This window comes from Anarhichas minor, unplaced genomic scaffold, assembly GCF_050575085.1.
Source record: "Anarhichas minor isolate MPS153535 unplaced genomic scaffold, ASM5057508v1 ptg000043l, whole genome shotgun sequence".
Taxonomy (NCBI): Eukaryota; Metazoa; Chordata; class Actinopteri; order Perciformes; family Anarhichadidae; genus Anarhichas; species Anarhichas minor.
The window spans coordinates 7065183-7137271 of record NW_027466489.1 but is presented as its reverse complement, the minus strand read 5'-3'; the positions used below and the strand labels follow the sequence as shown (position 1 = coordinate 7137271).

Genomic DNA, 72089 nt, shown 5'->3' with positions numbered 1-72089 from the left:
GGCCGAGCTCAACATGAAGACCCCCATTTACGTTTATACCCTTCTCTTCACGAATGCCTACACATTTTCTGTATCAAAATCTATGGAGTGCTGGATAAATTTGTCTCCACTTTGTGTTTCTCTGACAAGACAGAGCTCCGGCTTCATGGCCGACTGAATTTGTGTGATTAAAGACGACAAGCAAAACCATCTGCTTGTCACATCCATCTGTCATCGCCCAGCATTCGCCATCAGCCGCACATCACTCAAAAACAACAGCAAGTCGTGGAAAGAGGAGAGAGAGAAAAAGACAGAGGGTGGGGGGGGGGAGGGCATACGCTACAATGCCTCAGAGAGAGAGAGAAAGAGAGAGAGAGAGGGAAGGTGGTGAGGAGAGGAGAGAAGAGGGGAAGCTGAAGAGACCAAGAGGTGCAAAAGTGAGAGTCGGAGGGTGTGTGTGTGTGTGTGTGTGTGTGTGTGTGTGTGTGAAAGTAAATGAGGGAGTGAAGGTGAAGAGATATAGCGCGGGGGTGATGGAGAGAAGGGTGAACACGGCGAGAGAAAGGAAGAGACAGATGAAGATTTGATGCTGCTCATCTCTGAGCCAACCTGTTGGTGTTTCCCTGTTGTGCCCACAGATTGTCTCATTACAGTGTGCTGCCAGCTCCCACCAGCCAACGATCGAACCTCACCAGGGTTTGATCCTCTCTGCTTCCCCTACTTGCCAGCCTCTCTTCTTAACTGTTGTGTTTTTACAAAAATACCAAAAGCATGGGGACTGCTCACACTCTTTATACAACAGTGACAAATAAAGACCATTTTCCAACAATTTTAAAAGGGAATTGTACGCATAATCATAGCTTTAGAGACCTGCTTTTTCTAAAGTATCTTTATAGTTTCTCGCACATTACAATCATTTAGCAAATACTTTCATCCAAAGCAATTCTTTTCCCCCACGCATACATACTTGTGATGACAAGTTTTGGGTCTCAGTGTCTTGCTGAAGAACCCTACATTTAATGACTACCCTTCTATTTCAGCTGAGCTACAGTCGTATATTTTATCCAATGCTGCTGTTAATAAAACAATTTTCGATTTGAAATATTTCCATCTATTCATCTATTTCTTGTGAGGAAAGCACACATTGCTATCGCCAGTAATTTACCCTGAATCACCACATTTTGTAAAGTGCTCATGGTTTAAAATCCAATACATAGAGAGGAGATAACAGACTCGCGCTGTGCTGTGATTGTAATGCTACACAGTGGTTACCCTAAGTAACATTTGCTGAAGACTATAGTGCCAGGTAACTACATATCCCTTTTAAAATAAATGTAACTACAGTATATATTTGTGACCCCTTTTTAAATTTGAATTTTCAAAAGGTATGAATGGACTTGGTTTTGATCTTTTCATAGGTTAGGTTGTCAAAAAGATAAACATATAGCACTTAACTGGAAAATCAGTTATACGGGGGGAAAAAAGACAATAACGTCCTCCTCTGAAAAAAAACTAAAGCCGCAGGACCAGCTATAACATGACTCTGCATTTCTTAGCAAGCTGAGTCAAGACTTAATGAAATAAGGTAAAGCGCAATATCCAAAGCAGGTGGGGTGTTTTTGTGATGCTTGTTGTTTCAGCGTATTTTTACTTGCTCTCCATATCATGATTTCTTTATTTCATTCATTATCCTCTTCCTCGTCTTTCTTTTTCTCCCCTCTCACCTCAACAATGTCTTCTCATCCTCAGATAAAAACACAGTCAGCAAAGGGGCATCTGGGAGCTTGTGGGAAAACCAGCCCTCATCTTTCATCTTCCCATCCTGTTCTTAAAGCCCTGTTCTTCCCCTCTCCTGTCTCTCTCTCCCCCTCCTCCTCGGGACTTTCTGTCTCCTTTTCTCCTCCTCCTCCTCCTCCTCCAACCCTTCTCTCTTTCCCCTAGCCACTTTCTCTCCATCTTTCTCTCTCTCTCTTTCTCTCTCCCACCAACTATCTCCAGGATTATCGATTTAGCGTAGGCTGTGATTGAGTCTCACTGGGTGTAATGCAGGCCCTAAGGTGTCTTCTGAATGGAGAGCATCATGAGTTATGGACTAACTATAGTCACTCTTCCACAACACCTGAATCACAGGCAGACACGGTATCCACACACACACACACACACACACAAACTGCTTTCCCCAATACAAACCAGCCGTTGTGTGCAAAAACAAGGACGCACACATTGCTCAAACCTACAATTGCTGACACACACACACACACACACACACACACTCATTGTCTACAAAACTTAATTTCAACTGACTTAAAAGTGTCATTTTATAACCTATTGCGCTTTTGCTCATTTGCATTCAGATCAAATTGCATACAGCCGTGACCTCTGACATTTTTCTCTCATTTCTATTGCAATGAAAAATTAAAAAAAAATCACACATTCTTTTATATAATAACACATCCATGATTCAACACCATGAATCGACCAAAGATGTGTGTGGTGTACAAATTAATCTGCAACAGGCTCACAACTATGCCAGTGGTAGAAGATAAAGCTTTACTCACCATTAGAATAGGGGAAGACGACAAGTTGGTGCTGAACGCTCTTAGGATAATACCCTTTCCGTCATTAGTGCACTCTGTTGCAGGTGCGTTTTCTCTTGCAGCTCAGCAGCAGTAACAGGCGGTTCATGTGCGAGACACTGGTTTATCCATGTTCTGTAATCTACAATAATCTACAGTGTGAAGTAAATTACAGTACTGTAAGTACATTTACTCAAGAACTGCACTGAAGTATCATTTTAAGGTATTTCACTTCCCATTTTACGCTACTTTATTCTGTATTACAACTGAAGTGTCACATGGTTACTGCTTACATCAGATTCAAATGTTCATCCAAAACATACAATGAGTTTATAAAGAGGATAAAGAACAGCATTCAAGATCAGATAAACTAAGAGAGACCGCAGACACCGGAGATCTGTGGGGCATAGAGACCATTTCACAGTTCCAAATGGCTCCGACTTTATATTCTATTTTTATAGGTTCCTTGTTGCAGTGCGTGTGAATGACATCAGCACTGCACTATAAAGTTGGTTAATAGTACAGTAGCTCCAACTAAACCAGTAACATCTGTCAGATATAATAATCCAACACAAATGATACCATACTATAACACAAACTGTAAAACCGTCAGCCTGCACCTGTGTGAGGGAGTTTCCTTTCTTCTCTCTATTATTGATTGCTTTCCTTTATGAGCTCACTTTGGGTGGGCTTTGGGACACTGTAGTGTAATGATGTTCGTACTGTTGCCTGACGTCTTATGGACCAAACAAATAGTCAATTATCCAGAAAATAATCGGAAAAATGAATTGATAATGAAAATGATTAGTCGCAGCTCTGATATTTTGTTGATAATACTGCTACTTTTACGAAGAACAATTTTGAATTCACAACATTGACTGATAAAAAGGTATCATGTCAGCTGTATTGGTCGTTTTAAGCTATAAGCTATAAGATATAATAACTAATATCATAGGTCCCTTAGCCCTCACTGGCAGACACGTTTCCACATGTTGCCCTGAAGACACCGAAATTCATTGAATGTGGCCGACAGGAAAAACTATTTCCCTCGACACTAGGCATGTTCCTAACAGTTTCAGTTTGTGTAGGCATACTGCACAAATGTACTTAGCAGTGGCTGATTTCTATCAACGAACTCGGCTGATTTCACTCACTTGTTGCACTCAACTCGACCCACACTGTCCCCTCGGCTGCTGTCTCAGCGGACACTTCCTGTTAATAACACCTGTGAGTGTGTGCGTGTTCCGTTCCCTGCCTAGCACATGGGTTCGTTTGTTTGTTTGTTTCTAAATACCGTTACATGTGATTATTTAGTATTTTTAGTTTACATGATGTTTAGTTCACTTTACATTTCTTTTGATGTTTTCCTGTTTGTCGGTGTGTTTAGACGATGTTTGTTTTGCTGGGCTCATTTTCTTGCAACTAAGCATAAATGCAGTCTATCTATTGACCATACACATGAAACCACAACACTTGTTGGAACACTAAACCTGTGAAATTATGAGGAGTGGGACGGTTCATTCCAGTAGAATAATCATTTAAAAACAAGTTTACTCAGTCTCTACCTAAAGCACATATGTTGCCTGCAAATTGGTGGACAGATTTTCTTTCTAACAATTCTTTCTCACAAATTGGAATATATCTGAAGAAGTTTAAAAGGACCATTGACATTGTATTTCCTCTTGAATGCGTGCAGCGCTTTGTCAAAGACTTGCTGTTATTATGCGTCACAACTAAGTAGTCAATGTCTCGATGCATGGGCCCCAAATTCTCTAAGAAGACAGGGCCTGCAGGAGCCGACCTCTGAGAGGGAAATTGTAATATCAACATGACAATACAACAGTGACAGTAATAGACGTATGTTACTGTGAACTAATCAGTTTGCACAGAAAATAATTTCACTGCAAATAGAGTACACAAAAAGAATACGCCGAAAATGTTACAGATATCAATGATAGCATGAATTGAATAGGATGTACCTGAATACGCAGAATTGATTTCAGGGCGACAGTTTGACTTGACTTCTTCACACAAGATACCGAACTACCAGAGACACATATATTATTGATGATAGTCGGCAGCCTATAATAGGTGTGTATAATTGATTAAAAGGCATTTATTTCAGCATATCATATGTGTGGCTGATGTCTCCAAATGTATGCTTGCTTTTATCCAGCATTTACCCTCCCTCCCTCCTCATTTACCCTCCCTCCCTCCTCAAGCGTCCTCTGTGCCCCAAAAACAAGGCTCTCATTGTAATTCGCAAATCCTATTATGGTTGGCCCCAGTGCTTAGCAAATAAATAATGGTAATGATGATGATCCCTCATCTTGTCACTGGGGCTCTCCCCTGGGGCTTCGCAGTGCAGGTGGAGGGATCCTCTCCTGTCCTAATTGGTTCCAACCCTGCAGTCTTCTCTCCAGCCTTTTCTCCCTCCCTCCCTCCCTCCCTCTCTTCTCTCTCTCTTTCTCTGGGCCTCAGAACTCACTCTGTAAACGTGTCTCTCTCTTTATGTGTGTGTGTGTGTGTGTGTGTGTGTGTGTGGTGACGACACATCGCCTTTGTTCATATATTCTTGCACAAGCATGAAATCACACACATACACCAGTGCTTTCTGCCTCTGTCCTGGTCTCCCTCTGCACACACAGATGGACGGACAGACTGAAAACACACACGCACACACACACACACACACACACACACAGATACAAACATCTATGTACTGTAGGCCTCATGTGGCAAAAGACTGACAATATTGTGCCACTGTCTTCCCCTGTGGTGGCATTTTGGCAGCTGGTGCATATGAACTTGTTTGATGGTGCCAGACAGTTTCCATCCCTACCTGTCTGTCTAGTCCACAACTCTGACCCCTGCCCTTCACTGAGCCTATATCTCCAACCATCACCACACCTCATTACAGTAACGGAGATTAACAATCGTACAAATCAGACTCGATAATTGAATTTTGGCGTCTCAATGAAAAAAAAAGGATTGAAATAAAAGGGGTATTCTGCAACAGTTATGAAAAGAATCATGTCAAGGTTTTAATTTAACGCTTCAGAGGTTCTGTCAGGAAATATGGGATTTGATAAACATTCACGCTATTCCACGCACACTTACACCTGCGTGTCACATAAACAGAGACAGACAGAGAGTTAAAAAAAAAAAAACGCAAACTGTGTGAAAGGCCTAAAATGTTGTTTTGTGGCTTTGAGGACTGGGAGAAGAAGCAGCGTTAGCAATGGCCCGTGGAAGAGACTTTCTAAAACATTCTTCTAAAATCAATACCTTCTCTGCTTGGCAAAGAGGATCTCTAATATAGTTTTATGTTATTATTTTTCCTCACACATTGCTACATTTCTCAGCGGCCGGCGGAGGGGGAGATGGATTTTCTCTTCGACTGGATGCTAAATGCGATTCTGAATGCGGTGGGTCAATGAGATGATGCAGAGCCTGTACTCTTAAAAGGGGATGCGTCACATTCTGCACATCCATAACTGCAGTTTGGCACCTCACAAAGTTGTATTACTTTTCAACGGCGTATGTATCATGCTGGGCGACCATGTGTTGCAAATAACATGTCATACATTCAGGAAGATTTCTGATACGCTTGGAGAGTAACAAGCTGTTTGCCTCAAACTGCACCCATGGGTGTGATCCTTAACTCAGTACGCATCCAGTTGTTATGGAGAGGATTGTGGAGCTTTTAACTGTAATTTGATCACTTAATACAGACCATTGATACTGATGACAGCATATTAAATGTATGCATTTAATTTCATGGACAGAAACTCACAAAAAACACACTGGGAATATGGGTTCTAGGCACACAGTTATTTAAAACCTCATAACCATAAAAAAAACGATGTCTTCCCTTTTGCAAGCCTGCGATCCTTTGGCCTGGACAAACACAACTGTTATTCTCAATAAACACACACTGGGTCCCTGTGGCGTGTGAAGATGGGTCAGTGAGAATTTAAGCTCTATATCCGGTGCAACAGGGACCTCTGTTGGGTAAGATCACCATTGCATGTTAACTGGGTCTCAGTACAACACATTGTCATTCAGTATGTAATGTGTTTGTTGCAATATGTTTTGGTTTTACACATGAAAATTCGGCTTTTACCTCCAATTGAGATTTAGAGTATCCTTTTTATACTCTTTATTGCACCTTCCTGGTTTTAAAAGTACCAGAAATACACAATGTATACCGATCACACTTGGCAATGTATAGTGGAACATTGTTGAAAATATGAATGCATTGTTTGATATCCTGAAATATTACTGATTGTTGTGGAAATCTGTCTCTGAAAAAACATTTATAAACACTTGGTATTCAAAACTAAAATGTTAAATCTTAATCTGAATGTCTTTCTACAACATGATCCTGACTTACAGGGCTTATGGACATCTTCCTTGTTTTTCTTAGAGTGAAAACTGATCTTGAGAGAGAATGTTTTGACGTTCATCTTTTCTACAGAAGATTAAATAATGTCAACTTCAAGCTCCAGTTTCCATGGCAATAGAGCAAACTCAATTTAATCTTGAGGACCATGTGATTTGTCAACAGTAAATGTTGTTTTATGTTATTTAGGCGGAGGTTATAGATCAGTTTTCTTTCCAATGTCCTATGTTTTGTGTCCTTTGTCTGATTTTAACCTGACCGAATGTATAAAACTTGACCTGCAGTTGGACTAAGTTCGGCTCTTGATATGGTTTCCACAATAAAAATGAAATTCTCTTCAATTGAACAGATTCATTGCCACAGCATCGTGCTGTTGACCCTCTCCATGTCCTCGCCCTCTCACCAGTGCACTCGCATATACAGACACACACACACTTATAAAATCGTCCACCCACTCAAATCCACAAACATTTTGGCAACCCTCCTCCATCCTGCCCGTCTGGAGTGGCGGGGTCAGGGGGTCGGGGATGACAACATGGCAGCTGTGATGTCTTCCAACGCGGTCCCTCGGTCCAGAGCGGCATGACGCTGAGGCTGTTTCCCAGAAGGAAGTGACCCGTGTCTGAAGGGGTGCTCTGTTGTCCAATCGGAGGACCGCTGAAGCCTGGCAGCGCTATACCTGCTCGGGCCACGCTGCTCTCCTTTTCCTCTGACAGACAACAGAGGAGGAAGGAGGCGTGACCAGGCAGCTCATCATCTGCATCCAAACGTGGCCGCTGAGAGAGTGAGGGAGAGCAAGACACAAACGGAAACACAGAGGTAATCTAACCTAGAATAAAGAATAGAGCAAAAGTATATATATGAAATGGTTTATTAACAACAATCAGAAGGCCAGATGTATAAAGATGTCTGTCTGTCTGTGTCCTGTTATTCAGGCCTGTAGTCACTAGTGGAATGTCTCTTCGGACCTACAGATGCCATTCCCTGCATACCTGATCTCTTAGCTGTCCCTTTACACAGCAAAACATCCCCAGTGTCTCCTTTGGATAATTACACTGCACTCAGGGCAGCTACAGAAAATAGCTCTGCATCTTTTTGAAGTCCTGGAAATGCCTCTGCCTCATTTGAATCTATCATTTTGTATTCCCGGACAGGAAATGAAAAGCATTCTTCTTTTTTCCCAGTCATGAATGACTCCAATGACTTACTGCTAACATATTTAGCACCGATCCAACTCTCTTTCAGGTTTTTTTTACACTTCTTTTACACACACACACACACACACACACACACACACACACACACACACACACACACACGTCATGAGGATAAGTTTGATCATATCAAACCTGGGAAAAGTGTATGGGAGCTACTGTACAAAATATGCCAAACAATAAAATCAGTGAATGTGACCTGTGTGCTTGTACAGTCTTGTTGACAAAGGCTTAACACTGTTTATCTGCCTGTTTCAACACATGCCTGCACACTGAGTAAATCCACCCCAATCTATTCTGCACACAGGTGACGTTTACAGACAAACACCAAAAACAAAATGTTGAAAACATGTTGAAATCAAAATTCAAGTATAAAGTGTTGTTGTTGCTTTGGACCAAGAACACACGTGTCAGCAAACAGCAGGGGATGAAACTGGGAAGGAGGCTGGCCGAGAGTTTGGTGCCTCCTCTGATCTCCTGCAGCAGGTTGGCGGAGAAGAAGCCGAGCTGTCCCGTGCTCACCTTCAGGTAGCCGTCGACCTCCTCACCCTTCTTCACTACAATCTGAGGACACGCACGACAAACACACTTAGACTGGGAAAATGAAAAATGTCTTCCTCAAGTGTAGGCTGGTTGTTTTCCTCGATGCTTGACTGCACACAAGTGTTTGCAATTCAACATTCGAGAATGCACAGGGACCAATTTCTAAAAGCAGAACAAGTCTCAATGGCAAGTGATGAACAGAAATTTGCATGTAAAACATGTTTGGAGACTGTAAGAAGAATTTTGTCTCTGCAGATGTGCAAAAAATAGAGCAATTTGTAAAATCTCACCGACTAATCATGAAAAGGATTTGACCCTAACAGCTATATGTAGATTACGTGTCGCTCAAAATTTGTCCCTGAACTTTTCAAATCTTGATTTGCAGATTTGTTAAAGCTACTATGTGTAGAAGTGGAAAACTACCCACTTTGGCACCACATGACACGATGAAGACACTGTAGCAGATAGCAATGCATGCAGCTGAAGAGTTTCCATGTCTTCATAAGAGCAACAGGAATTTTAAAGTTAGTCCTCGAGTTAATTTATGGCAACTGTGAGGTTAGTGACTGAACAGAAGTCAGTGACACTGCAACATCTGTCTCTTCATGTCAACATGACGCACATGATGGCTGTATTTAGGTGAGTAACTACACCATGTTTAATTCATTGAACAGGAAAGCACCCTGTGTTTTTAAACCCCCCGGTGTAAAGAACTGCATAATTACTGCGTTTGTTATTTTCCTCCTCTGGATCAGTGTTTAATAATTATTATTAAGTAGTATTCAACTTCAACAGTCCCCAGTGTTTGTAAGAGAGTGGATTAAGCTTGGCTTTAATTAAGACAACAATCTATCGAGAATTGATTTGAGAACTGGCCAGAGCTTATGGCTGCATGCTGGTGCGGACATCACTCCTGTGTATTTGTGTGTAAAGTATAGAGTGTGTTTGTGTTTCTGCACCTATGAGGATCAACTGTCCTCACAGTCACAAAAAGAAACACAACAACTTATTACAACTTCTTGATTCTTTATTATTTTAGTGTGTTCAGCTTACAGATAAGACTGGGATTAGGTTTATTAGTGGAGGCATTAATGGTTTGGTTATATAATCATGCATCTGAGTGTGTGCACATGTGTGCACATGTGTGCACATGTGTGCGCGGGTGAGCTTGGGTGTTAACCTGGTCTTTCTTCAGAGTGATTTGGCCCATCTCTTTGTTGCCAACGAAGGAGCGCGTCACCTTCTAGACCCTTTCTCCTGCTCGCACTCGGATGATGTAGTTGGCAGATATGAAGCCTGTTCTCGCTCCGATCTTCCCCTGTTGGAGCCAAACATTTAAAAGAATATCACTGTAAACCAGAAGCTCAACACTGAAGAACAGCTCTCCAACGTGTGAGCTGCAGCTCTAACTATCAGCGTTTACGTTGTTTTCCCTTTTGGTCCCTTGATTGTCGATTGACTTTACAACTACATAAATAATGAACACAAAGCTCAAATGTAGCTGACTTGGAAGTTGATAAACGCAAACATGAACGCAAGTACAATTTCATAACTTTTGGAGAGCAGGCAGGATTGAAAACATCACCTTGACATCCCTGTGAGTAATACGAGGAAACAGATCTAAGACTCACTCTCCACCATTCCTCATTGGAGTCATCCATCACTGTGATGCGGTCAACAGCACTTGGGAACAAACAGGATATTAAATATCTAAAAATTTAACAATGACACAAAAAAATATGTTTGATGCAAGTGAGACGGCCAGGCTTACTGAACATCCAGATCGACCTTCTCTACGGTACAGAGACAGATAGTAGTGACACTGACTGAACGCGCCGATCTTCCCCGGCTGAAGCTTTTTACTCTGATGAGAACAAACATACAAAGCACAGTGCTGACTTAACATCACCCGCCATGTCCACATCTCAAATATATTCAGTTTACTGTCACAGAGGAGTAAAGAAACCAGAAAATATTCACCTTTAAGAAGCTGGAATCAGAGAATTTTGACTTGTAACCAATTAATTGTTGGCAATTAATTGAATAGATGACAAGAAATGGATACATTTGTTAATCATTCATTAACTGATCAGCTTTCATCATAGTTTTCATCGATCATTGTGGTCATCACCAGCACATTGTCATCAGCAGGAAACTTGTCTTCTCTTTTGTCCCCGTCTGAGTTTTCTGGCAGACAACACCAACAAAAACGAGACAAACAAATGCTTGACCTTTACATATTGTATCTCCTTTACTGTAACACATATTTGATGTAATTCTACAGGTGCTGGATCAAAAACAAACGGATTCAAAGGTTTGGAAAAAGATCAGCATATTGTAATGACGGCTGCCAGCTAATTTAATATAACAAGCAATGTTTTGATCTACCAGGGAAAGATTTAACCCTTTACAATGCTGCCAGCTGTTCAGCACACACTTTACCTCCTTCACCTCCTTCATCCGCCTGTTTGGGCTGGGACTCATCATCATCCTCATCATCATCATCATCTGAACAATTTAAGATAAACAATACGTAGTAAATATATTTAGCTAACTTATTGTCACACATCTTATAACTAAATTGTGCTTTAACAATCTGATTAAAATAGACATACAAAATACATTTGAAGAAGACAAAAGGGTAAACAAATCAGTAAAAACAACGTACTTTAACAGTAAAGGAAATAAAACAACTCAAAAGAAGATTCTACGAACCAACCCGGTGACCTGCAGTCAGGGCTAGAGTGACCCGTCCAACAGGCCATTATAGAAAATGATGATATTTTAACACAATAAATAATTGCACCATGTGAACAGATAGATGTGTGCTGTAAAAATGTTATTAGTGCATTCACGCTCACATCGTTCTTGTCCTCTGAACCTTTTTTACGCTCCTTGTTGGGCATGACCACACAGCGTCTGCAACACAGGGTCAGTGCGGTTCGACTGTGCTGCCAGTCGAACGTCATCCATCAATAATGAAACAGAGAAAACACGAGTGCAGGTGATTGTGCAGTTCTAGACGTATTTAAGATTGATTAACTTCAGGCCTGATTGTTTAAAAGGGAAAAATCCACCAAAACAACGACGGGGAAAAGATCCGGACACTGAAATAAGTGAGGACATGTGGCCGAACGCCTGAGAAACACAGTCGCACGCCAACAACTATCGGTACTATTGATTTGCTTTTTTTATCGCTCCAAAACAGAAGTCCCAACGGCCTGGCAGTCAGCTCTGCTGCTGGAGGGAATGTGGAGAAATGATGGTTGATCATGTTCACGTTTTCTGGCCCCTCTATTTAAACTTTCTAGAAGGATGGAGCAACAGCCATCTCAAAAACCCTGGGCTTCAGTATCAGTTTGACAGTCACATCCCTCTGTCTTGGACACATCGCTGACAGGCTAAGTAAAGATGACACCTATACCTCCTGAGGATCTATAGCTGGCAGCAAGTCAAAAGGCCATCACAAAATACTGGCTTTGTGAAAACTGTCCCACAGCATCGAGCGGAGAAGATGAACTCCCCATCACACACATGCACCGCTGATCTACATGACAAAAACGTCTCTTTCATGTCAAGATTTAAAAAAAAATTAAACTCAACATTAGGCTGGGAAAGAATTGCACATGTTGAAGAATATTTACCAATATTTTGGTATTTTTGTGAGATCTGTCGTTGACCGGTTTGACTGGTTCTGGAGGAGGTGGTTCGTCTTTGTCTTGGTCCTCTACCTCTTCGTCATAGATGAAATATATCTAGATGCAGGTGAGGAATGAGGTTCAAATTCAATAAAGATGGGTCATATATGAGCAGTATTGTGCTGGAAGACAAATCATGAAACACAATGAACTTAGATGTTGTGTGCCAGCAGATAACGGACAATAATGGTGAATAGAAAACAAATATGTGATCATTTTATCTGCCAATATGTTTTCATTCAAGCAAAGTAGAAAACAAACAGAATAAGATTCAGTTTTGGGATTTCATTGAATTATTCTCTTCTGTTTGCTTTTTTTTATTTAACATTCCCAGTATCCTGCAACACACACAGCCTGTCAGGTTTAAATGAGAACCCTGCTATTAATACTGAGCCTCCCACAGTCTCAGCCACAGTCATATGGAGCTGTGTCATATCAGCCAGAGATAGACCCATGAATAATGAATTCAAACACGTGTCAAAACTACTGTATGTCTTTTTTTATTTGACAAAAATTCATAAATTGAGTTTAGAAAGTAATTTTGCACGAAGCGGGGAGTTTTTTTTGTGCACTTTTTTGTATGCACACACACACACACACACACACACACACACACACACACACTCAGAGGGACGCCTGACCTGAACTGGATCCGACTCTCCCTCACTGGAAGGATCAGTGGAGTCCTGTGGCCGCCAGGCTGTGGATTTACGCAACAATAACTGATAATTCCGGGGACAGTTCACACGTTACAGCACAATCCCTCTATTTAGCTGTCAGGATTCCTAAACAAACCCATCACAATGTCTCAGTACATACGGCAGTTTAGAGTTGACTGATGCCAACCCACTTTAGCAATTTTTCACAAATCAAGAGAGCAGAAAAACAGAGGACGTGATATTTGTCCAAACAGCAAGTATTAAAAAGTATATATGCTAACAAGAAATTAGGCAGAATGAATACAAATCGATATGTTAAAGGACCAGTTCATACTCTGAAAATACATACAATACTTTTCTCCAGTGGTATCTGACTACTCTGATAGTTTTCGGTTTTGTTGACCTTCATCAAACTGCTAAAAAGTGTGATTTTGGACTGAAAGATGAAATATAAATCCTTCACTGTTAAGAGATATAACAGCTTTTTATCAAAGTGTTGTTGATGTAAAAATACTGAACTGATGCCAAATTCCAGAGTGCTGCAGAGGTGTCTTAACTGTTATGACTGATGTATGTTAGCTGTATGAATCAGACGATGATAGTTTAAACTACCTGAATTTGATTTAAACATTTGTTACGATGTTTTGTAAAACAGCAGCAGAATTTATTTCCTGCTCAGGTTCAGTTTTCTTTTTATGTCCATTTCAGCCAATTTCTTATTTAAAATATTTAAAATAGTTATTAATATCACATTTATCAACATAGAAGATGTAACACAAATGAGATGAATTTTTAAAAAAAATTTGTTTTAGCAGAAAACATCACTGAATTTTTTTTTTAAGAATAAACAATGAGGCAGACATGAGTAAAATACAGTATATGTCGATTGGACAGAAATAATTCACAATGCCATGTAAAACTGTTTGTTCAGAGCCACTTGGCATTGATGAACAGTAAACTGCCCCTTGATGTGTGTGTGTGTGTGTGTGTGTGTGTGTGTGTGTGTGTGTGTGTGTGTGTGTGTGTGTGTGTGTCTGTGTCTGTGTGTCTGTGTGTGTGTGCCACATGTTGCCTGATATTGGATGTCTCACCGTGTTGTCCTTCTCTTTCACCACATCATCAGGCAGAGGGGGGTTGTCATAAAAATCCAGCGAGTCCTTGTCATCCAACCTGTCATCACCGGGTGGCAAATGTCACATTGAGAAGCACATGTTGGAATGCAAAAGACCAATATGTGGCTAAGATTTCTCATGGTGGTCTTACAGTATCAGTGCCTTAAGTGTCACATTTCAGTTTTCTAAAGTATTATTTATGTGATTCTCTGGTATATGATATTACATTTAATTTGATATTCCTTCCGTACAATTTGATTATTTCCAACTGCCTATGTTCTTCCCTTTGTTTTTTAGATTATTAAGATCACAAAAAAGGAAAACTTGGCTTTAATAGTACTCAAACACCTTGTAATTTATCCATCAGTTATCTGCATTAGGCAGCTAGTTCAAATATGTTTACTCCTTTCCTGGTCTGTCTGCAGATTGAATTTACAAGTCGTAATAAGCCATGGTGCCGTTTGGTCAGTCGAGGTCTATATCCTCCAGGTATTCAGAGTCAGGACCAGCATCACTTCTGTTGCTGTGAAGGGATACCCAAAAAGTGTCCTCTGAAATCCAACTTCTTTGTGCTCGGGTTATATTCAATGATCAAGCAGAAACGTTTGATCGAGATAAAGATTTCTCTTGTTTGATTAATATCTCACAGGTTTTCTCATCATGTTTGGCCTTGCGTTTGTTATCAGTGAACAAAGTGTAGCTATCCTCAAGACGCAGCGAGCGCTGAGGTCTGCTCTGGAGAGGCCACTTCATTTTAGCAAAGTTTAAACGGTGTAGCCTGGTAAAAGATGGCAAAAACTTACACACGGGCTTTTGCCCTTCTCAGGTTGCTCTACATGTTAGAATAACAAGAAAACATTCAGTGATCCAACACTTAACAAGTGTCCAGCAGGTATTAGTAAGGGGTTAAATAAAATGACAAAGGGAGGATGGATCATTCATGCAACTGACCGTGAAACTTAAAATCCACTTCCTCTCAAAGAAAGGTGGCTCCTGCAGCTGTCAGGAGGCCCCTGCAGCTTGCAACTTCTTGGGACCCTTTCTAACTTTTTCTACCAGCCCTGTTATTCAGTCCTTTACACGCTCAACTTTCCAAATGACGCTGCAACAGGTGGGAGATTGGGATGAGTAATGCCAGCAGGCCAACCCAGCCCAGGCCTGAGTCTGTATGTGTGCGCGTCCATGGGACTGTTTGGGACAGCTGAGCCCTTTAAAAGCTGGAGACACTCTCCCTGCTGAGTGTTCAGCCTGTCATTAAATTTACTCAGAAACATCAAGGGTTAAAGATGGAACAAATAATAAACATGAAATCAGAAGATATTTATTTATTTATTCATCAAACATTTGATTTTGTCATTGAAGCTGTTTTGACAAAAACCAGTAAATAGATTATATGAAGTTACCTCTCATCTAGTGAGGAAAGAGCCTGAAGACGTTCATATCAGGGAGTACAAAGTATAAAATAAATACACACAATTATACATCATATTTTTGTTGTCATGGTAACACGATATGGTGCAGCAAAGTGCTGTCCCATTCATATTTACACCATTTCAAGCCCTCACAGTCTCTCACACTCAACCACTTACCAGGTGACGTCAGTAAATCCTTGAGGGTTCCGGGTTTGAGGGTTTAGGGGGGACATTGGGATTGGGCCTAGCTAGGTAAATTACAAACCACTTTTTATACATTTCCAGAAACATGTTCATGGCGCCATCTAGTGGTTGAAATAAAAAGAAATACAACAAGTTGTATCCAAACTAAACAGTAACAGTTGAATTTAACATCTGAGGATTCATCTCAAGTCTCACATCTTTGTGGACTCACATGAAGAAGCTGGTGAACGCTTTGCCCTCCTACATACAAGACACCACTGACACGCTGCTAAAGAGCAGTGCTCTCATTGTTAACAATAATAATAACTTTATTTATATAGCACCTTTAACACCTTGTGTTTACAAAGTGCTTTGATGGATAAAGCAGCAAAAGCAAGGCTTTACTGGCTCTTTCCTTACAAGATGAGAGGTAATTTCATATAATCTATTTACTCGTTTTTTTTTGTCAAAACAGCTTCAAAATGCTCAAATATTGCTGCAACTAACTTGCTCCCTCTGGTCTGATTCCAATTCAATAGTGTACACATTAAAGCAATGAGCTGTTCTCTTGTAAATATGCATATAATACATATATGGTTTCAACTAGATGCTGAGTTTCTTTCCTGTAAACAAAAGAGAAAGACCTCCTCAGGTTTGCGCCTTTAATTGAGGGTCCCGACTGATGATTGGCCAGCTGGAAGTCTGTGGGAACCAATGAGCAGCATGACTGGACCTCATCTCGTTAGCAGCTGGAGAGAAAACAGGAGAGGCAGCGAGAAAGAGACGCAGGAGGAAAGAAACACACACACACACACCCCCGACATTGATAAACCATTTTAGTTGGTGGTCTGGTGCTTCCGATCGTACCACATGATCGTTATCAGCAGACTGAGTTTAGCTCATTTTAATGGAAAACCGCATCTGCTGATGAAAATCACTTACGATTAAAAGCCACAGAACAGACCACACACGAGAGAGCGAGAGAGAGACACGCACACACACACACACACACACACACACACACACACACACACACACACACACACACACACACACACACACACACACACACACACACACACACACACACACACACACACACACACACACACACACACACACACACACACACACACACACACACACACACACACACACACACGGCTCTCTGCAGCTCAAACTTTAGAGTCAGCTACAATAAAGTCAAACAATGAACCACATGACACAGCAGATGTTTTGATAGATTTTTTCTTGACTTTTATATTTTTAAAAACAAACAAAAAATAACAGATTAAATAAAATTTACAGTAGACATATGCAAACATTGTGCACTTTAACTACTTCTTCTGATACGTTCTGCACAGCTGTCAACGAAAAAACGCAAACAATGGAGCATCGGGGGGGGGGGGGGGGGGGGGCAGTTTAGGGAGAGAGGAGAAGACCGAAGAAGTGAGGTAGAGGGCAGTAAGGAGGAAACAAATCTAGGAAAGAGGAGAGGGGGATGAAGAGGGAAGGAGTAGAGGATAAAGGAGGACCTAAACTTTTTCACTCAGGGGAAAGAAAGAAAGAAAAAATCACTGAATATATAGTTTTCTTTTAATCCTTACATCACTTGTATAAATATATTGAATCCCAAAAAAAAATAACAAAAAACTTCTGAGAAAAAAAAAAAGCGCAATACAGAAACCCACAACAGCAGTAAGGCAAAGAGAAAGCAGGAGTGGAAAGAGCAGTGAGAGAGTAAATGAGAGGGACAGAGGAGCAGAGAAAGATAGCAGGCCGTATGAGACATGGCAAGAAAGGAGCTGAGCGAGTGCGCAACTGTGTGTCTGAAAATGTATAAATATGTGAGGTCAAGAGACGATTGGGTGACGGAGAGTTGGGGAAGGAGAGAAAGCGTTGGCAGGAAGAGGAGGAAGAGGAGGGAGGGTTGGAGAGCAGAGGGAGGAGGAAAAGGTCTGACTGAGGTCGACTGTCCAGTGTGTTTCTGTTATGTGCTACGTGACCCTGTTGCCTGCGCTTGTGTGTGTCTCTGTGTGCGTGTGTGTGTGCGCGCGCGTGTGTGTGTGTGTGTGTGTGTGTGTGCGTGTGTGTGTGTGGCATTTCATGTGTTTTTGTATAATGGCAGCACACATTCCACAGCAACAGTGAAACACATGCTCGTGTGTGTCTTGTGTGCTCTTCTGCTATATAAATACAAAACAAAAACAATGAATAAAAACAAAAAACAAAATCATTTCTGCAACCAAACACCAGCCACCTCAGAATTCACACCTTCTTTCATTTTATACATTTGACACATTTAACTCAAGTATTTTTTTTGTTTCATTTGTTTTTGTTTTTAAATTGTACACTAAGAGCAGTCCCCCTCAGTCCTCCCTCCTTTTCCACCAAGAGTCTCTCTTTTGCTTCCTTCCTTTCCTCCCCCTCTCTTTCTCCTTTCACTGAGAACTGGCTCTCTCCAGCACGCGCAGGTCATAGTTCTTTTTGGCGGCCCTCAGTTTGAAGAGGCTGGCCCCGCTGTTGTTAAGTTTGAAGGAAGCACTCTGGGCGGCCATGGTGCTGGGGAACACTGCCACTACCGTGTAGAGGTGAGCCGGGTCGCCGCAGTCGCCCTTCGCTCCCATGCCGGCCACGAGCCCACCGGCGGCTCCCGGCCCGGCGGGGCCCGCACCAGGACAGGGGCCACAGCCTCCTCCTCGGCCTCCCTGGGGCTCCTTCAGCCACTGGATCTTGGCACCGCACATCGACAGCTGGTTGAAGAGCTTTTCGGCCTCTGGACGTGAAATGCCCTCTGGCAGGTCCGTTACCTCGAGTACTCGACTCACCACTGGACAAAGAGAAGAGGAGGAGAGCCAGAGAGAGAAGATGTTAGCGGCCTTGATTGCTCAGGAAGTGTCTTTGTAGACTTCAAGCACCTGCTCCAGAGACACGCTGTGTGTGTTTGCTCGCCTGTGTCGGCAGAAGACTTTTCGCTTCGTGCAATCATGGTTTGCACAGCTCCAAGGATACTTCAATTAAATTTGCCACGGCTGTTGAACTACACTTGAATGCAGTGCTGAGAGCGCGTGTCAGTGTAGTTTCAACAACTCGAGGTATACTTAATGGAGTTTGTGAGGAAAGAAATACAGGAAAATCAGCAACAAGGCCGATATAGGGCTCAGATGAGTTCATCTACTCATCACATTCTCTAAAAATGAAAGATCACATGGTGAGTGTAACTATACCTGCAGGCAGAATGTAATAACGGGGGCGGATGATATTCTGGTTCTGTGATGACGCATCTCCGACTTACCTACATCAGTTGTGCCGAGATCTGTCGATGCAGATTTGAGTGTTTGTTTTTTCCCCCGTGCCCCGTGCTTCATCACTCCTTGGCCCTGAACACATTATAACACAGATATTACGCGTTTATTACAGTTCCACAACAAGACACTAGATGGGGATAAAAAGCAATCAATCAACCTGGTCTTTGGTAACTGGATGCTCAAACAGTTGCACAAAAGATGACGGCCACCTCAAAGTGTTTTATGGCTTCCATTTAAAATGTATGGAGCTGTTTTACCTTTTGGCTACACAACATGCTGCAGAGACAGAATTCACACTCGGAAAACAAAGTTATGTACCTGGTGGTGTATTTAATTAAGTTTTTAGTGTGGAATTCATGACGGCTCTATTCAAGCCAGAAATAAACTGAATTACAGAAACAATACATGCTCGAGATGTCTTGTCAATCAGAGCAGGTTCAATTTTCAGAGACTGTTAGCTTCTTAATGCATATTGGCCAACTAGAAGGCTTGTTTAAAAGAATATCATGACCTGTCAATGTCACAGCCTTTGAATCATATTGGTAGAAAGTCTTGCCAGCACTGACCTGATGGGAGCTGTAGGAGGACTGGCCATGCATTAGTGGAGGACACAGGCTGTACTGCAGAGGTTGCCCCAACAGAGAGTAGCGCCCGTCACCTTAACAATAACAGCTCACAGTTAAAATCATCAATCCTGAACATACTTCAAAGTAGAGTTGCATTGCCTCAGTGACAAAAGGTCAGGTGAACCATATTAACACACATTGTGAAGAATGTAAATACACTAACATAGATCAGTCAACAAGCAGATGGATGAAGGCTTTAATGGAACTTACATTTCACATTCAAGATTCTCTTTCAACACAACTTGTCGAGTAAAAAGAAAATAACTGCTAATAAGCATCCAAAGCCTTAGAAAAGGTTCAGTGGGCCTAATGTAGCTCTTACCTACAGTATTTTCTCATTATGTGTGTCATGGTGACCTCGCGTGGATTGCAGACTGATGCAAGACTGTCTGTATGTGTAATCATGCGTTCCAAACAGTGGGTCTGTTTATCAGTAAAGGCATTGTGGCTCTGTGTGTCAATATCGGACAGAGGACAGGGATGAGGTGAAGCCACGTGTGGGTACAGTAGGTCTGACCTGGTGGCCCAGTTTGAACCTGCTGAGGCTATTGGTTCAGGGCCAAAAGCCACCTGACCATGTTCAGAAGTCTGATCAGGGGTTCGCGCACACAGGCAAATAAACATGAACTACTCTTCCTGCTGTGAACTAAAAACGAGAAACAACCTGGTTGATATTTGTGTAGCTGTGGCCACATGTATACAAGCTTTCATGCCTCGTGTTCATGCGTACCTTGAGCGGGTCCTCCTGGCCGGGGGAACTGGGAGATGAGGGGCAACGGTCCCAGGCCTGGACAGACGCTGCTGACGCTGCCGGAGGGAGACGGGGTGGGAGACTGAGTGGGGGAGGTCAGGGGACTCGTCAGCTGAGTACTGGCCTGGACACAAAGAGAAGAGGAAAAATAAGAAATCGTGTGACACACACCGGTCACGTCAGTGTCAGTCCTCCTGTTGGCCACTAGGGGGCTGCTAATGAACGAATCCTTGAAGACGAATGACTGGATTTGTAAGTTACAGTCTGGATTCATGAGATCCTTCACATTTATTTAAAATAACACTACCCTTCATGTGCATTCGTGTGTACCTGTGGAGTGTTGTCCGGTTTGTACAGCTCCCCTGGCTTGCTGGGCCTCTGCTCTATGCTGTAGTACTTGCATGGGTTCCACTGGACCAGAGGAGGGTTCTGGGAAGGCTGTGGGCCATTGGGGACGCTGAGCTGCATGACCATCACCCCGGGCCCAGGAGGCGGTACTCCTGAGAGAGAGCACACAGATAAACAGGTAATTTAATTATAGATAATTGAGATATTGCTGTTTATAGTTTAATGCAGTGGACTTTTTATCGGCAAGTACTAGCCGATCGGCATCTACTGTAGGTAATACACACCGACTAGTGCCTCATACAACCCCACTACAAACAATCTCAACTATCCCTTTAAGAAATCAAATGCCAGAATATCAAACACATTCATTATTCTAAACATCAATAAGATGATGACTTTTTGTTAAATTCAAAAAGCCCGAAAGCTTTTGTTGAATTTAGTTTCAGGTTTGAAAACAGAGCCTGAAATATAACTTTTAAAGCAAATTACCAACATAAAGCGGTCTGAGAAACTGACTAAACATACAGAGTAAAGGACACAAAGTAGAGCAGAGGTTGAAAGGATGAAGTGACCATGATCACCATCAACATTTACTTAAGGCCAAACGGGAGCACAAGGTCTTTCTGACGTGTAGGTTTTCTCCGATTTCTTCAAACATTCCCTTGTTACGGACATCGACACGTGCTCACCGCGTGAACCCTGTGTACCTTCGTCTGAACCTTACCCTGAATACCTTTCACCTGATTCTGTTGCACATGTGGATACCACTGAATTTCAAAATACTCCAGGCATTCACTTTGGTAGAATAATGCTCACAAATAAGATAAAATTAATTAAAGCAAAATAAAATCTTTTTCAAAAAGGCTGAAATCATTTTTCATCCGTTAGTCATAAAATGTTTTCCTAATGGCCACTTTGCTGCTTCTTGACACCGAGTCTCACCTGAATATTGCTGCTGCAACTGTTGAGGGTTGCAAGGGGACGGCGACTGTGTGATCTGATACTGCTCAGAGCTGGGGGGCTGCAGGTAACCTACTGCCGGGCTGCAGGGTTAGACACAGAGGAGGAGAAATAAATGCATGGGGAGAGGCAACACACACTCATACAGGAGGATAGAGGCCCACATAATGAAGAAAATCCCGAATACCAAGGTGTTACGTTTGTTTTGCGGTCATTTGTAAGTACATCACATCTGTACACGGCTCTGCTAAAACACAACATATTTGCTAACAGTTACGGTGGCGATCTGAAATGGTTGGACACTACTGCCAACTCATTAGTGTGTATATCATGTATTCAGACATACCTTGTGCTGTTCTGCTGTGTGGGTGTAATAACACTGTAGTAGACGGGCATGGGCCCCTGGACAGACTGGCTGACTGGAACCATCACCTGCTGCTGGTACTGCTGCTGCACCACCTGCTGATTTTCATTTCCCACTGGAACCTGGAAAACACAGAAAGACTACTTGTCAAATACTGTAGACCAATATCAGTAGTCAAAATAAAAGATTCTTCAGAACGTCATCATCCGTATCCAAGTATACACAAAACAAATCCAGCTGCTGACGGGAATGTGGGGAGAATAATGCCGACCACACACATATTGTCAAAACAACACAAATCCGATATTTTACACATTAAAGAACAGAACGGCGTACCTAGAGAAACACGCTCGTGGAAACATGTCCCAAAAGCCCACAAAAAGAGCAATTCTATCTTTTAGTGGATCAAGATTAATGGTCATTCAGCTTCGTCTGACTCTCCAACATGAACTGTTGCTTTACATGAGCACCAGATGGAGCCGTTTAACTTAAGATCAGCCACATGCATGTGGACACTGGTGGGGCTGAAATGTTCAGCACACCAGGCAAGGCTCATTTTCTTACGGATAACAATAAAACGGTTCGTCTGTACCCTTTTATTAATGTTGTCATAAAGCCGATTTAAAACCGTTGCTACCTGATATGATGGCATCTGTGGGTACTGAACCATTATGCTTTGCATTTGTCCTCCCATGCCGGCCCTCTGGGAGTTAAGCAGACCAGGGTTTTGGGGCTGCTGCACACCCATCATACCCTGGTAGCTCGGCTGCTGGCTGGGCATCATCGTCTGGAGACCTGATGACAACAGACAAACAGTTAAGAGGAGAGAAACTAGAGCAGTGTGACAAAGGAAGGGTCCAGTACAAGAGAAGACAATAAGAGACGACAGGTAGTTGGGCCGTTGCCTTTGAGGGAAAAACCATTAGAGTGGACTTCAACAAACAGATTTTCAGCTTTTTGTAATTGTTTTTAACGAGAGTGAAGCGTTTTTGCATTGCTGAGCGCCTCTACCATCAAGTTGCCACAATTTTGGCCTTTGAGCAAAAAGAAAAAGAAGACATCCCTCTGGACAACCTCTTTACTTTTTGAGTTTATATTTATTTATTGTAGTGACTTTAACAAATATCCAATTTTATCTTAAAGCCACTGGGGGTCGAACGGGAGAACTTGTTCGGACGCGTGTTCTATGCCACAAACACACAAATGCCTGTCCAGTGCGCCGTATCTTTCGATCCGTTGATCCATTTGTTCCGTTTGCACATTGACACCATAACAGAACAGCACATGACACTACATGACAACACCTTGACACGCCACGCTGACACGCTGGCTGACACGTTGAATGACACGGTTACAAACTGTTAGCTTCTCGTCCACACACCTGATTCTCATCACCAGGCACTTACCTATATGCACTTTTATGTCAATGTGACACCCAGTGTACAATGTCAGAACTGCATGTGCAAACCCACCCCGTGTTCCCTCAAAGACAAAAGAAAACTACAACACCACATTATGGCTCCAACATATACCTATAGCACTTTATTTTGATAAAAACAATGGTTTCAATACCCAGAAGTAATTGAAGAGGAACTCAGAAGCCAAACACACTTCATACCAATTAAGTTTCAATTAAGTATGTTAAATGGAAATCTTCACATCGATTGATGGAAAGTCACACTGACTGAAACTGACATGATGGATCTGAGTAATCAGTTGCTGTACAAACACACAGACAACCTGTCCTTGACAGACCCCAAATGAAAGACTGAGCTGTCACGGTTTTCCCTGAAAAAAGGAAAAAGCTCTATTTCGGTCCGAGCATGTTTGACTTGGCAGAACGATACGGGGACGAGGTCGTTTACGATCAACCTTTCACCTGGAAGACTTCAAACTGAGAATGATTTAGCAGTTTTTAGCTGAGGTAACAACGTACTACAGTTACAAAACCAAGTGGACTGTATCTGTGTATTAACTCGTTCTGGACACATTTTGGATGGTGCTCCTACTAAGTTAAAAAAGTTATGGTCATAGCTCTAGTCTGATTTCTTGTGACAACATTCTCAATATAAATATGCAACACTAAATACAGAGTGTGTTTAATAATTAATGATTTTAAACAAACAACGCACAGGAAACACTGTTATTATAAGTCTTTATGTAGTTATCAGTTAATTACAGTACTGACCTGACTGCTGTGTGGGCTGAGGCATGGGTTGTGTGCGCTGGGCAGGATAAGACACCTGGTGGGACATGGGCTGGGGCACACGGTACTGCTGGCCAGAGCTGGGATACTGACCAGGAGGATAGTAGGACACCTGTATCTGAAGAGAAGCAACACAAATACTTAGAGATGAATAAATACACAAAGTTGACACAAGAATAATTGCTCTGTGTGTCTTCAACTCTGTTCACACACTGAGACAATACCAGGGGCCACCCTCCTATATTCTCATGGTATTGAAAACACATCATTACTTCTTTATGCATTATCGGCAATTGTCAAATACTTTGTTTAGACACATTACACCTGCAATGACTCAGTTATTGGCCACATGGGGGCAGCAGAATCAAGCTCTGAGAACACCACTGACATGTGATGCCCTTCTGAGTTGATATGTATGATATACAGTATATAACTTTCTAGCAAACACTTTACTATTTCTACAAAAAGCAGATAGGAAGCAACACGAGCATTCGTTTGGAGTCAGGTGCCTATTCTATTCTCTCTTCTTTTACTTTTGTTTTTTTGTCTCCACAAACTATGAATTGCTTCAGCTGCTAATTGCTCCACTATGTTCACCAGCTGTTCACCAGCTGTGTCTGTCTGGCGTTTGGTGCAGGACAGGTAGATAGCCCAGTAAACAGCCTCCTGCTGTAGCCAAAAATGAGTCAACATACAAGATTGTCGACAGTGATTCAAAACATTTAAGTATTGGACCGGAAAACCCCAAAAAATTACTTGAAAGTTACTATACAGCTTCGTTGCGCCACTTAATAACGATAAGCAACGGCTTGCACATAAGAAGTCATGTGATCCATTGTTGATCAAATATTGATTATAACAGATTCAAGACAATTCCTAGAGAACTCAATTATATGCTCCTTGTCAGTGTTCAACACATCAACAGTGATTTTGCACAAAATAATGTTTAACAGCAAGCAGCGAACGATGTGCAACAGTTACAGAGGTCCAAGTATCCAACGGTGAAGCTTGAACAGCTCTCAGCTTACACAACTGGGCTAAATGTAGCATAGAGAGTTTCCAAACAAGACATCAAATGGACAAACAGAGAGGAAGTTGAATGTTGGGAAGATAGATAGCTCCTGCCTCCGCCTTCATCTGCATACATGACAACAAGAGGCTGCAGCAGTGTCAATATTTGCACTCCCATTACACCGTCGGCCACCCACACGTTGAGCTACACCGAGCCTCTTCCTTTACCCAGCCAACACTGTTTGGAAACCTAAGAGTGACGACTAAGTATATGAAGGTGTGTAGGAGGATAAAAGGCATGAAAAGACGCCGTCTACATAAGTCAGAGCTTGGAACTACTAAATAAAAAGCGCAGAAAATAAGAGCCATTAAAAAGAAAATGAATAGATAGAATTACTTCCTTGTGGTTGTATGCCTTCGTAACATACAACTACTGGTTTGCAGAGCTGTTGGAGTACTTTAAAATGTGCTCCTGATTCCAGCAGATGGTCTACTCTCCATCACATCTACTGTGGAAGAAGTCTGGCCCTGTGATGGTGTACTTCATTATTGTTGGGAGGCTCTAATTGGCAAGCTTCTTTAAGGAGATAATAGTGACCCCCAGATTGCCTTCATATGAACACAACGCTATAACCAATTAAAAAAAAGTAATTTAGTCACTTCCGCTATTAAAAACTCTACTAAACAGACTATGTTCCTTTCCTACTTAGCCCCAGAGCAACATTACAGGGCCTAATGTCTCCCACAGGGTGTTTAATGGCCAGGTCAATTTAGTCCTCTCTGCTGAAATGAACTCTAATAACTTCTTTATGGATTCAAGCAGAAGCCTGAAGGAGGGAAGGAAAAGTGTGAGTGACAGAGAGTGAGAGAACTCATTATTGCCACCGCCTCGGCAATCGGAAGAATGTGACAGGCGAGCTGAGGTGACACACGGCTCTTTGGGGGCGAGGATCAAACTCCCCGACGGGGGGAACCCTGCTGCTTCACAGGAACCACATCCCGGTTGTGTCTCTCTTTGAATTGATGAAAAAAAGCTCTTCTCAACTTGTAATATTTATGGTACTTATGCATCACTGGGTCGTGTTTACAGTTACGTGTTGTTTTTATGGGTTCGTCATTACAAAAGAGATAAATGTTAAGAGTTACATTAGTACTCTTCCAATTGATGGCTAAGCAAGTGTAACCTGGTCTGTAGGTGCCACTCATCAAACCACTCGTCAAAATTTCTAGTAAAGTATTTTATTTTATTGGTCAGGCTTCCTGGGGGGCTCCCTGTTGACGTGAAGGTCTATCATCTGGCAAATTGGCAGATGAACTTGCAAGCTTTTCAACCTCACTTCAGGCTTCCGGTGTGTCCGATGTAGGCTGCTGGGGTAAGATACTGGCACCAAACTCCTGTCGTGTAAACCAGCAGCATATCTGACCTGTAACTTTGGATTCAGAATAGACTTTGACTGCTACCACTTTTCATAATTTGGCTCAGGATGTTTGGTGCCACTATAATAATTTAAGGATTACCAAATCCCTCCTTGAATATCAAATTGTTAGCATTGATTATTTACTGAGTACAGTATAACTTGGAGAGCTTTGCGTAGAGGAGTGATATTTTGAAATATAGTATTTATAATCATACAGTTGTAAAATAATTAACCAACTATGTAAGATGTTTGGCTTTACTCTAACCTCCTACATTAGGACAGTGTTTTTATGCTCTCATTCTCTCACAGGTTTCTATGGATCATCGTTATATCTGGACACTGGTCTTACCTCTAACGTAGTTGTGACATATGCAAGAGTAATATCCCTGGTTGCCCTGATCGTGACAGTGAGCGTGAACTGTCGGGGAGAGACAGTCACGTATCTCCTGAGTGAGAGTCCTGCACGGTGACATGTCGCTGTGTTGGGCTGCTGTTTCAGTAGTATCAAAAAAGGGGATGGCCAGTCTTCAAATCATGTGCCAACATGCGTTAGGGTACTTCCAGTGTCCGATGTACGATGATGGGGTAATATACTCTCACCAAACTCCTGTCGTGTAAACCAGTAGCATATCTGACCTGTAACTTTGGATTCAGAATGGATTTTGTCCGTTAGCACTTTTCGTAATTTAGCTTAGTATGTTTGGTGCCACTATAATAATTTAAGGATTACCAAATCCCTCCTTGAATGTCAAATTGTTAGCATTGATTATTTACAGAGTAAAGTACAGTAAAACGTAGAGAGCTTTGCGTAGAGTGATATTTTGAAATATAGTATTTATAATCATACAGTTGTAAATGAATTAACTATGTAAAGTTTGGGGATTTACTCTAACTTCCTACATTAGGACAGTCTTGTTATGCTCTCATTCACTCACTCATCTCTCTGGCTCCTACTCTATCAGCTGACAGTGGGCGATTTCGCCACGGCCTCCCTCAGCCAATCATATATTTCCCGTCAAACTTTAAAGACCTGTTCTCTTCTGTGCAGTCAGCTGTCATTTCAGTACAAACCGATGTGACCCTCCTCCCCATTCATCATCACATCCGGTGCTCAAGGTTTCTTCCACTGAGGGCAGTCCCACTCAAACATGCCATCATCTAGATCTTCAGCCTGCCCCTACTGTCTTCAACAACTCCACCAGTTACTTTACTTTGCACAATTTAATAAATGTATTTGTTCACTGTAAATTAAGTTTCTCCTGATTTAACAACCTGTGTCTCCCTGTATAAGTGTGTCAATTATCTCCCGGTGGCTTCAGTTCTCCTATTTATTGTTTTTTGTGATGTATGTTATGTTATTTCAAACTAATTTGCAATCATAAGAAGCGTGGTCTTTGTTGGTGAAATGTTTCTTATATACAAAGAACAATTACTTATCGTAAAACTCCAAAAATATAGTAGAGTAAAATCTTTTAGGTGTGTTTTCTAGAAACTACAGGTCTGATGAGGAAAGTGGGAACAGGTGTGTAGGTGGGAGGGGATGTCATGTGACCAGGACTGGCAGGTCTGGGGAGTGAGCAGGGGCTGGAGAGAAGGACAGAGAGCCAGGACAGGCAAAACCACCAACCCACTACAAAGTCTCTGCCCTCCCTCGAACTTCTCAGACAGTTTACACCTTCACTGTAAAGAGTGATGAATGAATTGAGTTGATGTGTAACCCTTATTAAACTAACCTAACAAACCTTGTTTCCTGTAAAGGAAAACCACCAGAAGACTGTCAGCGATGTCAGCGATGATCCCAATGTGTACTCTTCTCTTTCATCAATAAATCTTTACATTAACACTCTAATTAATCATAATCATTAATATGAGGTGTAAAGAACATGATCTTCAACAGTGTCAAAAATCTCAAGGAAGCAGGAACAGTCTGATATGAACGGAGCTGGTGTCAAGTGTGTTTGAAATGAATTAAAACCTAAAAGGAGAAATCAACACTTTCCCACATGCATAACATTGGTGCACTTGAATTCTTCCAGCACAGATAGCAGTTCCCTCCATAAAATCAGCAGCACTCAAGTCCTCGATTACCAGAAACAATTAGCATTCATATCATCGGTTCGTCCTGGAATCGGGTTTGTCCACAGCAGTAATTATCCACAAAACAAAATGAAGTGAACGCTCTAAAGGTTCTCAACCTTGTTGGATGTGGGGATCGTTCTGTGCAGTGAAGTAAACAACATCCAAGATGATAACTTAACTTAATATCGAATTACCACGTGAAAACACATTTTACTTGTCCAGTACGGTGGCCATAGAACAACGAGACATCGCATTTAACTTTGTTTTATTTGTGTGTTGATTCTTGTGTGTGTATTTTTCTGTGGATATGAATGTCTGTGAAGTCTGCAAGCCTTAATTACAATACAAAATACATTACTATTATGAAGATGGTACAAAATATACTTATCATATGTTAAAGCCAATAAAATACTAAATTGTGGGAGTTTGCCACACAAGACAATACCAGAGTGCCAGGCAGGTGAGGTCCCAAAATCGTAATAAAATATTTCTATACTGTGTTATAGTACTATCACTTTCTGCCAAATACTGCTTCTGGTACTTGAATGACATTCAAACAAAACTTAAAAAGACGTGAGAACTGGATTTGAACCCGTGCCTGATGCCTTAATACATCACAAGCTGTGGAGGACGACATACCTGTTGAGGTGGAGGGGGCTGCATGTAGCCCTGTGGGGGGGGTGGGGCCTGCATGACGGGTTGGGATGGAGGAGGCGGTGGAGGTGGAGGATGGGGGTGTCCAGTGGCCGGCTGGTAACCAGACGGAGGCGGCATAGGCTGACCCGTGGTAGCCATGATGTATCCGGTCTGGGGAGGGGGGTGCTGGGTCAGCACTGTGGGAGGAGCCTGATACATGGGTGGAGGCTCAGGGTTCTCACTGGAGCTCTGCCGACTCAGCGTCATCTGGGTGAATTGGGGCGCCAGCTCTTCTCCCTGTGAGGAATTGGTATGATGTCATTGGTGGGTTTTGATTATAAACTATAACCACAAGTACCAAATGATTAGTATGAATCTAGATTACACAGTATTTAGTACAACATGTATGATACAATTATCTGCAAATTACACTGTAGTACTTGTAGAGTACTCTGAAACACTAGCAGGCATTGGTAGCCATAAAGTGCATTGCAGCAAGTCACTGCATGCATCGTCTATAAATATAAAGCTGCTGTATATATGTAGCTTTATATAGAAGTCTTGTTAGCTGCTGGTATCTCCAGATCAGTGCCTCTTGTGATTTTGAAGTAGTGGTGGAACTGAGGTCTGAGTGATTCAAAGTGATCCCTAAAGCCACAATGCTACATTAACAACAGTGTGAGAGGACATTAGATGAAAGTATTAAGGAAACTGACATTTTGGGGGGGGGGTGGGAGAGAAACCCATCCATCATCTTCAAAGAGATGAGAGACCAATACCAATTTATTTATTTCTGAACGCAGCACAATAACAAAAACTGGACTGCAGACACAGTTCTGCAGTTGTTGGATCTTCACATCTGTCTGTGATCTGTTAAGGTTTAGATCTATACGAACACTCATCCGGTCGCTGCTGACAGAACAGGATGAGAGAGCTGCAATTTTAATAATTTTGTGAATTTATGTGGGAAGTGAATACTACCCAATTTAAACAAATTGGGCAAATGTAACATTTAATTAAGTAGGGTGACACAAAAATCCATTCCAATTGTTCTCAAATTCTATAAAAATCTTTAAACCCAGATACATTTTGTTCTGGGAGGTTAGGGTTCAAGTTTAAATACTTTTGTTACGTCTTAACACAAACAAGTTTCATTCAAAGAATGTAAATCACTGACTACAGTATCATCCATAAATTAGCTTCCCAAAAAAGGGACTCCAATATAAAATTCTGATGGGATCTAAAACATTTTTCACATCAAAAAGGAAACAAAATGTATTCAAACCATTATAATTACCCAAATAAAGAATTGCAAAGCACAACTGCCACATTTTCATGTCATATAAAGTCACACGAGCAAACGGCTTTTCTTGCTAAAGCACTACCTGAATGAGCCAGAGCGGCAAAGACATAATTCTTCTCCGACTGTTGCTTAAAACCAAACTAATGTGAATGAAAACAAGGTATGACAGAGAAAGAGTTTCTAGCAGAAATGAAAAGGCAATATCTAAATGCAAAGTGCGAGGGTGTCAGTAATGCAGTCTGTAACTAAATGAATATTTGGAGATGAAGCTAAGAGAGGCGTCAGTACCATTGTGTACTGCTGGGGAGGAGAAACTGGCAGGAGAACCTGGGGGCAGGAAGGGCTGGAGTAGGAGACAGGCTGAGAGGGCTGCAGAGCTGCCACTGGCTATACACACCACCATAAAGAGGGAGGAAATACAGAGGCAGAGAGAGAGAGGAGCAAGCCAGTGAGAGGGAGGGAGTCAAAATAAATGAAGAAATAACAAAGATGTGGGTTAGAACACAGAGGAGAAATTGTTAATGAACAGATGGATAGAAATGGAAATCCAATTTAGTTTCTAAATATTATACAAAAACAATCCAACCGTGTTGACAAAGTCAGATGTAATTACTACAACTCAGAGAGGAGCAAGAGAGGAACTGTCTGTCATTATATAAGTTAACTTTTATAATGTTGCTCAAAGTACTTCCTCCTTACATGTGACAAGATTCAGCGTCAGGCACAACATTCATTTCAACCCGTTTAGAGTAGGAGGGTTGACATACGGTCACTAAAGATGTTCTGTTAATCACCAGATTGAATTAGATCCTCTAACTTTAAAGTGCCTCTTCATTTGTACTGATATAGTGGATATAAATGCAGGTAGTGGAGGTTCATACCTGAGCGATCATGTGGTTCATGGGGTGTTGCTGTGGAGTGGGCAGCAGGGCCGTCTGAGGCGGAACCTGGGACTGTGGCTGTTGCGATGGGCAGGGGAGGAGGCTACGGCTGGACTGGGAGGCTGCAGGTGGGGGACACACATCAGGACTGACTAGGGGCAGGCCTAGTGATGCAGAAGAAGACATGAAACCCACTAAATCTTCCTTATCAAAATCATTTAGAACACAATGTAGGCTGTTATTCATGTACCTGGGTCTATTTCTTCTGTTATCCTCGTCTTTACAACATAATGGGAAATCTTTCTGTACCACGAGAAGGCAAACTCAATTCAACATTCCCACAAGAGGTGAAGCCTGTCTCTAGTTGAATGCGTTGGGCCTGGGGTCAATCATAGCGTCAAAGGATTTCATTTTGTTTTAGCATTCAGGTAATGTAAAATATGATCAAATACCATATACAATACAGAATATAAGATGACATTTCTTTCCGGACATTACATCTGAAAAAGTGTGGGTTGCATTATATTCAAGGAGTTTACCACCAGCTCCTACAGAGTGTGTTAAATTATGGGCTGATGGCATCTTTAATGTTGCAATGCCTACAAGTCTGTGTACGTGTTTAGTTGGTCCAGTTTAACCCACAGAAGTTTCCTACGGATTGTGCAACAGAGGAAATAAATTCATGAGTCAATGAGTCGAAAGCGTCTGCTGACGTCTTTGCTGCCGAAACAGCAAGGACTGAATCATCCGTCAGGCAGCCAAGAGCAACAGTGTCATGGAATTTCATAAGAAAGCTCAAAAAGAAAATGCTAACAGCTAGATAAAACCATTGACTGCCTCCAAGAACCTGACAGGAGAGAGTTTATGCTGTACTTAAACTTAAACAGCAATAACTATAATGAATAGTAAAGACAGTTTTTCAGTAACGGTGTAGCTAATGCAAGCACATACACTAGGAAGACCTAATTCCCTCCACAGTCCTTACCAGAGCGAGAGCCTTTGCAGCTTCCCTGTGAGCCTTTGTTGCTGCCAAGGCTATCCCCTCTGGTGAGGATGGAGATGCCAGAGAAGCTGCTAGCCTTGGTGACGGGGGGCCGGAGGGTGCGGTTGGAGCTGTCTGAGTCGGTGCTGCTCCAGGGTCGTGGCTCCAGGCACTTCATGTCACTGTCTGTGCTGCTTTGACGACTGCTAGACGCCCGGCTGGAGCTCTCACGGTTCCCTCTGAGAGAAGACAGACCCGGGGAGACCGAGGAGAGAGACAAAGAGATGAAACCAAGTGGGTGAAGTGGGGATGGATGCAGAAAATAAAAGGGAGGGTGGGGGGACAAGAGAGGTGAAGTAACAGCAGGGTTAAGAGGTAGCAAGAGAGAGGTGTGTTGAAAGCAGAGTTGAGTCAGCAGAGAGAGAGAGAGACACAAAAATGTACATGGGCAGGGTGAGGAATGTATAGAAAAAAGAAGGTGTGCACATTGGTGAATAAAATGTAGATGGAAACAAACACAAGGGCAATAAAAGACAAAGTAGGATAGAGGGGAGAGCAGAAGCAGAAGAGCACAGTAAGGTCATCAACAGGTAGAGAGGACATAGTGTGACAGGCTGTATTTAGGATGGGGCATTCAACACAGATGCATATTGGCTGCTTTAGTGAAACCACAATCAGGCAACAAACCACCAAACAATATTATTCCAAAATTTAAACATAGAACCACACACACACACACACACACACATCCACACGCAACACACATACTTACAAACCCGTCCACATAGGAACACATACATGCAGGGAGAGAAGATGCTCCAGACAATCAACACTGGGGTGTGACAGGACCTTACACTAGACACTAGATGAGACAAACATCCATGAATTCAACACACAAACCATCAAAGACTGGAGACAACATTCACATAACAGACTTAACAGGATGAGCACTTGCATACGCACGTGTTATACATTTGAATACAGATAAACTGTAACACATGCACTTGAGATACGTTGTATTGAAGACAAGAAATGACTAACGTACACCTGTAAACAAAACCACATGTACATCAACACCCAGACTCACACACACACACACACACACCATCTACAAAATAACTTGCTACCACTGGTTCACCACTATTCTTTAAACTGTATTGCCGTATACTGTACACACTCATTGTGTTGTTGTGATGCTGTCACCCTGGATAAGGGCAGCTGCCAAGAAAACCAATGATCACACTGTGAGCGTAACCACCACTGTTGGGAAACCCCTCCATCACAAGTGAATGGTTGGGTCTGCCATGGACATGTCAGCATTAAGAATAGTATTGTTCCATTTGAATATGTCCTACTGTGCTGGAGAATAACAGTTAAATTAAAATGAATAAAAACAAAAGTGTTATACATGCTGGTGCTATAGCATTAAGTGTAAATAGAAAGCCCTGCAGGTGAGCAGATACCTGCAACTCTGCATTGAGGACAGCAGAGTAAAAAAATAAAACAGTAAACACTTGCTTTTTTCCACCCTCTTAGAACTGAAAGAGGGATATGAACAGAGTGTGTCCGTGTGAAGAGAACAAGAGGGAAATTAACTCAAAACATGTGAGGCTGATGGTGGGAATCTCCATGACGAGAACGGGGATGTGGTATGGGTTGTAAAATGCTAGCGATAGTGAGTGGTATTTGAAGGTGGTTGTGGCTGATAAATATTTCAGAGAGACTGTAATTATTGGAGGATCTATTTTGAGTCCTCTCCCTGCACAGCCTATTTTAAGGGAAGGGTGGGTGCTCTGCCGCTCTCTGTAAAAAGGGAGGCGCACACTTGTTCGCTTCGCTCTGCAGACAAAGATGAAAGCAGGAGGAGGAGGGATTCTGCTGTTGATCACATGATCTTTCATCTCCACTCTCTCCTCACGACACCATTCCCCATCACACGCACGAACAGAGGAACCTAGGCTGTTGTTGTTGTGTGTCTTTCCTTCACTCTCGATCCTTATAAGACGGCTAAATCCACCCATCACAGAAGAGCTTCTTGTTTTGGTTCATTTAAGTGACGTCTGCGGTTTTATTGTTTCTTTTTTTGAACAGCGTGTTCTCTGTAAAGGTCAACACCTGCGTATTTTATGTAAATGCTGAGGTTGGGATATTAAGCTCATTTTAGGTGAGATGGAAAAAGGACAAAATTCTAAACTTCAAACATAAATCGTAAATGCCGAATCACTATATTACATGTCAACCTCTAATGAAATTTCTGCATATCAAAGAAATTAGTAAATAGTCTAAAAAGACAAAAAAAATCAAGTCTTAAAATGATTTATATAAAAAGCTAAAGAGGGGATATACTTAAAAGCTCTAAATAACATGTTTACAAATAGCAGAATGCACATCAAATACTTTTACATAATAAAAAGGAAAAACAACCAGAATGCTTTGTACAGTTGCACTCGAGCTGAATCGATTAGTTGATCAACAAAAATATGATTTGACAAAATAATAATAACATTTTTTGTGTGCACTTTTTTGTGAATCCTCTACAATAGTGAATTGAATATCTTTGGGATTTGATGCTGGTCGGATCAAAGGCTCTAGGAAACTGTGAAGAACATTTTTCACTGTCTGATATTTTATAGACCAAAAGATTATTCGGTTGATCAAGAAAAAACAAACAATCAACAATGAAAATAACTGACAGCTAGCTTTTTGTTTTCTTTGCATGTATGTACTGCTTACATATTGTATGTGCTACTACGCAACAGGTGACATGTTAAAACAAAAAACTACAAGACTAAGTCGACCACAAAACAAACAGATTACTGTGGAAGCGATGCAGTTACTTTATATTAAATGTAGTTGACGGTAGATGGGTGGAAGGGTAAGTAGGTCAGTCAGTTCCCAGTGAAACCACAAAGCAGCCATGCATGGGCCATTGGGAAGCCCCACGGTGCAGTGCTGTAATAGCCATCAATCAGCCGACTACGCCAAGCAAGGATAATAAAAACCACCACAAGTCACCACTATCATCACCAAACCACTTTCAAAGAATGGGCATGGCAACACACAAGTCAAAGTCATCAGCACCCCAATACCTAAAGATCTGCCTCCTCTTTTGAGAGCTAGAGCAGTAGCCCTCAGTGGAAAGTCTGTTGGGGTTAACATTAGGAGAAAATGCTGGGGTTACAGGACTGGATTGGAGAACAGCAGGGAGGGGGGGGTGGGGGTGGGGGGGGGAGGGTGAGATAAGGAGGGGTGGGAGGTAGAGGTAGGCACAGTGCAGAACTTTTACCCCCGAGAAGAACAACAACAAAAAAAAGACGCACACAAGGCAGAAACTTTGACTGTTGAAAACCCCACACATCCTCTCTCTCAGCATATTAAGTCCTAATCTTTCAAGCTCAATGGCCAGGGTGCCTAGGGATGGACAGTTACTGCTGTGTGAGCTAACTTATTTCTAGAAAACATTTGTTCCGCTACCTGCAAATGGTCCTCAAAGACAGTGTGTCCCTCACAGTCTAACATGAAAACAACACTTGAAAATCTGGCACAGGAGAGAAACCGTCAGCAAATACATATTGATCATCTGACTGGCGATAAACAGAACAACACCTTTTGAATGGGTACATTACTGGAAGTGGTCAGATTAAAAAAAAAAAGATATATATATAGAAATATATATATAAAATGAAAAATGTTGTTATATTCATGAGTCTAAAGCCCTCCACCTTTCATAACTGAAACCTAACAAGCAAACTGTATCTTTAAGGGGAAAGTGGCAAAGATGGAGTCTTATAAATTGCACACAGAGTCTCCGGTAGGATGAATCATCTTACCTGTTGTCATTGATGTATCCATTTTGAGAGGACTGTAAGAAAAAGGACACCTACACATTATGAAATGCTTCATTCATCCACGAGTACTTAAGACACAAACACGATTTGCACATTAACACTTTAAGTTTGAAATCATATGTATTGATGTGACGTGGCGCTTAAAGCAGTGGTTCCCACATGATTACCAGCATGGAAAAAACAACAGTGCATAGTTTTACCTCTTCAGGACTCAACAAACTACGAAACAGTATTTAACAGTCTGAGAGGATTAAAAAAAAAAACATTCTTCATATGAACTGCTCACAACTCACAGACATGCACCCTGTGATGAAGTACAGAATGTTCCCTATTAACAAGTCCGAAGCAAAACACGTTGGGAACCACTATCTTGTCACTGGTCAAAGGAGCTGGAAGTAACAGCTTTTGTGGTTCAATGTTAATCTGTCTTTCCCAGTGTTTGCTACCCTGCCCAGGTCCAATACTTACTTCTCGGGCAAAGATCCGGTCTCGTACCCGCTGATACTCTTCCTCTCGCTCTTCAATGGACTTGCTACGTCGCCCATCCTGCAGCGGCACACGGATCTAACATTTGGGAAAACAATCAAATCAGAAAAATGACTAACTTGCACTATTCACAATTATATACTTACGTTTTAATTAAATACATGTATAGCCACACGTAGTGCGACCTGCTGTAAAGATAGGTAGCAACAAGTCACATGATAACAACAGTAGCATTCCAGGGAGAGCAGCTGCTTGCCGTCAAAACAAACAGAATGGAAACTGTGCAAAATAAATGTTTAAAAGTGGCGGAAGCTGCGTGGGAAGGTTTGACACCACAAACGTGATAGAAGAAAGGAAAATGGCAAATATGCAGAAGCATTAGGCGCCAAAGACAAGTGACAAGTCTTGAAATACTGTTGGAAGGAATGAAGAAGTGTATATTGTTCCTTATTCTGATGATCAAACTCTTTTCAACAAACTTTAACTGAAAACCTCATAAACTATTGTTACATGTCTGTACAAGAAAAGATTTTCCTCTTAAAATGAATAAATATTGTTGCAGTTGTGAGTTTTATTGCTGACATAAAGAGTTTAAATGTTTATTTTGGGTCATTACTTAGTCCGACCACACAGTCATCTGTGCATCACAAAAAGCACTGCTCCAGGCGACACAGTTTTGTGGCTCAAGGAAGGAATCAGCAGCAGTGGAGGAGATGTTAAATGCATCGCAAACTGTACCGTGTCATTTTGAGAGACAGCACCAGGAACATGAAAGTCATAACATACGAATGGCTTATTAATAGTTTAGTACACTCTCAGTGGTGCTGGTATTTGAAATGGACAAGTGGTAGCACACCATCTCCAATTCTAGCTTTATCATTAACAATTTCACAAAAGCATTTTGCATATAGGAAACCCGGGATGCCTAATTAGCATAATATCTCAAAATGTCGTTTGAACCAGGGGACAGAGAGGCTAACTGTTTGGACTTCAACACAACCTAAAAGTGGGGACTGTGTTAGTTATTATAAGTACCATCCCAAGTCTCCTTTCAAATGCCAATTTTCCTCTCTGTTGGAAAGGATGCTGCTTCACACCCGTTCATAAATCAATTAAGACTCCTCTGTTAAGTTACGGGTTTTATTTGAAACAATGAAAAAGTGTTTGATTCACCGCTCAGTTGGCATCAAAGTTGCCTTCTTTCCTCTGATCTGGAAAAGGCAATTAACGGTCCTATATCATCACATCTCGACTACCGTTTCCCCTCTCCTGTTATAGTTGGAGAGAGTTAGTAATGTCTTGGTGTACGATGCAGCCTACCTGATTATCGTCCTTGTCCATGCTGGCATCATCTCTCTTAAGGATGAATTTCTTCTGGAAGTCCATGTTACGTTCATCCTTGATGTGTTCGGAGAACCTTTGTTCTGGGCTGTAGAACATGAGGACAAAAGGCATGCTTTGTAACATACTAAAACAAAGCTAGACAAAACATAACGTTTGACTGCGTTAGAGGAAACATTGAAGCATGTTAACAGCAGAAAGTGGCATGTTTAGAAGTGTCAATACTAGAACTAGTACTAAATCTGAATATCAGATCTGCACAGATTTTGTTTGTCCACTTCTGAGTTTTGTGATTTGCCGCGGTATACCAACACATCCTCACACATTAACTGCACCTGGCTGCTGTTAACATTATAAACACCTCGACAAGAAACTATTTTTTCCAGATTTGGCAAAACTGTATTTTTAACCAGATGATTTGTACGTCACACTTTAGGAAACTTAAAATCACAAATTTGTAACTTAACAGTTGTTATTTGTGTTGGTGGCTTTCCCATCAGCCCCTAAATGAATCAACGTTAAATTATTTCCCTTTTACCGTTTTTTAATAATACATTTAATACATTTCCTGGCTCAAATGGTTAAATTCCCAGTGATGCTACATTTATTACCTACACCTATTTTACTTAACAGCTGTTGGGTAAAACCAAACTTTAAACAGCGTGCGGGTTGCTAAATCAAGAATTTCTTATCTCTCTCCATCTAAAGTGCACATGTGTGCTTGATAATGTGTCAGCTTTCAGCAGAAACAAACTTTCCATTTGCTTACATGTTGCTGGTCTGTCAAAACTTTGGTTCAGGGTTGTTCTTCACTCTGCTCAAACTTCTAAGTTTATATCTGTGGGATTCTTCTGTGGTTTGTCACAACAATCTCAGCCACATGGGTTTGTTATTGTGTGTTCCCTTGAGGCTGTTTACTTTTCTTCTGGATTTAATTGGCTTAAGATAGCCCGTACTTGGCTACATCTGAATAAAATGTCATGTTTCTTGAAGTGTTTTAAATGGCTGTACATTCTATGCCTTCCAATATAAAGATATGGGACTGCAGCTGCTGAAGTCTGGACCACAGTTAGGAGCTACACTCACATGCGCGTGTTGCCCGTCTTGTTGATGATGACAGCCTTGCCTGTCTGATCTACATTGTGGTCCATGCCGAAGTAGGCGGCCACACGATGCAGCAGCATGCGGTGATAAGACGTCATCTGCGGAAACTTCTTATACTGGTTACTGCAGCGGACACAAAAGACAAAGTAGCACATGTTATTACAACACTGCACCTAATTGTTTTTGTTGAATGGTGTAATGTCTACTGTCACAGGTATAGTTCTTTTCAGCATTCAAAATATGTTGAGAAGATAACCCCTCTCATGTTTGTTCTATGAACAAATGGATTTGCATTCTGAGGGATTGTCTGAAAAAAAAAAAAATATATATACCCCATCCCTTTTCAAACAAATTTGCATTTTAGATATTTTCTAAAGAGCAGTGATAAATACTCCAATTATGTAATTTGTGTAACTCCTGTACTACTTTCTGTTATCTCGTTTCCCACAAGAATTGCCCTCTCTATGATTTTTTTTTAGTGTGAACAAGCACGATATTCCACTTTGGGGACAAATAATTTGGCTATTGAGCACAAGATGATTTAGTGCTTTCAGACAGATTTAAAATCATAATACTAAAACAGCACTATTCTGTTTACAGGGGAACATGAGTCCTGAGCCAGAAACACTGGCAGCCCAATAAAAATCAACTACAACTTGCCATATTTATATCATCAGCACAGCAATCTATAAATAAATTTAAATAAAAGAGCGGTTATGAAGAACGTGGCTTACTTGTCGTCATTAATGAACTCCAAGATATCTTGTTCTAGTTTGAGCAGCATCATTCGATCCCTGTTGGGCCAAAAGGGGGAGAGAGAGGGAGAGAGATCAGAGGGGCAGTGTGTCAGTGACTGACCAAAGATCAAAGGTATGATGAATGGCAAGAAACGCTTGTCTCACTTCTACTACAACGGTGATCCTTCCAAAAATCGTTTTCAGACTGCATTTTTAATCAGACCTTCATTACACAACTGGAGGAAATCATGTTGGCATTTTTGGGGGATATAATACATTTTATATCAACAGTTCATCTACAGATAGAAAGCTGTGTGTGTGCCAAAAAGATGAGAGAGAGAGAAACACACACACGGCATGCTCCCGAGAGAATTGTATTTTATATATGAGCTTTAAAATGTAGCATTCTGTTGCACTCTGGGAAGAAAATTAAGTGATAAGACATTTACTTTAAGCTAAAAACGAATTTATTATTCAGTTATTAATCAGTATTTCAGCTCTAGTTGAACAGCTGGCTAGTTAGCTTTTTAATTTTTTTCAATCAATATTATTATTATTATTTAGACAAAATCCATAGAGACCGAGGTCTCATTTTCATAAGTTTTAGTCATATGAAAACAAAGATAGCAGGAGTAGCGAGAACCATCGCCTGTACAAAATGAAGTGATTCGTTTTTAGGGGGCATGTTTCATCACGTTACGTTTTTTCCTCCTAAATCACGATAATGACGAACGTTAAAAGTCGACAAAGTTCCGCATGCAGTGGACGTTAACTTAACCCAGCAAGTATGATCGGTAACGGAACATAACGGAACTTAAACTTTAACGGAGGGAAATGAAGACGGTGTAGACATCTTAACGCTTATTGGCCAAGACTCGACACATCAAAGATGTTCTATTGCGAAGATCACAACATCACCTTTTCTCCTCGTCTCACGCCGATCTGAGAAACGCTGGCTGTGAGAGCTGTGAGAGCTGTGGATATCAGTAAACCTTTGGTGGCAATGTCATACCTGGGATTGTTTTTCAGTGTGTTGACCAGAAACTCATGAACGTCGATGCCCGTGGAGTCAGTGTATTCCTGACTGGAGTCTAACAGAGAGAAGGAAACCGTAAATAGGCAGGCAAGAGGAAGAAAAGGTTGAGGGACTGGTTATGTACAGTAGAGAGAGCGAGAGACACTTCCGTAAAGAGCTCCTAAAATGTCACCCCAACAACGAAATTCCAGGTTGTTCAGGGAGGATAAACATAAGAAGCAGATAGCATGAGACACCAGCTAGCTGCTGTTCTTCAATGCTTTCTCTCTCTCTCTCTCTCTCTCTCTCTCTCCGACACACACAAACACACTATTCAGGGAATCATTTCCACTATACTAGACAGTTGGGCCATTTCATCTCTACTGTTCTCAGAATCTAATGACGCCTGAGGGCCTCTGCAGAGAGAGGGAGTGAGGAAGGTAATTTGAAAAACGATCGAGGGGAAATTAGCTTGACATCATATTAGTTTGGGTAACTATGTAACAGACAAAAACTTTTTTAAATGACTTATGTTGAACATTTTAACGAGCATTCATTGTATTTGAGAAAAAAGAATGACATTTAAAAAACCTAGCTCAATTTATTATCACATGCTTGACAGAGCTTTCCATCTTGTCTTGTGTAGAAATAAAAGCACGGGACAAAATGGATCGAACCTCCCGAGTTGCATCTTACCACGTGACAGCATCTTTCGCGGAGCCTTGTCCTTCTTCTCCTTCTCTTCATTTTCATACTCGTCCTTGGAGGACTTCTCCTCTTCCTTGTCTGATGGACAGCTGATGTGAAGCTGGATGATATCCTGGAAAACCACATTCCATTGCTATGAGAAAAGATGGTTACATTTTGAATTCTAATTTTTCGTTTAGTCTATTAAGCACCGTTAATCCTACACAAACTGTAGTTGCACACAAGAAATTGCAGTGTCGGCTGACCACGGGGCGAGGAAAGAGGTTAGTGGGAGGGGTTAGGGGTTAGAGACGGGAACAGTACCGATTCTGGAAGTCCATCATTGGAGAACGGACCAGAGGACTCCTCACACACTGCCAGACTCCGTACCAGCTTCAGTTTGGCATTAGACTGAAACAGAATCACATATATATTACCTGTAAGGCTAATTAATTTAGTTTTTTTTTTTAGGGATTTTAAATGTAGCCGATACGTATATAAGTTCCCTGTTATAATAGGACATTAATCATTGTCACTTACAGTAAACAAGGTTCTCTAACAAGCACAGCTCAAACACTGCTGGTAATATGAACTAAAGAATGGGTAGCTGCTGATTCAGCACCAACGTATCTTGAAATAAAAAATAATAAATGCTGAACTAAACTAAAGGGTACATGCACCACAGAGTATTATCACAATCCGCCTTTTCACTTCCTGTATTATTGTTTTTTTTTTGCATTGTTAGGAGCAGGGCATGCACGGGATGTTATGAACTCTCTTGAACTCTACTGCCTTGACACCTTTAAAAGATGCACATAGGTCTAAAAAATAAGTTAATAAAAGTTTAAGAGAGCTACAGTTTAATAATACAAATGTTAGGGTTTTCTTCATTTAAGGGACAATAACTTAAGATAATGATCAATGAGCAGAAGCTTATGATGTAATTATACAGGGTTCATGGCTCTGTACACCTACTTATCTAAGTGTCAATTACATTTATGACGGGACAAAAAAGGCCTCCTGTATTTATAGTTAAAAATAAAGAAAAGCAATAATCCAACAAAAATAATAACTGCTTAGTTGGCTATAAACTCTTGATTTCCAAAACAAATTTGGTGAAATCTGCTGTTCAGCTGCGTTAAACAATGAGAAGAGATACTAAGAGGTGGTATGAACGCAATAATGTCAAAGATAAGACTCTCTCATATCGACCGGTGCAACTGAAGTTGACAGCCAACGTCCCTACAGACGGTCACAGTGTGCTTCCACTGACCGTTTACGGCCGAAAGACACAGACTGCAACACCAGTCAAGAGGTCGAAGCAAGACAAAAAAAGATCAACTTCACTCTATATCTGAATGCTGCTTACTCAGTGTTCGAGCTAGAGAGATAAGACCAACAGCTGCTCCACTCTACTCCACACAACTCACCCCATTTGGGAGTCAATCCAGCGAACTAACATCTAGTAATGATATTATAGACTTTATCAACAGTGTTAAGTGGGTCGGTGAGGTCACTTTACCAGACCTACTTTTAACCCTCTCGTGGGATTTAAGATTTTAAGCCGATGATAGGTAGAAGTTGGTCCACTGCAGTTGAGAGGATTAGTACGTTAATAATGGAAGGTCATTTTATACAGCAAGCCAGCATGGAGTTATTCCAGGGTTTATTTCAGGGAGAAGGATTACAAAGTTATCTGGTTTTGTAGTTTAAGAAAAGGGGGGAAATAGTTAAAACCAAATTGCTCACCTTGGCCCTTTTCCTTCCATGGCTGTGATTAGGAGCCCGTTTCTGCAAGAGAAATGTGTTATTTCACTAATCTTAATAATAATAATGACCATGCGTGTGCCTAAACGGGTTTGTAACAGGGCTTCTAAAAGACGCATGTGCATTTTATAGATTGTCAGCAGTGAAAGTATCACTGTAACGGCTGTGCTATGAGCTATTTCTCTAGAAGTGTGTCCTCGTATCCAAAATGATCCAAAATCTAAAGTCTAAAACGGTTGAGTGAAAAATACAGAAAAATGCTAAAAGAATATGGTGTGCATATATAAGTATGAAGCCTTTCCTCTCTAAAAACACTTAAAATATGGACGCATTGTTATGGACCAGCTGAATACAAATGATAGCTTTGCCGTAGCCAGGTTATTGCAGAGCATGTAGACACACTCTAATTTCCTGCTTTCAATTGGTTTTATTGAATTATTAAACAAATCCATCACTGTAATTCACATAATAATGGTCTATAAGTTGCTACTAGCACTTTTACTGTATATTCCTCCCACCTGTGCATCCTGGGGGGCACCATCCTCAGGCTCCAGGCCCTCTCCTGTCCCTTCCTTGGTGCACTGTGGTTGAGGGGAGGTCTTGCCTCGACTGCAGGGCTCAATGAGTGGCCCACTCTCTCCCTCCTGCTGGATGTCTGTTGTCAGGCTCACTGACATCTTCTTAGGGGAGGGGGAGAGGGTGGGAGTTGGGGGAGGGGTTGGGTGGAGAACCCAGGAGTGGCTGACGGAAAAGAGGCAAGAAAGAGAAGGGAAGTCAAGGCTCCGACAGCTCTAAACACTAACAGGCTGTAAAAACGAATGACCAAAGAGTCCGATGCATACAGTATTTGTGTGAGAGTGTACTACTATACTATCTACCTGTAGGTGGTACCAGATCTTTGCTAGACTCTGTACAGTGAGTCTGGATGGGAACCACACAGGAAGATGAGGGGAACCCACTAAGGCAGTATACTGGGGTGGGCTGCAGCAGGGGGCGAAGCGCAGTCCATAGCACGCCTTAGCCTTCGGGATGGGGCTGAGAGGAAACCGTACGGATGAGAAGAAACTGTTAAATGACTGGTTCCTGCAGCACAACTGTGAATATCTTACACTGGTTTGTTTCATTACATGTTCAGAATAGGTTGCGTCATTTTAGGGAGGAAAACAATTCCGAACAGATACAGAAACTACATTGTTGGTGACAAGTTAAGACTATTAACATCTTCATTTTTACATTAAATAACGTATATTTGTAATGTAATTGTAATCTCTACCAACATGACATCTATACGGCTTACACTTCCTGAGTGACAACTCAACTCTGACTAATGAAACTTTAAACATTATGCATCACGGTGTTTTAGCGAAAGCAAGAACTTTTTCATTTCATTCACGAGAATCAGTTAAGATAATTTCAGTACAAACAAGACTTATGAAAAAAAAAAAAGACACAACGTTACAGGAGTATCAACATGCACGAGAAAAAAAAAGGCAGCGATATTTACAGCGATCAGATGAACTGAAGAGGCAGCAGCTAGCCGGCCAGATAAAAGGGGAGGGGCACACGAACGGGCCAGCCACCACCTCAGCGGTCCTCGCTCGGTTCTCTCCCTCCGGCTCAGTGCAGCAGCATGGTCTGTCCTCCAGTCAGGAGCCCTGGACACCAAGAACAGAAGAGGAAGACACGAATGACGTCATGTTTCACACACTGAGTGACTCATCGCTGCTGCTGCTGCTGCCGATTCTAGCAGGGAGGGGGACAAAGCAGCTGAGAGCGCACAGCCTACTGGCACACAGTGCTGCAGATCTCTACAGCGTGGGCAACACTCTTTGTGAATGGAACTGTTTGTTTTCTGAGAAAGAACAAGTTAAAAAAAAAAAAAACGGGTTTTCCCCCTTCAAACTAAAAGACTGATTGCAGTGGAAATGATGAAAATACCTTTACACAAAGAATCACTGAACTAAATATGGATTTTTCGGTACATAGATTCTGTACATTTGGAATGGTTACAATGCTCATCAATTGATACACCAGCACTAGCTGCACTTTCTCACTCTCGCTGCTCTCCAACAGTGAGTTGACACACACCTCGACAAAGCCCATTCTACCGTTCTCTGCTACTAGCTGGTGCTATTTGTACTGCCACACAATCAAGAACGCAATGCATGACAGAAGCAGGATGGTAGTCGTCATTTGTCTCGCCAGCTTCAGTTTAACATACAACATAAAAACACCTAGACGTATCCCAGTTAAACCCTCAAGACATCTTCTCGCAGCAAACTCAAGAACTTAACTAAACATCCACCAATCACACAACACATTTAGAATCAAGCAGCGCCTCCTTAATCTTCATGAACAAAAAAGATTATTATTACTGCAATAATCCTATCCTTATCATGACTAGCATTCTTTCTTGCCCTCACTTACTTCCTCTAATTGACATCATTAAACCCATTTTCCAAGCATGGAAAAACAAGACACAGAACCGCAAACAGCTTTGGGGTGAATTCTGGCTATAAGCCAGTATCTCTAATGATAAGCATTACTCCCGTGCACAAACGCAGACAGAGATGAATAACTACCCATCTGTCCTCCAAGCTTATATCTTCTGGTATCACAGGGTCAACAGCAGCATCAATCCTGCATGAAAGGAAGATGACAAGTATGCATGAAATACCATATGCACGCATAGTGAGATGAAGCGCGAGCGAGCACAAATTGAGGCATCAGAAGCGTGATTGCCAGATTCCATGCATGCAGCATGGATGAGTGCCGTTCATGCATGTCCCTGCCTGTGCTGCAGGATGGATGAGATGAGTGAACAAACTAGGCAGGGATTCCCAGTGTGGGGAGACCCGGGCAAGGCAACAGCAAAGGCGTCATCAGCAGCAGCATCAACAGCATTACAACACATCACTGACCAGGACACCCACATGCCCCAACCCCACTCTGCTTATATAAGCCGGCCACACAGTAGCACAGAATACAGCCACATTGTCTACTGCAGACAGATAAACATGCCCGACACTTCCAAATAATAGCCTCCTTTTGCTCACACACACACATACAGTGTATTCTTGCACTAAAAAATAAATAAATAATGGTTTTGGATTAGATATTCATCCATCTCAAGTGTCAATCTCGAGGCTGAGTGGACCAATAGCATAGCATAGCAATAACAGGGAGGGGCTGAGGACAAATTGTGAATCAGAGCCAGAAACGGGGAGCTGAATAAACCAGCTTTACCTGATCTCTCTTCTCTCCTCCTCTACCCATGCCTCTCTTATGTTTCCTCAGCTCTCTCCTCAACACCCCCCACCCCCCTGCTTCCACACACATACACACACACACACACACACACACACACACACACACACACACACAGTTGCCAAGGAGATGGTAACGTCATTCTCAACTGCTGCCATTTGTGTTGGGCGAGTAGCAGTGAGAAGATTGATATTAAAAATAAGTATGTGGATTATAATGTGCACAGACAGAAGGATACTGAGAGAACAGGGCAGGATGCAAAGAAAGAAGAAGTGAGAGACCGTATGCTATTGCTGCTGGAAATCTTTAACTGTGGTCCAAACAACAATGTGGGCTCTCACTTCTCCAGGTAATGTGACATCAAGTAGCAGAAGTCAAATTAGTGCTGCTGAACTATTAAAGTCTATGAAGATGATCAGTGACCAACACATCACATTAAAATGACACAAGCAGCGACAGGAACAGGTCATGTTTGCATCAACACAAACTTAAATTGCAAGTCTGAGAAGAGCAGATGAGGAAACCAAATTTGCCTCAAGTAATGTTGCACTATTGTTGATGGAAAATAGCGATTGTGTTAATTATCTCAACACAGCAGTATGTCCATGTTACCATCGTGTTGTCGTAACGTTCCCTGCCCTACCAGTGTTATACTATGGTAACTAGTACTAATAAAGAACATATTTATTCTTATGCAGTGGTGACACCAGGTGTTATCTGGGCCTAAGAATTTAACTACAATGCGTCGTGACACAGGCTGCACACTGCAGCACTGCCCGTTGTGTCCCAGTTTAGTCAGTGTGTCGGTCAGCCTGACACAGAGCACTGTTGGCTCCACACCAGGTGGGCCAAGAATGAAGCCAATGTGGAAGTGCCTTAAACTTGCATTCTCTCGACCGCACATCAGCGGGTCACTCCTCTGGTTGCAAACGGTCAGATTGTATAGAGGTCTATGAGAAAATGACTCTACTTCCCACTTGATTAATTACCTCAGTAAATATTGCAAACATGACATTATGGTCTTAATCGCTAGTTTCAAGTCGTCTTCAACACAGCATAATGTTCATTTAGTCAATTATGGTCCCTTTAAGAGTAAAATAGACAATAAAGAAGGATATGCTTTAGGGCGAGGCTAACTGGTAATTGTCTGGTCGCTACCAGAGCCGTATACAGCGTCTCTAACACGGCAAATAAAAGGAGTTTCCTTTGAATGAATTAACAGTGTCTTACACCCGGGTGAGAGTAGTCACACAGCAGCTATTATAAAGGTTTTCTGCCACAAAGCCCTTACTGGCAGAAAGTAGTAGCAGTAGAAAGAGTGACAAAGTCAAGCATATATAGAATGGATTGATTTTAATAGCTTTGATGTACTTGAAGTGTGCCCTGTGCAACTCTATTATCTTACAAAATATGGATATCGGATCGGGACTCTGCATCGACAGGTACTAAATATTAAATGACTCGGACTGGGATTGAGGCCAAAAAAAACTTTTTCCAGACATCCCTTACCAACACCAAAAATCCCCATGATCCTCATCAGCTGTCTTAATGCAGTGCAGGTCACTCTGACCCAATTCACACGCATTACCAAACCACCAGCTGAGACCCACCGGTGGTACACCGCCCTGCCCCCCAGTGTCAGGTTACCACACCAAAGACAGCCAATGGAGGGACACAGTGAGTGAAAGACAACAGGGAGCGCTTATATGTCTCGTCATTGAGAGTATGCGTGTCTGTTAACAAACGTATATCACCATTTCAGACCGTAGACTAGCCAGACCAAATATTCCGTGCAGATATGAGCTCACTGTCAAATTTAGCTGCTCCAGGTCAAGCTGGGTCAGGGTCTCAGCAATAGTTAGCAACGGGGCAAGACAGAGAAATGAGAGGAATTCTCCTGCATGGTAGCCGGTCTATACAACGTCTGTTAACTGATCAACTCATCAGATAACTAATATCTGGTTCACTGGCAGACATCATGCACATGGAGCCAAAAGCAAGAGCACTAATAAATTAGTTTCAAAAAAAAAAAAATATATATACCCTTGGTTTTTGTTTAATTATATTACCCTTGGTAATACCCTTGGTTTTTGTTTAGTTATATTGAGACAACATCCACAGTTAAAATGTGGACTTATAATGAATGGGCTTCTATTCATATTTTCTAGATGAATCATATAATTGATTATCATCATCCATTCTGTAAGGAAAGACAATCCACCTACAGAAGAACAACACATATACAGTTACAGTGCAGAGACAGTATAGATGGACAGATGAACCTACAGTAGCCACCTTTTCTGTCCCACTCTGATTATTTCTCTTTAATGACAGCCAGAGTGCAAGTGAACAGAGGATGCCATCTCGTCCTATAATTTTGTGTGGGTAATGATTGCGAGCCGCTATTAGTAGCAGTTATTTCTTTCATTCACTGCATTATTTGGAATTTCAGAATGGAGGAACACAACGTAGCAGACGTGCCTCTCCATTTTCTCTGCAGAGGCTGAATGAAAGATGAAGGTGAATGGAAGCGCAGAACGCTGCAAACAGGAGCGAGCGAGCGCGTACAAACCCACAGACAGCCGTGGGAGACACGTACACAGGCAGTTCGACCCAATTCAGCTCCTCTGTATTCAGCCTCGCCCGTTTGACGTCACAGAGAAGTTATTTCACAAAAGGCAAGCAAGGTTATGTCTTCACAGAGTGCAGGCTAATGTGTGTGTGTGTGTGTGTGTGTGTGTGTTGTAATGGCAGAGTTTGTGCAAGCACATATTATATATCAGCAGCGCTGGAAGTGTGTGCGTACCAGTGTTTGTCGGTGTCAGAGAGGATTCCCCTTTGCGTCAGTTGCACAATCTCACACAGGGAGGGAACGAGAGGGGGGTAGGCAGAGCTCTGTGGACCGTAGAGGAACGGTGCAGGCAAACTCTAACTAAAGCGGTCTGTGCTTCACACAACACAAATGGGGACACATGCATTATTGGCTAATACACACATACAAAATACTGTACATGTAATACCTGTAATGAGCTACATAAAATGTGATAAGGGTGACGGTATGGATCAGAAAAACAGACCAGGGAAACTTAGCTGACAACAGCAACAAAAAAACTTTCTGAAGGCAGAGGAACATTATAGAAAACACAAATGGGTGGGGGGGGGGGGGGGGGGGGGGCATGAAAGGTTTATCTTTTTCCATCTACGTCTCTCTCTGTCCTCCCTGCCAACCCCTCTCTCGTCTCTCTCCCAGTGCTATGGGGATACCCCTTCCTGCCTTCCGCCCTCTCCATGTCAACCCCTCCCATCAATATCTCTCTCCATCCACCCACTTTTAAGTGTTAGCTCTTTCCTTCCTCCTCTTTTAATGTGTCTTCTTAAATTGTCAGGCCTACTGCTGACGCCATCCTCCTCCACTCAGCCAACCCACTCAGTCCTGTGGGACGAGCTATGACTCACTCTCTCCCTCCTTCCCTCCCCTGTTCTCTCTCTCTCTCTCTCTCTCTCTCTCTCTCTCTCTCTCTCTCTCTCTCTCTCTCTCTCTCTCTCTCTCTCTCTCTCTCTCTCTCTCTCTCATATATATATATATATAGAAGGATAAAGACACAAGGAGATGGTGGGTGAGGGAAAGAAAGAGACAACGACAATCTCCCTTCTGCACAATGAACGAATGGCAGTGGAGAGAGAGAGGAATCCTCATCCTGCATGCTTCGATGACGAAGAAAACAAAGTCCTAGTATGTGGTTGAAGGAGCGAAATATGGAATTCCACAACTATTAAATAATCACATTGATTAATGTAGAAAAGTATGAACCAAGGAAAATGTAATTTAAGAACAATAAACTATAAAACTTGAATTTCAAAATGGCCCCCTTTCTTTATTCTACGATCCAGAGATCGGATGCGAGTTTGAACTAACATCTTGAAATGTTCGTAGTTACTTTAATGGTGCATTTCTTGTTACAACAGGCTGTTGGGGCAGGACATAACAGTGCATTATTAACTGTAAACCAAAAGGACACGTCCGAGTATGCACAAATAAATCTGTTTAATAAACTAGTAAAGACAGGGAAATAAATTTAAGGGATCAATCTTCAATAAGACTTTACCCTAAAACTATTAAATAGTTTTAAAAAATATGGGCGAACAATTGAAAATTTACTTGGGCGCCCCTTAATATACCTGGGCAGCCTACCCGAGTAAAGTGTGTGTGTGTGTGTGAGAGAGACTTACTCATGTGACTGAACTTGAACTGCTGAGATGGGAAAATGTTAGAATTAAATTGTGCTCTGCGTCAAGTATATTTCTTGAAAACAAAACTTCAGCTTCAGAGCTGAAACTGTTTTGTAGCTTTGTGCTGAATCACCTGACTGAACACAAACTGAGCAAACACATTTACAGTATTAAGGACTGACAGCAACATTCTAACTTAAAACATAAAACACAGATACTGAACCATCAGCTGCTAATAAAAAGGTCTGCTATTAATACATAGATAGTAAAATGTGCGATCTGTGAGGCTATCTTGTCCTCTCAAGTATAGTGAGGAGAATTGTGAACGATTGTGCTCAACTTGAGCTGCTGATGTAAAACGAATACTTGTGTCAAAATGAAATTGGGTGGCAGCTTCCGCACTCATTATTAACCTTATGTAATCCATCAGCTTCTCTTACTGTGAGGAGGAGGAGGGAGCAGTAGAAGAGACTGGAAGAGAGAGAGAAAAAAAGATGGAGGAGCAAGGGGTGGCTAGTGAGACAGGAAGAGAGGAAAAACCTCTCAATGATGAAACAATCTGTGCTGTTAAGTGATTGGACCAAACTTCCACCAATGGGAGGACCAGCTCCATGGCAACAGGCTCTGTCACCAAGAGAAAAGCAGCCATATCCCTCAACACCCCCATATGTTTCTCTCCCTTTCTCCCCCCTCCTTTCCCCAATTACAAGGCCCGGTGTATTTATCACTGGGTAAACACGAATAAAACAGCACACATAGAAAACACACACAGCATCCTCATGGGACGCTTATAGCATGAACAGACACAACAAACACACACACACACGGCTTGCAGATGGACACACAGGCACACAGACTTAATGGGGCTCACACAGTGATCACAATGTGAGTCATTCGCGCAGTTATTTAAAATGTGCAGATTGGCAATGACTCCCCCCTCACACACACTGGCTGCAGACAGTTCTGTTCCTCTCCGTCCTGAAGACAGCAGTGACTAACTATCAGGTCTGCTGGAAGTGAACCTTGAACTAAACAGACTGAGCTCACAGACACAAGAACACACCTCCAGAAGAAGGAAGTAGGCCGCAGCAGATAGGAAGTTCCCTCTCTCTCTCTATATATATATATATATATATATATATATATATATATATATATATATATATATATATATATATATATATATATATATATATATATATATATATATATATATATATATATATATATATATATATATATATATATATATATATATATATATATATATATATATATATATATATATATATATATATATATATATATATATATATAAAAATATATATATATATATATATATATATATATATATATATATATATTTGCGCAAGATGAAGTCTGCATGCATCAGAGAGTATCATTCCTAAGTACCATATCAGCTAGCTTTACAGGCTATCTGAGAAGCTAGCTGAGAAGCTAGCTGATATGTGGCAGTAAACCATAGGACACCAGTCTTAACATTTGATGTCAACCCTAAAAAGTTACTCGTAGCATAATAATACTGGACTGTAGCTTAACAGCTGAAGATGCTAAGAAAGCAGTGCATGCTGGGAGATGAAGTCTCTCAGAAGCAGTGATACACGCTCAAGTACACCCCAAAACTTATTGGGTTGGTTGTAGCTTGACAGACAATTGCAATATTAATTTTATCTATACAACTTTATCCATCAAACAACCATATTAGCGCCGTCCCTCTCAAGATATCCCTTTCTCTCTCTATTCAGCTGGTGGTCTATAGCTAACTCGCGCCGCCTCTAGCTTATGATGAACATTTTATCACCCCGTTAGGCAGCTTCCTCCAGGTCACACCATTGTAAGGGGCCAATGACTTGACCCTGGGTTCTGTACAACGTCCTCAGACCTCTTCGTCTGGTCTCACTGTCCATTTCTATCTCTTACGGTTTGCCCCCAACCGTTACTGGCTCTTTGTGGCTGTCTCTCTCTCACCCAATATCTATTATGTTCTGCCCTATCCAGTTTGAGAGCGGAGTGGAGCAGCAGCAGTTTCTGCTCCTCCTCAAAAGCATTTTGTGATCGCTCCAATCATCTCACATTTGCTCTTCCATCACACCCAGAGAAATCCATCTCCTTTCCGCTCCATTGCAAATATGGCGAGTCCTGTCTTTCTGTTGCACAATAGAACACAAATAGAAATGTAAAGACACCAAAAACTGTTCCAACCTGGACAGAAAATTTTCCATTATCCTGAGTTTATGAATAAACACTGAAAGGAGCTAAAGGAGTGTGGAGTAAGATAAGAGAAGAGAAGCAACTGGAGCTTCTGGCAAGTTTGAAATCAGTACGTCTGATCCTTTAAACACTGCACATAAGTTGTTACAGCAAACTTCATGCTCACTGTGATCGAAACACATCACATCCCAACACAAAATACCACAAATAAAGCTCAACAAAATCTCACTTTGCTTCCTATCTGAGTGCAGATGCTCATGGGATATTTATATATAAAATAGACGGTGGAGGAACACCTTTAAAACATTGTCAGACACTTATTATATTGTAATTCATTCCCACACATGCCGGTCCGAATAATCAGTGACCGGCTCTTCTGCCAACAGCGGGGTCTCTCCTTTATGACGGAGCTAACCGCTACCGTTAAGGAGGTCGTACTGACTTGCACTGCGTCTTAAAAAACACAACATTTTGGAAACAACAACAGAGAACATAAGGAAAACTTTGGAATACTTGAAGCCCATTATCATCCCTGTCCTGATCAAATTATATTCATTCATAAAAATGTGGAAACTCACAAGCATGCCGTTGTAGCAGAAATCTACATTTCAAAGCTGTGTTAACAACATGATTAGCCACACTTGGACACTGTTGTGAATCGCCCAGTCTCCAATACTGTGTGGATCAATACAGGCTCAATCAATTCCCATGATTGACGCACATGCAGTGGCATAGTCAAATGTGACTAATGACCTATTAATGACACGACAACGGCACTCTGGGAACGGACTGATGCAGGATCTACATGTTTAGAGGGCGGGATCAGTGGACTCAGATGATATGACGCACAACCAAGGGTTTCCCTCATACACTATTAAACTTTTCACTTCTTAATCTCAACCATCATAACTCACATTTTAACAAAATTTACTGAGCCAAGGCAACAGCATAACCCTTGATAATTACACCATCTCCTCTGACATGTTCTAAAACTTCTATTGACATCGTGAAAAAGTTGCTCTTCGCTATTACCTGAGAAAATGTTAAAAAACAGCTGGATGTGTCCCGATGGCGACCGACGTCCTCTACGATCTGCACAAACACCTCCATTTGCCACAGTCACACTGAATGACAGCTGGCTGGCTGGGCTGCCATGCCAAAACAGTGATGGAGAATCGAGTGCTGCCAGCCAGCCAAACCCGGAAGTCAGGCATCCAGCCAGCGGAACAGTCCGGCTGTCTATGTTGGACCAGCAGAGAGTGTGGTCTCTTACAATGTCGCCTGCACACTCGAGAGTGTCCAGCCGGAAGGCAACATGCCAGCCATTTAGAGCTCCATTCAGCCAACCGACACTCAGCTCAGTCTGCCATCCAGCATCCTCCTTCTACTGCTTCTCAGTGTTTCTTCTCTAACCGTTGTTCCTCAGACACCGAGCCACAGACCTGCAAACTCTAGAGTAGTGAAGAAGGTGACGAGACACAATACTAAGTGGGGCAGAACATTTTTGTGAAATTAAGCCTTTTGGAGCAAGAAAAGAACACCGAGTGCCACAATTACTAATTTTGTCGGACGGCATATTGTCTCAGAAATAATTGCTGTAAACAATATTGTAATTTGAAGATACTTTTATGGCAGTGATATAATCATAGTATAATAATGCAAGTACACCTTTTAAAATGTTAAATGGCACTAAGTGCCTTTAAAAGAGTAACAGACTTTTAATTCTAAGAATATTCAGACACTGGATTTGGAATAAGAAAAAAATATTAAAATATCCTAAATAATTAAAAGACAAAAACTGAATTAGTATACGTCTACTCCACTACGTCTCAGAGTTTTAACTTGACTGCATTTCTTTGACAATATTAGTTTTTAGTGAGGGTAATCTGTCGATTGAGATTCTTCATACATAATATGAATCAGTTCATAAACATATGACGCATTATTAAGTTGGACAGTGGCTCTCAAACGCTGCTCATCGCAGGGAAAGCTTTGTCAATCAATCAGTTTGCTACAAAAACAAACGTTTATCTCAGGTTTAGATAGACAGATTCAAATTTTGTCGAAAAGCGACTTGTTTGCAGGTATGTAACCAGCTAAATATAGTCCCTTTACATGCCACAAGGCAAAGACCCGCAAGTCAAGGTCTGCAAATCAAACACACCATCACATGCATCATAGAGGACGTTAAAAGCAGGAACAGTGGCAACCACGGCAGTACGTCAGCACAGGCAGATAGAACATGGCCCCTGTGCTTTTTGCATTACCATCACACCAGACATTGGGCGACTGCAATGTCCCGACCATGACGCTGCTGTGCTAAAATAGAAAAATAAGGGGGATGATGACAAGCCTGCAGTAGGAGCTGTGGACACAAAATGACATGCATACTGTGCAGACCGTTTGACAGACGTGTGAGCTCGACTATATTTGAATACAGCTGTGCAGACACTTATCTAGTCACCGAACCTCCTTTCTGTTTGGAACAAAAGGAGCCCACAACACAGTCTTATGAGAGAGATGTTTGATTGTGTCCATAGATCCTCTAATAATAAAAGGACTATTCCCTTTACTATGAGTATTCAGCTTCCTGTAACATACACTATGCATGTTAAAATAGTCTTGACTATTTGAAATCTGTTGCCATTGTTAAATTCATTAGATGCTTTGCTCTCCCTTCTCACCCATTTCATATGTGAGAGCGTGATTGTGTACGATACTCAGCACAGATTAGGAAGTAGTGTTAATGAGAGAAACTGCCCACTGCAGCGAGTCACTAGATCATGTAGCTGACCTGAGGTCAGTGCCTCGCTGCGCCACGCCATCTGTTTACCTGCAACAGTCAACCACTCCCAATACCTCCGCCTGCCCGAGGACAGCAATTTATCCGTCTCCACCTTCGTCCCGTTTTTCTTGCTCTCTGTCCGTCAACCTCTCCATCTATGGCGACAACATTCTGATGACGTCTCAAGCAGCCACTCCTAAACTTGTTCTGGTTAGGTACGACCTTTTACTGACGTTTCTTTCTCTCAGCTGCTCCCTCAGTCGATCTCTCTTGAAATTAGCCATGGGCCATTAGCTTGCCGTCTATATGCAACATCTGCTTTGTGTCCACTATAGCCATTTGCATCGCAATAGACTTCCAAATTTGAGGAAAGTAAGCTAAAGGTATTAACAAAATTAAGACATCATACTTTAGCCCCTTTACTATTAATATTAGCCAAAGTAGAGTCTTTACGACTTCAAATCACACCCATTGTGAGCCAGTGCTACAAAAGTTAGTCATTTCATGTTATGGTCTCTCTTACCTTAACAATGCAGCAAAGTACAAAAGTAAAGTTAGCCGGTATTTAGCGTAGTGTTTGGCTCAAGCGGCAACTTGCATGTGCTACCATGTAACATTACTTAGGGGTGTGTTCACAGCGTTTCCACAATGTAACCAGACGCCGCCTATTCAAGATAATCTCGTGCATAAACTACCATTTGAACATAACTTAGGCTAGCCCTTTCAGATGGCATTGTTATCTGTTTAAGGAAGCTCTGATGGATAATGTGTAGTTCATTCTCAGGTAAGGTAAAGGTAAAGGTTTATAAGTTTCCAGGAGATTTTACTCTCATTTTTCATGTGTTTTCAATGACGGTGGGAATAAGTTATGAGAAGGGACAAGGGGATGGGCACTCTCTGAAAGAAAGTTTGGAGGTTTTTCATTCTTTCCCCATTTCTTCTTTGGTTTGTTAATCAAAACAAAATTGTGAAAACTTTTTTTTTTTTTTTTTTTTTTTTTAAAGCTCCAGTGTGAACCTACTGACTTAAAGGCAATTACAGCAGCAGTTACTCCATGGATTGCTATTGATTTTTTTCCTCCCTCCCTCTCGCTCTCGCGCTTCCTCTCTTTCATACTCAAGTCTTTTTCCCACGCATTGGCAATTAGTATGCAGCAGTGAGGCTACAGGAGCGTCAGCTACCTGGGGAACAGAACTCCTAAGTCACATCCAACAAAAAACAAAACACAGGTAATGGTCACACGCACAGACAAGGATTCACACACACAGTTTCTAAATGCAAGTCAACATGGACAACAGTATGTCAGTCGCAGGCTAAGCAGCGAGCTTTAGCCACTTCAGCTAGCCATGTATTGTCTTGCTAAAGAAAGGGGCTAACATGTAAACCAGCAGACATCAGGAAGAACACGGCATTAGCTCTGGCTACCTGACACCACACGGGTAGCTTCTATCGAATCTGTGGGTTGCTGTGGTGGTTGCAGACCATCTTTTACATTTCTAATTGACAAGAGAGCAGAATCATGGGATCAGTCATTTTATGAGCCAACATCAAGCTAGTTAAATTAGGGTGCAGCGCTTAGGACACTGATGCATCTTGATTTATTATGATGCTGAAAAACATGTACACAAACGAGAAAGATTGTGAGTTAGGCTGTAATCATCAGAACAGGAAAAGAGAGGGAAAAGCCAGGTCTTCTAAACCTGAAACAGTGCTGAGGCCATGAGGACAGCTTGCTATTAATAGCAGCAGATTTTTTTTATTCAAGAGGGCTCTGCTGTTGTGCTTTCTCTCACGCTTGTGCTGCCTTTCCTCTCACCTCCTCTCTATTCTCTCTCTGTTCCTGCACATTGTGTTCCACAAATAAGATGGGGAAAAGCACTGACTGTGTCAATATATACGGTCTTCAGAGATGAAAAGGAGATTTTGAATTTCTGATGCATTCATAAAAAGCCGTGATCACAACCCTTTACTGCACCTTCAAGCCGAGAGGATCATGGAGGACAAGTCTCATAACTTCCCACATGCAGCCTTATGTAAGCCCATAGGTTTTCCTTTTTGACTGCACCCCTCCCTCCCTCCCTCCCTCCCCCCCTCCTCAGTATGACAGAGTTGCAGAGTGACGCCTACTTCTCAGTGACTCTCCACCCCCACCAGGCCACCTCCACCATCCTCCCACACAGGGACACAGGAGAAGGGAATTCCTCATTACCTCAGCATTTGCACGTTTTGTATGTCCGTACAAACATACAAACATAAACTGACCGCTAGCATCTTTCAGCCAATACAAATATAAAATGTACAGAAAACCAAGGTTGTCCTTCCAGCTTAAACACTGTTAAAATGCTCTGCACTTGAACACACTCATAAACGAGTTGCACTCGAAACAGTATGCACAGTACATTAATCTATCGTCCAGCAAATCCCATTATATCATGTTTGCATTGTTACTAAGGTGTCGCTAAATAAAATTGCTGCAGGAACTTTACAAAGACCAGCAATGAAAAGCGCCAAAATAAGAGGCAAATTTAAAATTGCCAATAGTGTGGAGGGTTGAATCTCCCCCACCGAGAGAAGGCCGGAGAGCACGCTCCACTGTTATTTTACAGTAGAGTTGCTTCTTAATAAATCTACCCTAAACTGGTTTACAATTAAAAGTATTTAATCCTACTGAAGCTAATACAATTACAGAATGAAGTACACTACTAACAAAATATATAATAATATGATCCGCGCGGAAAAGCTATTCACTCGCGACTCAGCCTGAAAACACAGATGCTTCCACGCTGAGAGCCGAGTAGGAAGAGAGTGAATACCTTTCCAGCACTTCCTCTTACAGTTTGAAATCCCCTCCCTTTTGGCCATCTTAATTCCTATTGGCTAATTTCGGTTGCCTCCTCCTGGCGTCAGGCTTCCGAAAACCCTCGCGCGGGCACAACCTGCAAATGTCTGTCTAGAAGTCTGACTTTCCCTTGGCTATTCTTCACAGTTTAATACATTCAATGACTGTCTTTTATGGCTTAACACTTCTTTGGTAAACATTCTATATAAAGATTAGGATTTGCAACTTTTGGCAAAAACCTTCACAAGCAAATATTAAGGTGCTACAATTCTACTAAGATACACTTCTAACTACAAATTCTAAAACACTTCTAATTATGAATCTTCTAATTATGTATTCCAACATACTTCTAATTATGATTTCTTAATTATGAATCATTAAACACTTCTATTATAATTTCTTAAAACACACTTCTAAACCCCAAATTTCCTACAATAGCTGCACATTAAACCAAAACTAATTGCACATGAGCAAGCTACATCTCACCTACACGTTATTAACACTCTCTCACACACACACACACACACACACACGCACACGCACACGCACACGCACACACACACACACACACACACGCACACACACGCTTACTGTATTTAGAGTTCAGCTCTGTGGATCTCCAGCCAAGTCGGATCAGGTGTCTCACAGATAAAAGCACATAATTGCAGCAACAGCAGCTCTGGACCAAGATAACGCTGACATTAGTTTTATCTCGCCAAGTAGCACAGATGAATGAATTCCATTTCCTGCAGCATGTAAATATCTGGTTTTCAGGGGTGTTTACCTCGGTCACTCTCTTCAGCTCATTCTACTTTCTTTGTCTTCACGCTGGCTCTCTTCCTCCTTGTCTGTACCGTCAGCTGTTTTTGTAAATGAGTTTCATGAAAATGGACAGAACTCTTTTTTGACTGCCTCCTCTCTTTTTCTGAATGAAGCGCGCGCACACACACACACACACACACACACACTACATGCAAACAGAAAGCCTTGCTGGCTGGCTGGCTGGCTCCCTCCTTCCCTACTGCTGTTATGCTATCATGCGCACAGTTTGCACCGCTCCCTTCTCCTCCAACCCTCCCTTTCGTGTAGATATTCTCTCTCTCCCTCCCTCCCCCTCTCTGTGTAACAATATAATTGCAATGACAGCCAAACCAGATATTGCAATAAGTCCAGCTGTTTAAAGGGCTGCTGGGATCAGCCAGTATGTCACTAGATGCAACGGCAAGATGCTTATACGAGAGGTTACAGAAAATACATTTAGTCTTTCACAACTCCAATTGAAGGTTTGGTACTTTTTTTTTCTGCAAAAAAGGGAACAAGCCTACATCCACAGGCAGGGAAAAGATACAGTCCAGGCAAACTAGTCACCATTCATTAATCTCCATTTCATGGGAATATATAAAGTCAAGCTGAATGAGCTCAACGTAGTGACAGCTGCTGGTGAAACAGAGCACTGCTGCAATGTCCAAAAATAAAATAGTAAAAAAACGGGGGGTTTTGAAGGCAAGATGGAGGGGGGGGGGAGAATAATGAAACCACCTTATTAGCTCGGAAAGAACCGTAATCCCACAGGACAACATATTTGCATCTTCTCCATGCAGCCCCCTCACTGCAAACTGCAGCTGAAGGCGCAGTGGAGGAGAGCAGTCAAAAGTTCAGCATAAGAAAACATCAAAAGGGAACTCTAGGTAAGGTAGCGTAAGGTAGCTGATAGACAGATACACAGGATCCGTTCAGATCCCCCAGCCCCGTGGGTTAATCACACAGTTTAACCGTCATAGTGTGAAATAAAGTTAAACTGACAATCGCTATCGGAAGATATTCAGTAAAAATATGGGATTGGCGATAATGGTTTTTATTTGCTGATGCTACATTTTGAACAGAAAATACATGTTGAAATCGGCAGGAAGAGAGCTAGTAACGTTGTTAGCATTGAAGCTAACAGTGAAGGTACGGAGGTTGCATTGACATACATTATGATGATGCATTCATGATCTAGTCAGTGAAAATGAGTATTGGGCAGAGGTAAAAGATACATTTTGATGTGTACAAATGTAATCTAGTAAAATGTAGCTTTTGGCGAGAAACTTGAATGAATAGAGTTGTTTGAAGGACATGTTTTCACAAACAATAATAGAATATTTTTTCCCTAACCATTTGAATTATGTATTTGTATGCAAATAACCACTAGAGATGACAGTAAAAAAGTAAAAGGATAAGATATATTTGCTCACTTTTTTTCTGCCGATCCAATCAATGACTCAAAACCTTGATAAGATCTGAACAATGTTTCACCTCTAGTGAAGCAGCTACAGCTTCCTGTAGCCTTAGTTAATTACGTTCGCAACTGCAAGCTCCTCTGTGAACTGAATAAGCCTTTATTAGAATATAGACAATTTCTTTACAATCTTTTGTTGGGGCATCAGTTTTACATATAATAGCAGGGAGCAGTAAAATATTAAAGAGCCAACATGAGCTGGAGGTTAGATGGAGAGGTACACTGGAAAAGTGTTAATTGCAGTTAAGGCAAACATCAAAACTCAAAAGTTAAATCATGGGACATATTGGTTTCCCAATCGACACCCAGGATTTCCTTCTCCGTACCGTGTCCCCTGACATAACCTTATTATATTCCATGTTTTAAATCCATTATATTTGACAGCCCATTTCTAGGGCTGGCTCCTCTTAGTCGATTAGTCAACTAACTGGTCAATTTTGGTCTTAGTTGATTAAGATTAGTCAGTATTTTTGGAGCTTTTTCATGCTGAATGACGTATTTCCAGGAAACTTAAGAGCAAGATGTCTGGTAAACACAATACTTAGAGGGGTGCTTTAGTGTGACTCTTTGTGGAGAAACAGTTTTGCAGGTCTGTCAATTAAATCAACTAATTCATTTGTAAACAAAATCGTATGAGTGTTAGTCGACTAAGAATTTCTTTGGTCGAGGACGGCCCGACGTATCTCTGGTATGACTGCCTGGTAGATGCATAAGCCTGATGTACACAGTGTAAATACTTTAGTAAGTTCCAGTAAAATCTTGTTTTCGGGTGCAGGGGCCTAATACTGATACTGCATAGTTGAGCATGTCAATTTTCCCCATCTTTATTTCCAAGGGAAATACACTACTACGCTGCTCTAAAGCACTACAATTCGAGGCAGGAAACAGGCCTACATCTATGTGAAAGCACCTTAAGATGCTGTGAGTTTGCCCACAATGTTAGTCTGCCACTGTACAAGATAAGCAAGGCAAAGTTCTCCTTCAGCTTTAGGATAAAGTTGTTCACGTTAACAAATCTGTCCAGGCTGATAAATGGTCTATATTTGTTCTGTTTTTGAATGTAGAGTATGAACACTTTTAATTGTATACATTTAGCATTGATGCAGCAAGAAGGTTTTTGGTTCAAGAAGTACTGTAGAGAAAATGGATGGATGGATGTTAAGCACACATTGAGTGTTTATCTTATCTAGCCAAGTTAAGACAAGCAACCAACCAACAACTCTGCACTCCTAGCCAGGGCTGCAAAGTACGACCATTTAAATTGCACATGTATCCAAAATCTGTGAAGCACGACTAAACATTTTCATCGGTCGCACCGGTTTGCCTGACATTAAATAGCAGGTCTGAACTCTTCGGTGGAGGCAACTGCTCTACAACCGGTCTTCCCTGTCCCAGGTAAGATTCCTAATCCTGCTCAAAGGCACTGGAAGTGGGCCACTGTCGGCTACATTTAATACCATGAAACAAGTTTACTGCTAATTTCATCTCTGCTCCGATGATCGCCAAAGAGCTGATCTGTTCTGAGCACATCTCTCTCTGTCACTCAATCACACACTCGCAATATACCAACGTAATATGTAAACATACATGTGGATGGCACTTAAACCCTGTCCGTGGTCATTTTACACACGGTAGTAATGCGAGCATTAAAGATCGGCGGGGAGTTTTATACTTTGTTTTCTATCTACTCTCGTTCGCAATGTGGGACAAGGGCTATGTGGGGTGAACTTCTAACGCCCTTCTGATCCAACATCCTCAAGCAAGATGGCCTGATTTTAAAAACATTTATCTGCACCTTTATTCCCGTTTACAATCATTTACATAATTAACTAAAACCAATGTGTATGTGCCTAAATGAAAACGTTAGGCGCACCAGTCCCACAATGTAGAAAGTGAAGCTGCTTTCCAAATCGCATACATACATCTTTTTTTTTTTTTTTTTACTTTTAGTACATACTGCAGCTGCCCTTACAAAGTATGTACTGTTTGCATGCAGTATGCATTGAACTGGGTAATCCTCATAACACTGCACCTTGAACTTTGACCCACTTGCTTATCTCGCTGCACAAAGAATTGTGGGTCAGAATAGCCAGAAAAACATGCTGGCTTGCATACTGACAAATGCAACTGCATGCAATGGTACATCCTGGTATTTTTTGGCATACTGCATTTGACATTTTATGTATCTGGCACATTAAATAGTATGAACTAGCTCGCCTAGCATTGCAAAAGGTTCGTCTCGGGTTGAGCACATGACTGGGATAAAGAGGATGGTATGCAGTAATGGCACCTAATGCCGCAAAACAAGTCCAGCAGCTTCTTGCATTTGCGCTGTCAGGTAGACTCTTTCAGAGGATAGTAAGAGAAGACAGCGAAGGGCTTAGAAAGCAGGAAGGAGAGAGGGGAGGACACGAGCAGGGATCAGTGGCCAAAGACACCACAGATAAACCGTTCGTGAACACAATTACAAGGTGTTGCAGTCTCTAGTATATAACTGAGGTAAAGTTAGAAGTAAACACTAGGAAAATGGTTATTATTTACACAGCAAATGTAAAAACAAGCCAAAACAGAACTCATGTAATACGATTGCGTTTGGACACAACCAGGTTATTACTGACTAATGATTAAGCATGAGTTGAATGAGGTTTATTTTAGCCCAAACAAATGACGCTACTCTTGCATTGAGTCAATAGATACTCATTCTAAATGTGTTACTTTCCCCCCAAGCAGATTTATCAACAAAACCGACAATTTCTCAACCCCTGCTGGAACCCTACAATCCAGTGGTGAATTTCAACATGTGATGAATTTTCGTGTTTTCTTTTCCTTTGAACTATCATGCGATGACCCTCCCGCTTTGCAGCAATTACATTGAAGCCAGTCAAGCAGCTATATACCCGGTGTGAAGCCAGGCTTACGGCCATGCAACCAGTCGCCTCCCTTCTGCCCTGATCAATAATTTACATCAGAGCAAGCAATGCAGGAAAGATACAAAAACTGAGGATTGAGAAACAATGGCTGAGGAAGACATCAAAAGAAAGGCAGCTCGGAAAACAAAGACAACAGGAAAAGAAGAGGGAACAAATAAAGATGGAGAGAGACAGAGAAACAGAAGCAGGAGTGGTTAAGAGAAGAGAGATATAGGAGCAGCAGCAACAGCACCACGCTTGGTGCTCTGGCAGAGATCTATAAATAGCTCTTCAAATCTCTCTAGAAAAAGCCTCGTTCTGCTTATGCTGCTGCAAACAGAGATTCAGAAGGAGACAGAACAAGATATGGATATCTCGCTGACACATTTTAACAGCGATCATGTCTTATCGGATACTAACTGCCTATTGCAATCACATTACCCCGTAAATTACAGTATTAAAAAAAACGCTTTTACATCGACCATCTTGCTTGTATAAATATTTGATTGGAGGAAGTGAATACAGTAAAAACAAGTAGGTTACATCCAAAACATAAACGTGCATGTTCTACTGGTGTATGAATACTGAATTGTTTATCACTATGTACCCTGCAAAAAAATAAAAAATAAAAAGAATAAGCACGCTTCTGAAACCTCTTCATCAATACTTATTCTTACACACAAAAACATGTCAAGTTACTATCATTTATTGATGCTTTACCTATTTGATAAGTAAAGCAACATCGGGATTTTCAAGTTGCAGGGTAGGGGTAACCTGTTGACAGGGATGAGAGATACGCCATCTTTCTCATTGCTGGCCTTAGCAACAGCAGACTGTTGATTCAATGACTCACCTCCATCAGATCCGACTACGGACAAGCCTTTTTCTCAATGATGCTAACATTACACAAGCAATTTGACATTCTTCAGGTACTTTCTCAGATCAGTCTTCAACAGAACAGACAAATTGAGACATTTTCAAAACAGTCTCAACATCAAATGGGACTGTGTTGGCAGTCCTTGCTTGCCTCTTGGCAATTTTCTGCATCACATGACTAGCCAATGGCGATAGTAATGAATATTTATGTTTTCAGTCACGCATGCTTTTTTCCCCAGAGCAGATGTTTGAATCACAGCTCTGACAGTCTGTGCTGTGATCCCACCTAGTTTGACACCACAGTCTTGCCATCTATTTTCAGCTTGAGTATCAAAATGTTGAGCTAAAGCCAAGACATAAAGATCAATGGCCATTTGTCATGGTTTCCTTGACAAACCCTTTTTTCTTCTTTGAATCGTCATCAACTGTGTGTTTTTATTATGGACTGGAAATGAGTGATAATCGCTTGTTTCTGTTTAATCTCATTAAATCTAGGAACATGTCTCCCTGAGGCATGGCCTTGGACATACATATTACGAGCACTTCAATGCCATAGTGCAATCAAGACCAGAAGTGTAGTCTGGTTTTTAGAAGGATTTCTTCATCAGGTCACAATTCAGCCTCATATCCCACGAAGACTCTATCATTAATACAAACTATAGATTTGTTGTTTCAAATCGATTTGTCATGACATCTGCACCTTGTTTGCTGTCGTGTCTGACAATCATTGGAGACAAACATATAGACGTCACGGTGTAATGGCAAAAACAACACCTTGTTGTCACCAGCTAAGGTGACAACAAGGGTGATTAAATCAATTCCTGCTCACTTCATTGTAATTGAACCAGATAATAAGCTAGTCACTTCAATCCTAGAGTTTCAGTAGCGTGTCCCTACGATTGGAAGGATACAATGTTAACATGGCCATCTCTTGTCAGGCATGGAGAACACGGACTTTAAAGATGGTGCTTAACGTCACGTTATATGTCTAACTAAAAAAACATGGATCATCGATGAACGTTACAAGTGATCTCAATAAAGGTTCAGCTCACCCTTTCGCTGGCCGTATGTTGAGAGTCCGTGTGGAGAATCCTTTAGGTTGTGTCTGTGGAGAACAGATGGCAGTATGGTCAGAGCCGTGGCTGAGCAGATGACTGAAAATATTAGCTTGCCCACACGCTAACAATAGCTAGCTCACGGCATTAGCTTGCTTCCTCCGGCGAGTATAATTAGCCACCTACAACACCTAGCCACCTAGCTAATGCTAGCCCGATAGCTAGCCTTTTCTTATTCAGTGTACGCTAGCAACCCTACGTTAACACAACTTAGAGTTTGTATTACAACCAGTTAACCGACAAAGTAGCACGTGTTTACGGTAATGCGAACCTTGTTGTAAACATGTACTTGCACTGTCAAGTCTCAACATATGAGGTGCTAGCTGATACGCTTAGCTAGCTTTCCCAATGACTTACCAATGCTAATATAATAGAGCTGCTAGCTCGAGTCTGTTCACTGCGACCCCAACTGTCAAAATAGCGCCGCGTGAGGGGAGAGCGGCATGAACGTTAACGATAGACAGCAAGCATTGAGAAGAAAGGCAGTCGAGTCTGTTACAGGAACACAGCCAAATAACAACAAAACGCCAAAGAATAAAAGGACACAAATTAAAGAAAAAAGAAACAAAACGCTATTCCCCCTTCTCGGCTCCGGCTTGTATGTGTGTGTCAGCGTCACTTTTTTCCCCTCACCGACAGTTTACGTCAGCGGCGTACTGAACATTCGCAGGGAGACGTTCAGGATACAGTGAAATTGTTTACCTATTATTTAACGTTACTGGACTCAAAATACAGAAACTGTCAAAATGTTTTACATTTGTGTTACACGTGTATCTTTAAGGTGCCATTTGTGTCTCTTTCATTGAAAGGCAATGAAGATGTGTTGGTATTATGAACTTTAAACCACTGACGCATTCTATGAAAGCACATTTTTCGACAAAATATCTCCCACATACCATGTCTAATGAATAAAAGGTCTAATGAATTTTAAAAAAATACACGCTTTATATTAACATTATCAGTCTAACATTGAATGATTATGAGTTTTAGTCGTATTTTCAACGTTTATGATTGGAGGGTTGTTGAGTTACATTTCCCATTCATTTACCTTTAGTATGTGAGGCTACACTTGTAGCTACTTTACACATTTTCAAAGGAACCGATACAAAAGTAAAGTTTGTTGTAGTTCTAAAAGTTCCCCACATGTCGGCAGGCTAGTACTTCTACTACAGTAAGATATTGTCGCTCAACCTCATAGTCCACCCTAAAGGCAAAAATATAACCTATATGCACTATAAGTACAGCTGGTGGCACACATTCTAAAGGTGTTCTGTTTTAGGTCAACACATGTGGACACTTTTCAACACATGTTTACACATCACGTAGAGGTTTTGAAAGACATTTTTTTTCCTGCAGCGCATAGCTGTAGGGCTCTTTACCAAAGTTTGTGCAATGACACTCTAACTTATTCGCAATGTTACTATATTCAGCATGCTTCACTTGAAATAAGTCATTAGCTTTCTCGACACCTCAATTCCTCACACACTAATTACATTGCAACAGATCACTTATGTATATTATTGTCTCGGTGTAAATGAGACCGGTTTGCTGTAAACCTATATTAGGGGCAACCGTGCAATTTCAGCAAATTCACAGGGAAGCTCAAAGGTGAGTATCAAAGCTGTGCAACTTTGGTAAACTGTTCTATTTTGGATTCTATATTATGCACAAAATAGACTCTCGTAAGAACCCAAACAGACACAACTTGTACGGGCAATTGTATGACAGAGACAGTAATTAGCCTTTTTTCTTCTTCTTTTCTCTCTCTTTCTTTCTCTCTCTCTCTCTCTCTCTCACAAACACACGTACACATACACGATGAGTAATTATTACATTAGTATGCCTCCTTGAAGTGAACATGATGGGACGTGTTTTAAATACCCCACTGCAGTGCCCCGCCTCGTATAGCTTTGACAACTTTGCACGTTTTGAACTACAATTGTTTGGTGCCTGTGTGGCTCGCTTAGCTACTCTGTAACTGGGTTAAAGGGCACTGAATTTCAACTTTGATCGGCGGTGGTGGAAGGTTGCGTGTGCCGCTCAGAGGGCAACGAGGCACAGAAACCACCTGTTGTGGTGACGACATCGTTATAACCTATCCAGTGTATCATAAAATGTGTTAAACGCTGTCACTTTTAAACACGTATTTGTTAATGCAAAGCAGCGACTGGGAGTGAAGTCCCGTAAGTGTGTGTCATCGACAGTAGTTTTATTGATTGCGTGTGCCACTGCAGGTGACAGCCTACGTGGTGCGCGTTTTGTATGTGTTGTGTGAGTGCGTGTACCGTATTGTGTGTGAGAGCAGTAGGCTACACACTGATGATGCTTTGCCAGTAATTTCCTCGGTGCCCCAATGCTCTCATTGGTGCGTCCCTCCAACGTGTCACCAGTTGTGGTGGATTACCCCAGATATCTACACCATCGGGAGGGTGAAACACCATTCCTTTCGCTCAACTCCTGTTTTCACGGTGTCCAGCTTTCAACAAGGACCTCTGACAACATTTGAGAAACTTGTGACTTCCAAAAAACAACTCAGGAAAGACAATTTGAAGCTTTTTATTTGTCCTTTTTACGCACGCCTAGCACAGAAATGCATTGTTTTACTTCAGAGAGGATGACGCAGACTTCTTTATTCCCAGCGTTTCTGTTTTTGGCACCCGTGCTGTTGCAGGGTCTCTGGGTCAGTGGCTCCCCGGGCTGCGCGTCCTGTCGCTTGGAGGCGATGGATAAAAGCGCAGAGGAAAGGCTGATGATAGAAATCGTCAAGCAGCAACTTTTGGAAAAGCTGCACCTGAAAGAGAGACCAAACATCACTCAGACGATTCCCCGGGCAGCGCTCCTCACTGCGCTGCGCAAACTGCACTCGGGGCGCGTCAGACACGATGGTACTCTTGAACTAGAAAAAAGTATAGCCACCAAAGATCAAGGCTATGAAATAGTGAGCTTTGCACATTTAAGTAAGTTTGGTATTCTCATTTCACACTGTTAATCTGTTTTAGCTGTATTGCCGTAAAACACCACTAGTGCATGTTGTGCGCTTTACGCATGTCTGTGCGTAAAATGGAAACAAAATAGGTCAGGAATTCCGTGTGTGTTAACAACTTAAGGTTACCGTTCGATAAAATGTAAACGCTTAGATTTACAGCTTCTGTCATCACCTTTTAGATTTACTCATAAATATACAAATTCTGCAGGACTTGTTATAGGTGGTAGGGACATCCACAATATAGTGATATGGTAAAATGCTTGAAATGGGGGGAAGTATTGACTTGTCTTTTCTTTTTTACATGAATCTGCAGCTTGATTTTATAAGTGGTTTCAAATGACCCCCCCTTGTGTTTCTGTAACACAGGGGACTCTCAAAATGTCCAACATATTAACAGTCTGTGTTGTTCTTAAAATGTCATTGATCCATAGATGAGACAGAGAGTGGTGATGCAGCCAGCCTCAGTCTTACCTTCCAGTTTCTGCAGGAAAGTGGCCAGAGTATCCAGGTACTCCAGTCTTCTTTGTGGATCTACGTCCGCTCCTCTCAGGACCGTCACCGAGACTCTCGCCTCTCTGCCCGGGTTTTTCTCTCGGCAGAAGGTGGGATGTCCAGCTCTAACCGTACCCTGGTGATGGAAAAGATGCTGGAGGTCCAGGATAGTAACTGGCACACTTTCCCCATCACCCGCACCCTGCAGGCTTTCCTCGATGGGGGCCAGCACCGACTGCGTCTGGAAGTCAGCTGCGATGAGGATGGGAAGAACCTTTGCTCCCTTCATGGCTCTGCTGACACCGCCAACCAGCCCTTCCTGGTGGCCCAAGTGCGTCTCCGTGATGACCACTCTAAACACACGCTCAGGAAACGCTCATTGCGTTGCGGTGAAAATGTAAGCGTGTGCTGCAAGAGAGAATTCTACATGAAGTTCAAAGATATCCAGTGGCATGACTGGATCATTGCACCTGAAGGCTACCATATGAACTATTGCATGGGTCAGTGCCCCCAGCATCTGGCTGGCTCCCCAGGCATAGCATCCTCATTCCATGCCACTGTCTTCAGCCAGCTGAAAGTCAACGGCATTAACACGGTTGCATCTTCATGTTGTATTCCCACAGAGCGCCGGCCACTCTCCATGGTGTACTTCAACTCCCAGCACAGCATTGTCAAAACGGACGTCCCTAATATGATAGTGGAGTCATGCGGATGTACATAAAGGACAGAATATGAAAGACATAGTTAACATAGATTTGCTTTAACACAGGAAATTTAAAAGATGTATTTGTTCATGTAGACGGACAGAAAGATAACACAAAAACAGATGAAAATGTAAGTGTTTTTGTATGTCTACTTTGGGACAACCAACTCTATATATGTTGTTACTTGTACTTTAAAAAAATAGAAGTAACAACTTAGTTTTGTCCCAAATTAGACACACAAGTGTGTTGAACTAGAGGCATCATTAAGCAGTTTACACGCACATAAACAATGACTATAATGTCACAAGCATTGTTTCTAAATTAAGGGAAACAGTAGGCACAAAGACAAAGAGATTGTTTTGTATTATAGTTAAAGAGATCACACTGTCACACATTATATTTTTTTTACTTAATTTTAAAGTCTAATATGCAGTATGTAAAGAGCTAGTTGGTGAGATAATTTTGAGTGAGTGCCTAGAACCAACTGAGTGAATTTAAATGAGATTACACACTGAATCTGAATGTAGACACATTTTTAATCCATATATCAGAGGCATTAATTGAAGAGAGGATAGAAACTAAGAAACCTTAGGGCAGACTCAACACAGACAACAAAGAAGTCCAACTCATATCAAAGAAACTGCTTATGAAGGGCTCAAGACACACAAAGAGATTAATATGGAGCCGTCACTGTAGTGTTTTAAAGATGCATCTTTTTTTTCATTTTTCGTCATATGTAGGTTATTTATTTTGTATTTCGTAATTGCTGCTAGGAAATTTGGAGCAGAACTGACCGCACTTCTATTTTTTCAAAACATTAGCTGCAGTATTTTTGTCATGTAATAGGCTAAGTGTCCACACACAATATGACAAAAAATAATGCCATTTTGAAGCAAGGCTTTTAAAACAGTGAAAGATCCTTGATTTAAATTGTGCCTTCTTCATTAACTCGGGATGACAAAGTGCTACTTGGACATCGAGTATCAAGTCATCTTCCAATACCAAACAGAATCCATTGAGTGTTATTCCTAAAGCAGTCTTTTTATGTGGGCCTGTGACACAATGTTCATATTAATTTTTATTTGTTTTCTATATTTGACTTATTTGACTATCTTTTATCTTTAAATTACACCCAACAAACACTTTCATTTTATTGTGAAGTTGCGGTGAAGCATTTTTTATGATTGAACTGAAACGGCTTAAAGAGGTACATACAATCTGCCCTGAGTTCTGTCTGAGCGCAGCCGATGCTGCATGCAGGTTGAAATATGTTTGATCAGCATCTTCACTGTATTATTGACACAAGTCGGCTAGTCAGTTAGGTAACTATGTCTCCGACAGCATATGAACTCAAGGTCGTTTCTCAGCAGCGTGAGCAAACATTTAGCTATTGCTTCAGTGTCAGGTTATGTGAAGGTCTTCGAGGCAGGTGGGTCAACGAGCATGTGATGTTTGCAAGTTGGCATTTATATCTCACAGAGTCTAAAGTTTTCTGGGATGATGTAAAATTGGAAGCTTTCCAACTAAAGGTGATCTGGTAATACTTTTCAGGGATTTGAAAAAAAACATCTTCCTTGTATTCCAATAGCACAATTGATAGTCCTGGCTATAATTTGTAAGTGAGTAACAATGCTATGTCCATATCAAAAATAAATATCAAGTAGATATTAAAATATGCCAGCATCCATACTGAAATAACTCAATTTGATGGGCACTATTGCCCTATGATGCAACATG

General features: G+C 41.6%; 2 protein-coding genes and 1 pseudogene across 21 annotated transcripts; 1 reads left to right on the top strand and 2 right to left on the bottom strand.

Moving 5' to 3' along the window:
• Window positions 1-7415: 7415 nt before the first annotated feature.
• Window positions 7416-15831, bottom strand: LOC142970752 (SH3 and cysteine-rich domain-containing protein 3-like; annotated as a pseudogene).
• A 1182-nt stretch (window positions 15832-17013) lies between these two features.
• r3hdm2 (R3H domain containing 2) lies at window positions 17014-66796 on the bottom strand. 20 transcript variants are annotated; one of them, XM_076111043.1, is made up of 29 exons: window positions 66528-66796; window positions 66108-66160; window positions 57579-57649; window positions 45144-45294; window positions 44518-44674; window positions 44158-44380; window positions 43622-43663; window positions 42197-42283; window positions 41882-42026; window positions 41183-41261; window positions 40168-40227; window positions 39416-39556; window positions 38309-38417; window positions 36971-37066; window positions 36485-36534; window positions 35744-35797; window positions 32658-32893; window positions 31673-31836; window positions 31080-31178; window positions 29492-29785; window positions 24327-24462; window positions 22776-22933; window positions 22121-22260; window positions 21757-21857; window positions 20797-20966; window positions 20446-20590; window positions 19656-19747; window positions 19077-19161; window positions 17014-18611 (listed from the first exon to the last, which is right to left on the bottom strand). In XM_076111043.1, exons 6-29 carry the CDS (start codon window positions 44314-44316, stop codon window positions 18223-18225), a joined length of 3231 nt encoding a protein of 1076 aa, XP_075967158.1. In that variant the 5' UTR covers window positions 44317-44380; window positions 44518-44674; window positions 45144-45294; window positions 57579-57649; window positions 66108-66160; window positions 66528-66796; the 3' UTR covers window positions 17014-18222. The 20 variants fall into 20 exon arrangements, with proteins under 20 accessions (XP_075967158.1, XP_075967159.1, XP_075967157.1 ...); XM_076111044.1 differs by lacking the exon at window positions 57579-57649 and adding an exon at window positions 46222-46279; XM_076111042.1 differs by lacking the exon at window positions 57579-57649.
• Window positions 66797-68760: 1964 nt separating this feature from the next.
• Window positions 68761-70369, top strand: LOC142970672 (inhibin beta B chain). Its single transcript, XM_076111064.1, has 2 exons — window positions 68761-69127; window positions 69588-70369. The coding sequence occupies exons 1-2, from the start codon at window positions 68761-68763 to the stop codon at window positions 70367-70369; spliced, it is 1149 nt and encodes a 382-aa protein (XP_075967179.1).
• Window positions 70370-72089: the final 1720 nt, after the last annotated feature.

What these genes read in the sequence shown, in the direction of transcription:
- r3hdm2 (XM_076111043.1), bottom strand. Translation starts at nt 44,316, where the DNA reads ATGTCAGTGAGCCTGACAACAGACATCCAGCAGGAGGGAGAGAGTGGG. An exon ending in GGATACATCAATGACAACAG is followed by an intron (nt 35,798 to 36,484) that starts GTAAGATGATTC and finishes TAACCCCAACAG; the next exon opens with ACTTTCCACTGAGGGCTACT. An exon ending in GCCAGGAGGACCCGCTCAAG is followed by an intron (nt 19,748 to 20,445) that starts GTACGCATGAAC and finishes GTTATTGTTAAG; the next exon opens with GTGACGGGCGCTACTCTCTG.
- LOC142970672 (XM_076111064.1), top strand. Translation starts at nt 68,761, where the DNA reads ATGCATTGTTTTACTTCAGAGAGGATGACGCAGACTTCTTTATTCCCA. An exon ending in AGTGAGCTTTGCACATTTAA is followed by an intron (nt 69,128 to 69,587) that starts GTAAGTTTGGTA and finishes ATTGATCCATAG; the next exon opens with ATGAGACAGAGAGTGGTGAT.